Here is a 72089-nt window from a genome sequence, read left to right on the forward strand (position 1 = left end):
AGACTAAAACATGCTATGATACAACTGAACAATATTAAGAGTAGTCCGGTCTCATTTCTCCTATAACTCCAACCGTTTTGCCAGAATCGCCCATTGATATATCGTAATTTTTAAAAATTTCAAAAAATCGTCATTTCATTCCGTATATTTCGAAAATATTGCTTCCTGATCCTAAACACGCTATATTTTGGACATCACCATGTCAGAATCTAGAGCTCTAAATTTTTTGAAAATTTTTAGACAACTTTTTTATAAGAGAAATTTTTCCAATGTTGCTTGCTTATGAAAGACTCTGTAGGAAAAAGTAAAACTTAGCCCCGCCCACCCACCCATTTTCTCATTTTTTTCTTCTGGAATAAAAAATAGATGTTATAGCAAATAGTATAACAAACAAATACGATTATAGCTTTTTTTAACAGCCTACGTTGTATTAGTTCCCATTCGCACTATACCAAAGAAAATATAGTTAATTGACGAATTCTAGGCATAGGAATAAAATTCAAATAATAAATAAAAATTAGAACCATAATAATCCCAATCGAGAAATCGTGTAAAGTGCAAAACTAATTTTCGTGATAACCAGCTTAACAAGCAGTTGTTTACTATTTTCTAAACTTGTGACACTTGCGGCATTTGTGTCTGGAATTTTGGAAGATAAAGAGAAAAACGAAGTTTTTGTGCCCTCAGTAGTCTTGGACGAAGCTTTGGAAGCTATCAATAAAGTGCTGCCAGTAAAATCCAAGCATTTACATGAAAACTAGTATATACAAGAATTTTTGTGAATGGAGGAAGCGAAAGCATGCAAAAGGAGTCGACTTAAGAATAATTTTGGCCTATATTTCGGAACAGTCTCAAAATGCAAAATCCTCCTCACTATGGTCATATTATTCCCAACTGAAGAAAGTGTTATATATGTGAAGGAAAATATTGATGTAAGCAGGTTTGTTTTATGAGGTTTAAACTATTCATTGTTATAGATTGCATCAAGTGTCGGCTTTCCTAAAACAGCAGTCTGTAAGACACAGACCATAGAAATCCAAGATGTTCACTACAAGAACAAACAATGCACGGTACATACAACATGTAGGCGTGAACACTTTTTCAAGAATTCCCAGAAAAATTGCACAATTTCTAGGCCTTCAAAATCCAGAAGAATACACGTGTCATAGCTTTAGGCGTTCGAGTTCAACTCTACTAGCCGACTCTGGAGCAGATTTAACAGTTTTAGCAATTTGAATATTTATAACTTTTACATTTCACATTACAAAGACAAAAACTAATTCAGTGTTAATATTTTTGTACAAGAAAAAAATTTGATTTCAGTACGTCTGCTTGGAATTTGCGCTCCCGCCGCACAGGGGATATTATATTGTCACGTTGATAGGTAATTTAAAATCGGCGTGGGTAAAACTCAAGAATTTATTTCTTAGTAACTCGAATTTAAACGACTAGTTACACAGCGATTATGTCGACAAAATAATTGCGGCTCAACTTGACTCGTTTCTCTCAACATTCACTGAACTCGACTCATTGACTGAATGCATCGTTCCCGAAAGAGGCCTCTATTTAAACCCATACTTCGTTTTTAAATGTTCCGCGATCGAAGTTTTTGTAGAGTACACATCGAGACTTCCGCTTTCAGGCTTTTCTTTAACGAACGCCGGTCGGCCGCCGTCACCGACGATGAGTCACCTATCATCGCGGTGTATGCTAGAAAGCCCTCGAGAAAACCTATAGGCGTCGTACCGAGCCGACGTATGAGGTTATTTCGTAACAATATCATCTAGTGCTTCAAAAAATAACAGCTGGCTCAATCCTAGTCCCCGTCTTTCTCCCCCCACCGTTTTATAAAGAGTATTGATAGTTCGTGTCCTAATTTGATTGGTTGTGTTTTCGTATAGGCTTTTTATAAGTAGTTCTTATTAACTGTAAGTTTACTTACTTTTTTTCGAGGCTTTTCCAGATTACTTCTCATTTAATCGCGTCGAATGCTTTGTTCAATTGCTCATATCCATAAAACTTAAGAATATTTTTTTGTTTTTACATTGTGTTTTTGCATTATTTGATTCATTTTCGTCTTTGAGTTTTTCCGTAAGAATTATCTTTTCTAAGATTCTTTCAGCTGTACATAATAGGAATCTTTTTTAAGTCTTTTTTTATAGCATTTTTCCATTCTTTCGGTATTTTCTTTGCCATCCAGGCCATTTTTTGTTAATATTTTGTCTAGATAATTCCTTATAATGCTGTTTGTCCTGTATTTAATCATTTCCCAGTTTTTGTTTGTTTCCGTCTGACTAGTCTCGTCTTTCTTTAATAATTCTTCCAAGTACGCCTTCTATATTTTTATTATTGCATATTCGTCTGTTAATAATGCTCCATTGTTTATTTGTTAATCTTTTTAGTGTCTTGTCTTGTGTCTTTCATAAGTTCTCTGCTTTTTTGTTTTAAAATCTATCAAAACTTTTCCCAGCTTCTCTTTATTGCCCCCTGGATTTTTCTACTATAAATCTGTGTTTCTTACACTGTATTTCTTTTTCTGCTGTTTTATTACCTAGACATTAGGGCCAATTCTGAATCAAACCTATTAAACTTTAAAGGTTGATAAAAAGTAAACAGCAAATCAGATTTACGAATTGAACTGGTTACTATGGAAATTTTGCAATTTAACAAGGTTGATTCAGAATTGCCCCTGTAGGTAAGCAAAGAAAAATGTTGCTTCTCCGGTGGGAATCGAACCACACGTTTACCGCTTGCCGGGCGAGAGCCCTTACCACTAGACTACGAAGGAGCTTATCTTTCTCCGCTTACCAACGTGTTATTGTGCCCCCACACCTCTATTATTTCCACACCAATTTTCTTTTTCTTAATTTCATTATTTATTTCAATGCTCCACCATGCTGTTTGCTTTTTCTTTCCCGCCTTATTCACCCAACATATTTCTTTTGCAGAGCTGTTGAGGGTCTCTTTAAACAAAAATCTCTTTTGTTTCAAATTTTCTTAATTACCTAATAATCTGCCACCTTTTCTACACATTTTTGCCTTATTTCAGTGCCTTTTCATTTTAAAAATAATTTCTGTATTATTGACAAGTGAAAAAATGTTGTCAGTACTAGAGTTCGTGTGTGTTAAAGAAATTTGAGATAAATGGTATACTAAGAAGTGTTTCCTAACAAAATATTAATTCGTTCATTTATTACAACATATACCTATTTTCTGAAGACATTTTATAACGTCCTGAAAATATGCATTGTTTCAGTTGTAACTTCTCTGTAATGGCGTTCTTGCGCCAGTTCTCGTGTAAATTTTTATTCGAAAAGCTTTGCATCTTCTCGTCGAATATCGACATATAAGACATACTATTCTAGAACCTAGCAATTGTGGTTGAAATTTTCCTTTGAAAAATTCTGAAATTAATGTACAAGGACTTCTTTCATAGAAACGACTCCGCATCTCTCTAGAAGCCTCCTTTCACAATTAGAAAAGATTTTGAGCACTTCACAACCACACACCATCATTTAACTTAACTAAAACTAATGCAGTCTTCTGACAATAAGACTCTGTGAAGCTCTTACACCAACAAATAACCACAGGACTTCTCATTGTACTCATGGTAGATAACGCTGTGAAACTATGTAATGAACCAGAAAGCGTGTTAGTCAGTGCACGTTAACAGCTGACGAGGCATCCACCATATAAAATCCAAGACGAACTAACACACTATTCTGCAATTACCAAGATTTAAGTTTGATTTGAGGATGATTGGTGGAATTTCGGGTTGTCTTACCGAATGTTCACTTAACACGTCTCCCCCTCCTCCTGCCTGTTATATGCATAAAGTACTAATGCGTCTCTGGGCTATCAAATTGTTACAATCCCTATAACTTAAATTCCATTTTCTGTTAAAGTCAAACTGTAAACATTGTTGTACACTCGATTTCATAAAATAAAATCTGTTTTCTTTATTTACAAACTTTACAGCTTCCCTTGTTGTTTGCTTGTTTTGTTCCCGGACCAGTATCCTAACTTCAAATCTGCGCCCACTTATGACGCCCGAATTTACCTAAAAATTAATCCCGAGAGAAACGTCTCCTAAATTCTTAATGTCGTTTCTCCTTTTGTGTTATCCCTGCTAAACCAATCCATTTGAACCATTAATTCAATCATTTCCAATTTGAATTTATCATTCCCACTAACCCAAATTATTAAATAACCTCTCCATTTTCGCCTCACATAATTGTTAACACTTTAATGAAAATTTATGGACGAACTGCTTGTTTGTATGCATTTTGCATACACCACTTAGATAAATCACATCTACAGTGTTTTCAGCAAGATCAAAATTTTGCAGAAAAATTCAGCCCAGTTATGTGTAAAGCGTCAGTCGCACAAAAACAACAATTAAAAACTTTAACTAAAACTTTTCTCATATTTTATTTACATTTATAAATTTTAATTACAATATCGTCTTCATGTTAAGCTAATCTGTTTGGATCATTCTTCCAGACCAATGCTTATAATCGTACAAAACAATTCCCTACTGAAATATAAAACAATGCCTCCAAGCAAACAAAAATGAGTCGGCAGCGCAGAAAATATATGAAACAGACAGTTTTTAAAAGATTATATGTTAAAGGGACTCATATCTTCCACTACATCGTCACGCCGAAAGATATCCAGTTCACAGATTCCGTCCACAAAGGAAAATGTGGTTCATTAATAATATAAATCTTTTAATCCACTTTAATTTTAAACGCATAATAGAATTTGATAACTAGGTCATATTATGAAAAATATTACAGTGATTTCGTGTTATAAAACTGATAATTTAAAAATTTTTACAGAATTTAACGAAAAGGTTCTCCAAAGTCGTGTGTACCCCTAACTATATACCTACTTAGCAATTTAAAATATTATTTATCGATCGGTAACCTACAATGAGGTTCACAGTTTGCGCTTTGATTCCAATTAAGTCAACACGAAATCATTAAATGAACTACCTATTTAAAAATAACAATTCTTGAAAAGTGCAGCACGTAAATTAAGCAGCTATAGGTTACAAGTTACAAGGAATTGTTGAGTAAGGTGTTTTTTCCGAAATCGGCGTAAAATTTGCCCCTTACTTACTCAACTGATAAAATCGACATTAAAGTTGCATGACTAGCAGTTGACATGTGAATATTTGGTGCACAACAGATGTTGGCATTGTGAGTCACTGAAACATGTAAATGTTCTATGCATTTAAATTGCTGCGACGAACGATATCAATATCATATAAGTTATTCTAAAATTATTTGCAGAATAAATTCAAAGATTTTAAGCGAAAATTCTGCCGATTTCATTCTTGTCATTTACACAGTTATTTGTTTATATTTGTATAAATGAATATATACCTATAAAATAAATATGTCAAAAACCCTCAATTTATGGTCCCAAATCAATACCAAATTTCATCAAAATTTCCATCAAATTGAGCAAGCTGCCATGAAGTAAGATTCGCTCCACAACGTGACCAGACTGCCACATTAAAAACTCCAGCGGGTAATTTAGCTTTCAAACAATAGCGAGCTATTTTAGTTAACTCATGGCGGCAATCCATCAATCTTCGGAAGTTGTCACTGAAAACAAAGCCAATATCTCTCCTACTCAAACAGGCGATTGAAAAGCACCTCCAAATTTATTAAAAAAGCACTGAATAACAAACAAACTTTATTTAAAACGTCACACCTTAAAAACACTTATTAATCAATAACACAAACATTTTAAATGAAGACATTAAGTGCACTGCTCAGAGAAATTAACGCAGCTTTTAAATTTTAATCACTTCCGGATGAAATTAAGGGAGGTTTTTATTTAAATTTCATACTTTGATATAATTATTACAGTCTGATGGTAAATGATTATTAAAGGAAAAAAAAAGAAAAACAAACTGAATTGAATCATAAATGTGTATTTGCACAATTACGGATTTTAAATTTTGTTGCTGTGGTGACAGACTTGAAACATACAGTTAAGTAATCGTTGGAAAGTGACTAACACTTTCTGAGTGGCGTTTTTGTTTCTCGTTGTAAATAATTATAAACGTAACAACTTATCACAGAGACAATTTTGAACGATAACTACTCGTATTCGTACTTAGAGACGATCATTAGCTCGATAGATCGCTATCGAGTCAAAATTTTGATGACGTCACCTTAAAAGTGTGTCAAGTTAATTCCGCTTGAAAAGTGTAAAATAAAATATGTGTCTGCACGTATATCCACCTATAATTTTTAGCTTTCATTTATACAAATTTTTCGTTAAAAAAATGTTTATGACTAACAAACAATGACAATATCAATTTAAACAACGCATAACAAAGTTAGATAGACTTTTTGTGTACCTACAAAGTCACGCTTCTGAGAGCCAGAAAAGCATTGTCTAAACGCTTTAGTCCAATTTCTACAAAAAAAGAAACTAACAATAGGTATTTTAGAGGTCGAATCAATTGTGCTGAACAGCGCATCGATGTATTATATAATTACTTCTTTCGTTCTAAAAACCAATAAAAGCTAAAGGTGTAACAAATCCAGCCAAACAGTCCACAAAAAACCTTCAGGTTTTATCAAAACTGAAAAACAGCATATTTTTCTCAACCAAGCGTGATTTCATTAATATTTAATACAAGTAGCTGCTTAGTAGTAAACTCCAAAATTAGTAAGTACTGGGTCACAAACAAACCGTGCTGTAAAAGATGTGCATAACAAAAAACTTTGCATTTTTACTTTCAAGTGTACTAACTAAGTATTGTTGTTATTATTATTATTATTATTATTATTATAATGATGAATATGTCTTTAGAGCGTCATTTGGCCATTAACGAGCGGTATAGCGCGTCGCTCGAACGTCGCTAAATCGTTGTAAGATCGCCCCCTAAAAGAGTCATAGGACGTCGAAAATTTGCTCTCACAACGTCGACGTGCTAAAATCTCGTAACACGTAAGGTTTAAAATTGCAAACCACGCATTTGAGACATGATTTCTCTCTAGATGGCGCCAAGGGATATTGAATTGGAATTACACTTTGACGGTCGAACTATGTTCTCTGGTCGAACATTGTAACTTGCATTTTTACAGCAACAATACGTCGCTTTAACGATCTTAGAATTTGTGAAAAACATTTACCAAAGTGTGATCAATTTTTCTTCTTTTACTTTTTTTATATTTTACTCTTACGTCATTTTTGTTATTATATCAAATAAATTATGGTTATTTTTAACAATACATGAAATTCCTTTCACATATTTCTTTTTAATAAACAGCTGGCATGAGATTTTCTTGGGGCTTTTAGTGAATTCAACTTAACCTGATTAGGCCCAGGCAAATGAATTTTCACGTATCGACAATTGCGTTTACGTGTTTGTCTGAAATCTTCAGACGTCTACGCCTGGTGCGCCGAAACGATGCCGAGATGAGCCCTAGCTAAAACATTTTGCCGACGAATGCACCTTTGCATGTGGTTAATTAATCTATCGTTCTTTTCGACTCTAGAAATTAAGGTCAACAATACATCGCTCAAAGAATATAACTGATTTTGTACGGACACTAGCATGATTGCAGTGATTATACAAAAATTTAACCGAGATTTATCTACTCATTCTCTACAAAAAGCAGGTCATGTCAACTCATCGTTTCCTCATCCATCGTAGAAAGTTTGTAACCGATTTCTTAGATATTTTGTAAGGACACTAGCATGAACGCAGGGATTATAGGAAATTAACCAATATTTATCCACTCATCCCCTCCAAAAAAATAGATCATGTCAAGTCAACGTTTCCTCAATTAAATTTCACTTGAAATGTGCACCACGAAATGCTCCTTTGCATATGGTTTAATAAACTATCCCTCTTTTCCACTATATGCACTGCGGTTGTTCTAGAAAAAATTAAGTTTGGAAAATCAAGGTCAACGATCTGTCACCCAAAGTTTGTAACCCATTTCTCAGATATTTCGTAGGGACACTAACGTGAATGCAAGGATTATACGAAATTAACAAATATTAATCTATTCGTCCTCTCCAAAAAATTGGTCATGTAAACTTAAAGTTTGGCAAATAAATCACACTTGAAATGGGCACCAGGAAATGCTCCTTTGTATGTAGCTTAATAAATCAATCGCTCCTTTAGATTTTACGAATGGCGGTTGTTTTAAAAAAATTAAAGTTAGAAGATTCAAGGTCAACAATTAATCGTGGAAAATTTGTAACCGATTTCTTAGAAATTTTGTAGGGAGTCTAGTTTGAACTCAAGGATTATAAGAATTTAACCAAGATTTATCAACTCATCCCCTCCCAAAAACATCACATTTCAATTCAAAGTTTTCTCAAATAATTCTCACTTGAAATGTGCACCACGAAATCCTCATTTGCGTGTGGTTTAAGAATCCGTCGCTCTTTTCGAGTTTACGCATTGTGGTTGTTTTAAATAAATTAAAGTTGGAAGATTCAAGGTCAACAATTAACCGTGGAAAATTTGTAACCGATTTCTTGGAAAATTTGTAAGGACTAGCATGAATGCAAGGATTATAAGAATTTGACCAACATTTATCAACTCATCCCTTCCCAAAAACTGACCATGTCAATTCAACGTTTTCTCAAATAACTCTCACTTGAAATGTGCCCCACGAAATCCTCATTTGCGTGCAGCTTAAGAATCCGTCGCCCTTTTTGGAGTTTTCGCATTGCGGTTGTTTTAAAAAAATTAAAGTTAGAAGATTCAAGGTCAACAATTAATCGTGGAAAATTTGTAACCGATTTCTTAGAAATTTTGTAGGGAGTCTGGTATGAACTCAAGGATTATAAGAATTTAACCAAGATTTATAAACTCATCCCCTCCCAAAAACATCACATGTCAATTCAAGGTTTTCTCAAATAATTCTCACTTGAAATGTGCACCACGAAACCCTCATTTGCGTGTGGTTTAAGAATCCGTCGCTCTTTTCGAGTTTACGCATTGTGGTTGTTTTATATAAATTAAAGTTAGAAGATTCAAGGTCAACAAATAACCGTGGAAAATTTGTAACCGATTTCTTAGAAAGTTTGTAAAGACTAGCATGAATGCAAGGATTATAAGACTTTGACCAAGATTTATCAACTCATCCCCTCCCAAAAACAGATCATTTCAATTCAACGTTTTCTTAAATAACTCTCTCTTGAAATGTGCCCCACGAAATCCTCATTTGCGTGTAGTTTAAGAATCCGTGGCTCTTTTCGAGATTTCGCATGGCGGTTGTTTTAAAAAAATTAAAGTTAGAAGATTCAAGGTCAACAGTTAATCGTGGATAATTTGTAACCGATTTCTTAGATATTTTGTAAGGACTCTAGCATGAATGCAGGGATTATAAGAATTTAACCAAGATTTATCAACTCATCCCCTCCCTAAAACACATCATATCATTCAACGTTTTCTCAAATAATTTTCACTTGAATAGTGCACCAAGAAATCCTCATTTGCGTGTAGTTTAAGAATCCGTCGCCCTTTTCGAGTTTCAGCATTGCGGTTATTTAAAAAAATTAAAGTTGGAGGATTCAAGGTCAACAATTAATCGTGGAAAATTTGTAAGCGATTTCTTAGAAATTTTGTAAGGATTCTAGCATGAATGCAGGGATTATAAGAATTTAACCAAGATTTATCAACTCATCCCCTCCCAAAAACAAATCATGTCAATTCAACGTTTTCTCAAATAATTCTCCTTTGAAATGTGAGGAGTATAAGAATTTAACCAAGATTTTTTAACTCATCCCATCCCAAAAACAGATCATGTCAATTCAACGTTTTCTCAAATAATTCTCCTTTGAAATGTGAGGAGTATAAGAATTTAACCAAGATTTTTTAACTCATCCCCTCCCAAAAACAGATCATGTCAATTCAACGTTTTCTCAAATAATTGTCACGTGAAATGTGCACCACGAAATCCTCATTTGCCTGTAGTTTATGAATCCGTCGCCTTTTTCGAGTTTACGCATTGCGGTTGTTTTAAAAAAATTAAAGTTAGAAGACTCAAGGTCAACAATTAATCGTGGAAAATTTGTAAGCGATTTCTTAGAAATTTTGTTAGGATTCTAGCATGAATGCAAGGATTATAAAAATTTAACCAAGATTTATGAACTCATCCCCTCCCTAAAACAGATCATGACAATTCAACGTTTTCTCAAATAATTCCCACTTGAATAGTGCACCAAGAAATCCTCATTTGCGTGTAGTTTAAGAATCCGTCGCTCTTTTCGAGTTTACGCATTGCAGTTGTTTAAAAAAATTAAAGTTTGAAGATTCAAGGTCAACAATTAATCGTGGAAAATTTGTATGCGATTTCTTAGAAATATTGTGAGGACTCTAGACACTAGCATGAATGCAAGGAGTATAAGAAATTACCCAAGGTTTCTCAACTTATCGCCTCCCAAAAACAGATCATGTCAATTCAACGTTTTCTCAAATATTTCTCACTTGAAATGTGCACCACGAAACGCTCAAATGCTCCTTTGTGTGTAGTCTAAGAATCCGTCGCTCTTTTCGAGTTGACGCATTGCGGTTGTTTTAAAAAAATTAAAGTTACAAGATTCAAGGTCAAAAATTAATGGTAGAAAATTTGTAAGCCATTTCTTAGAAATATTGTAAGGACTCTAGCATGAATGCAAGGATTATAAGAATTTAACCAAGATTTATAAACTCATCCCCTCTCAAAAACAGATCATGTCAATTCAACGTTTTCTCAAATAATTCTCACTTGAAATGTGCACCACGAAATCCTCCTTTGTGTGTAGTCTAAGAATCCGTCGCTCTTTTCGAGTTGACGCATTGCTGTTGTTTTAAAAAACTTAAAGTTAGAAGATTCAAGGTCAAAAATTAATCGTAGAAAATTTTTAAGCCATTTCTTAGCAATTTAGTAAGGACTCTGGCATGAATGCATGGATTATAAGAATTTAACCAAGATTTATAAACTCATCCCCTCTCAAAAAGAGATCATGTCAATTCAACGTTTTCTTAAATAATTCTCACTTGAAATGTGCACCACGAAATGCTCAAATGCTCCTTTGTGTGTAGTTTAAGAATCCGTCGCTCTTTTCGAGTTGACGCATGGCGGTTGTTTTAAAAAAATTAAAGTTATAAGATTCAAGGTCAACAATTAATTGTGGAAAATTTGTAAGCGATTTCTTAGAAATTTTGTAAGGACTCTAGCATGAATGCAAGGATTATAAGAATTTAACCAAGATTTATAAACTCATCCCCTCCCAAAAACAGATCATATCAATTCAACGTTTTCTCAAATAATTCTCACTTGAATAGTGCACCAGGAAAACCTCATTTGCGTGTGGTTTAAGAATCCGTCGCTCTTGTCGAGTTTAAGGATTGCGGCTGTTTTAAAAAAATTAGAGTTGGAAGATTCAAGGTCAACACTTAATCGTGGAAAATTTGTAAGCGATTTCTTAGAAATTTTGTAAGAACTCTAGCATAAATGCAAGGATCATAAAAATTTAACCAAGATTTATCAACTCATCCCCTCCCAAAAACAGATCATGTCAATTCAACGTTTTCTCAAATAATTCTCACTTGAAATGTGCACCACGAACTCCTCATTTGCGTGTAGTTTAAGAATAAACTCTTTTTGAGTTTACGATTTGGGGTTATTATAAAAAATTATAGTTAGACGAATTCAAGGTCAACAATTAATTGTGGAAAATTTGAAAGCGATTTCTTAGAAATTTTGTTAGGATTCTCGCATGAATGCAAGGATTATAAGAATTTAACCAAGATTTATCAACTCATCCCCTCCCTAAAACAGATCATGTCAATTCAACGTTTTCTCAAATAATTCTCACTTGAATAGTGCACCACGAAATCCTCATTTGCGTGAAATTTAAGTAACCATCGCTCTTTTCGAGTTTACGCACTGCGGTTGTTTTAAAAAAATTAAAGTTAGAAGATTCAAGGTCAACAATTAAACGTGGAAAATTTATAAGCGATTTCTTAGAAATTTTGTAAGGACTCTAGCATGAATGCTAGACGTATAAGAATTTAACCAAGATGTTTCAACTCATCCCCTGCCAAAAACAGATCATGCCAATTCAACGTTTTGTCAAATAGTTCTCACTTGAATAGTGCACCAACAAATCCTCATTTTCGGGCAGTTTATGAATCCGTCGCTCTTTTCGAGTTTACGCATTGCGGTTGTTTTAAAAAAATTAAAGTTAGAAGACTCAAGGTCAACAATTAATCGTGGAAAATTTGTAAGCGATTGCTTAGAAATTTTGTAAGGAATCTAGGATTATAAGAATTTAACCAAGATTTATCAACTCATCCCCTCCCTAAAACAGATCATGTCAATCAACGTTTTCTCAAATAATTCTCACTTGAACACCAAGTAATCCTCAATTGCGTGTAGTTTAAGAGTCTGTCGCTCTTTTCGAGTTTACGCATTGCGGTTGTTTTAAAAAAATTAAAGTTAGAAGATTCAAGGTCAACAATTAATCGTGGAAAATTTGTAGGCGATTTCTTAGAAATTTTGTAAGGATTCTAGCGTGAATGCTAGAAGTATAAGAATTTGGCCAAGATGTTTCAACTCATCCCCTGCCAAAAACAGATCATGCCAATTCAACGTTTTGTCAAATAATTCTCACTTGAATAGTGCACCAACAAATCCTCATTTGCGGGCAGTTTAACAATCCGTCGCTCTTTTCGCGTTTACGCATTGGGGTTATTTTAAAAAAATTAAAGTTAGACGATTCAAGGTCAACAATAAATCGTGGAAAATTTGTAAGCGATTTCTTAGAAATTTTGTTAGGATTCTAGCATGAATGCAAGGATTATAAGAATTTAACCAAGATTTATCAACTCATCCCCTCCCTAAAACAGATCATGCCAATTCAACGTTTTCACAAATAATTCTCACTTGAAATGTGCACCACGAAATCCTCCTTTGTGTGTAGTCTAAGAATCCGTTGCTCTTTTCGAGTTGACGCATTGCTGTTGTTTTAAAAAAATTAAAGTTAGAAGATTCAAGGTCTAAAATTAATCGTAGAAAACTTGTAAGCCATTTCTTAGAAATTTCGAAGGATTCTAGCATGAATGCAAGGAGTATAAGAATTTAACCAAGATTTATCAACTCATCCCCTCCCAAAAACAGATAATGTCAATTCAACGTTTTGTCAAATAATTCTCACTTGAATAGTGCACCAAGAAATCCTCATTTGCGTGTAGTTTAAGAATCCGTCGCGCTTTTCGAGTTTAAGCATTGCGGCTGTTTTAAAAAAATTAAAGTTGGACGATTCAAGGTCAACAATTAATCGTGGAAAATTTGTAAGCGATTTCTTAGAAATTTTGTAAGAACTCTAGCATGAGTGCAAGGATTATAAGAATTTAACCAAGATTTATCAACTCATCCCCTCCCTAAAAGAAATCATGTCAATTCAACGTTTTCTCAATTAATTCTCACTTGAATAGTGCACCAAGAAATCCTCATTTGCGTGTAGTTTATGAATCCGTCGCTCTTTTCGAGTTTACGCATTGCGGTTGTTTTAAAAAAATTAAAGTTAGAAGACTCAAGGTCAACAATTAGTCGTGGAAAATTTGTAAGCGACTGCTTAGAAATTTTGTAAGGAATCTAGGATATAAGAATTTAACCCAGATTTATCAACTCATCCCCTCCCTAAAACAGATCATGTCAATTCAACGTCTTCTCAAATAATTCTCACTTGAATAGTGCACCAAGTAATCCTCATTTGCGTGTAGTTTAAGAATCCGTCGCTCTTTTCGAGTTTACGCATTGGGATTAGTTTAAAAAAGTTAAAGTTAGAAGATTCAAGGTCAACAATTAATCGTGGAAAATTTGTAGGCGATTTCTTAGAAATTTTGTAAGGATTCTAGCGTGAATGCTAGAAGTATAAGAATTTAACCAAGATGTTTCAACTCATCCCCTCCCAAAAACAGATCATGTCAATTCAACGTTTTCTCAAATAATTGTCACGTGAAATGTGCACCACGAAATCCTCATTTGCGTGTAGTTTATGAATCCGTCGCTCTTTTCGAGTTTACGCATTGCAGTTGTTTAAAAAAATTAAAGTTTGAAGATTCAAGGTCAACAATTAATCGTGGAAAATTTGTATGCGATTTCTTAGAAATATTGTGAGGACTCTAGACACTAGCATGAATGCAAGGAGTATAAGAAATTACCCAAAATTTCTCAACTTATCGCCTCCCAAAAACAGATCATGTCAATTCAACGTTTTCTCAAATAATTCTCACTTGAAATGTGCACCACGAAGCGCTCAAATGCTCCTTTGTGTGTATTCTAAGAATCCGTCGCTCTTTTCGAGTTGACGCATTGCGGTTGTTTTAAAAAAATTAAAGTTACAAGATTCAAGGTCAAAAATTAATCGTAGAAAATTTGTAAGCCATTTCTTAGAAATATTGTAAGGACTCTAGCATGAATGCAAGGATTATAAGAATTTAACCAAGATTTATAAACTCATCCCCTCTCAAAAACAGATCATGTCAATTCAACGTTTTCTCAAATAATTCTCACTTGAAATGTGCACCACGAAATCCTCCTTTGTGTGCAGTCTAAGAATCCGTCGCTTTTTTCGAGTTGACGCATTGCTGTTGTTTTAAAAAAATTAAAGTTAGAAGATTCAAGGTCAAAAATTAATCGTAGAAAATTTTTAAGCCATTTCTTAGCAATTTTGTAAGGACTCTGGCATGAATGCAAGGATTATAAGAATTTAACCAAGATTTATAAACTCATCCCCTCTCAAAAACAGATCATGGCAATTCAACGTTTTCTTAAATAATTCTCACTTGAAATGTGCACCACGAAATGCTCAAATGCTCCTTTGTGTGTAGTTTAAGAATCCGTCGCTCTTTTCGAGTTGACGCATGGCGGTTGTTTTAAAAAAATTAAAGTTATAAGATTCAAGGTCAACAATTAATTGTGGAAAATTTGTAAGCGATTTCTTAGAAATTTTGTAAGGACTCTAGCATGAATGCAAGGATTATAAGAATTTAACCAAGATTTATAAACTCATCCCCTCTCTAAAACATATCATATCAATTCAACGTTTTCTCAAATAATTCTCACTTGAATAGTGCACCAGGAAATCCTCATTTGCGTGTGGTTTAAGAATCCGTCGCTCTTTTCGAGTTTAAGGATTGCGGCTGTTTTAAAAAAATTAAAGTTGGAAGATTCAAGGTCAACACTTAATCGTGGAAAATTTGTAAGCGATTTCTTAGAAATTTTGTAAGAACTCTAGCATAAATGCAAGGATCATAAAAATTTAACCAAGATTTATCAACTCATCCCCTCCCAAAAACAGATCATGTCAATTCAACGTTTTCTCAAATAATTCTCACTTGAAATGTGCACCACGAACTCCTCATTTGCTTGTAGTTTAAGAATAAACTCTTTTTGAGTTTACGATTTGCGGTTATTTTAAAAAATTATGGTTAGACGAATTCAAGGTCAACAATTAATCGTGGAAAATTTGTAAGCGATTTCTTAGAAATTTTGTAAGAACTCTAGCATGAATGCAAGGATTATAAGAATTTAACCAAGATTTATCAAGTCATCCCCTCCCTAAAAGAAATCATGTCAATTCAACGTTTTCTCAAACAATTCTCACTTGAATAGTGCACCAAGAAATCCTCATTTGCGTGTAGTTTAAGAAGCCGTCGCTCTTTTCGAGCTTACCCATTGCAGTTGTTTTAAAAAAATTAAAATTAGAAGATTCAAGGTCAACAATTAATTGTGGAAAATTTGTAGCGATTTCCTAGAAATTTTGTAAGGACTCTAGCATGAATGCAAGGATTATAAGAATTTAACCGAGATTTATCAACTCATCCCCTCCCTAAAACAGATCATGTCAATTCAACGTTTTCTCAAATAATTCTCACTTGAATAGTGCACCACGAAATCCTCATTTGCGTGAAATTTAAGTAACCGTCGCTCTTTTCGAGTTTACGCACTGCGGTTGTTTTAAAAAAATTAAAGTTAGAAGATTCAAGGTCAACAATTAAACGTGGAAAATTGATTAGCGATTTCTTAGAAATTTTGTAAGGACTCTAGCATGAATGCTAGACGTATAAGAATTTAACCAAGATGTTTCAACTCATCCCCTCCCAAAAACAGATCATGTCAATTCAACGTTTTCTCAAATAATTGTCACGTGAAATGTGCACCACGAAATCCTCATTTGCGTGTAGTTTATGAATCCGTCGCTCTTTTCGAGTTTACGCATTGCGGTTGTTTTAAAAAAATTAAAGTTAGAAGACTCAAGGTCAACAATTATTCGGGGAAAATTTGTAAGCGATTGCTTAGAAATTTTGTAAGGAATCTAGGATTATAAGAATTTAACCAAGATTTATCAACTCATCCCCTCCCTAAAACAGATCATGTCAATTGAACGTCTTCTCAAATAATTCTCACTTGAATAGTGCACCAAGTAATCCTCATTTGCGTGTAGTTTTAGAATCCGTCGCTCTTTTCGAGTTTACTCATTGCGGTTGTTTTAAAAAAATTAAAGTTAGAAGATTCAAGGTCAATAATTAATCGTGGAAAATTTGCAGGCTATTTCTTAGAAATTTTGTAAGGATTCTAGCGTGAATGTTAGAAGTATAAGAATTTAACCAAGATGTTTCAACTCATCCCCTCCCAAAAACAGATCATGCCAATTCAACGTTTTGTCAAATAATTCTCACTTGAATAGTGCACCAACAAATCCTCATTTGCGTGCAGTTTAACAATCCGTCGCTCTTTTCGAGTTTACGCATTGGGGTTATTTTAAAAAAATTAAAGTTAGAAAATTCAAGGTCAACAATAAATCGTGGAAAATTTGTAAGCGATTTCTTAGAAATTTTGTTAGGATTCTAGCATGAATGCAAGGATTATAAGAATTTAACCAAGATTTCTCAACTTATGGCCTACCAAAAACAGATCATGTCAATTCAACGTTTTCTCAAATATTTCTGACTTGAAATGTGCACCACGAAATGCTCAAATGCTCCTTTGTGTGTAGTCTAAGAATCCGTCGCTCTTTTCGAGTTGACGCATTGCGGTTGTTTTAAAAAAAAATTAAAGTTACAAGAATCAAGGTCAAAAATTAATCGTGGAAAATTTGTAAGCCGTTTCTTAGAAATTTTGTAAGGACTCTAGCATGAATGCAAGGATTATAAGAATTTAACCAAGATTTATAAACTCATCCCCTCTCAAAACAGATCATGTCAATTCAACGTTTTCTCAAATAATTCTCACTTGAAATGTGCACCACGAAATGCTCAAATGCTCCTTTGTGTGTAGTTTAAGAATCCGTCGCTCTATTCGAGTTGACGCATGGCGGTTGTTTTAAAAAAATTAAAATTATAAGATTCAAGGTCAACAATTAATTGTGGAAAATTTGTAAGCGATTTCTTAGAAATTTTGTAAGGACTCTAGCATGAATGCAAGGATTATAAGAATTTAACCAAGATTTATAAACTCATCCCCTCTCAAAACAGATCATGTCAATTCAACGTTTTCTCAAATAATTCTCACTTGAAATGTGCACCACGAAATGCTCAAATGCTCCTTTGTGTGTAGTTTAAGAATCCGTCGCTCTATTCGAGTTGACGCATGGCGGTTGTTTTAAAAAAATTAAAATTATAAGATTGAAGGTCAACAATTAATTGTGGAAAATTTGTAAGCGATTTCTTAGAAATTTTGTAAGGACTGTAGCATGAATGCAAGGATTATAAGAATTTAACCAAGATTTATCAACTCATCCCCTCCTAAAAACAGATCATGTCAATTCAACTTTTTCTCAAATAATTATTACTTGAAATGTGCACCACGAAATGCTCAAATGCTCCTTTGTGTGTAGTCCAAGAATCCGTCGCTCTTTTCGAGTTGACGCATTGCGGTTGTTTTAAAAAAATTAAAATTTGAAAATTCAAGGTCAACAATTAATCGTGGAAAATTTGTAAGCTATTTCTTAGAAATTTTATAAGGACTCTAGCATGAATGCAAGGATTATAAGAATTTAACCAATATTTATCAACTAATCCCCTCCCAAAAACAGATCATGTCAATTCAACGTTTTCTCAAATAATTATCACTTGAAATTGCACCACGAAATGCTCAAATGCTCCTTTGTGTGTAGTCTAAGAATCCGTCGCTCTTTTCGAGTTGACGCATTGCGGTTGTTTTAAAAAATTAAAGTTAGAAGATTCAAGGTCAAAAATTAATCGTAGAAAACCGGAAAAATTTATTTATTCATCCCTTTTCAAAAAAATTGCCGACGGCGTCTGTAAATTTTGTTAAGCAAATCTTATTTAAACAGTACCTCGATTAACAATTATAGTTCAAATTATGTTAGCTCCCTTTCTACACGTAGTGCGTCAATAACAGAACTGAATTTCAGTTTTCAAAAATTATCAAAATAACATGCTCTATACAGAACCGACGAACTGAAAGACGATAAATTGTCTGAAGTAAACATTTCTCCAAGTGTGCTGCAGTAGAAATTTTAATGAAAAAAGAAATAAAAAATTTAAAGTAAAGTAATTGCTAGACATGAAACTTTTGTTCAATTCAAGTCTACTAATTTTTTTTAATTAAACTTTGACTTATCACGTAATTATAAATTTCAGCGTTTTTAAACACTGATACATATGTAACGATGCTACAGTTAATTGGAATATTAACATATCTATTTTAAAAAATATAGTTTTAGGTTTTATAGAAAGATCTTTTGTAGGTTAAGCCTCCATGCCAAAATGGCATAGGCGGACTGAGTTTCGAATAAACCAAAATATCAGATAATGCAACAAGGTATTTCTTGTGTGAAGTAAGCGTCGTACTTTGTAAATCAGCTCTTATGACACACTCCTAGAGGATCCCTAAGCGACGTCTTATGACAAAGTCCGATGAGGTATTGAATTTATTTATAAAAAAATTATTTTTTTGCTACATAAGCGGAGGTACATATAGAAACCTCACAACCATGAGACGTAGTCATCTAAAAATGTTGTTAATTAAATCTCACTTGGAATTTGCAGCATATGTTGCTTTGTTCACTATGCACTATTTTTGTAACTTTGCGCATATGGTTGTTCGTGGAAAAAATACAAAAATTTTTATCATTAAATTTTACAATTTCTCTTAGAAAATAATTAATAGCTGATTTCTTTGAAATTTTGGCAAGACACTAACATTGGCTTGAGAATTACAGGACATTGATTAAAATTTATTTACTCATCCCTTTTAAAAAAATTGATGACAGCATCTGTCAATTTTGTTAAGCAAATCTTATGTAAGCAGAACCTCGATAAACAATTATGGTTCAAATTCTGTTAGCTTTCTTTCTACACGTATTGCGTCACCATCTGAATTTCAATCTGCAAAAATTGTTAAAACAAAATGCATTATATTATACCGGCAAACCAAAAAGGAATAAATTGTCTGAGGTAAACATTTCTCTAAGTGTGCTGCAGTAGAACTATTAAAGAAAGAAGAAATAAAAAATACAAAATAAAGTAATTGCTAGATATGAAACTTTTTTTTCAATTGAAGTCTCCATAGTTAAACTTATATATGGTTAATATGTGCAAAGAAGAATAGTAAAATTTACGCACAAGAGTTCTTTTTGATCCTAGGTAGCTTCTTCGTTTTCATAAAACAAAATTAAATTTCCAAATATTATATTTTTGAATATTTGCTACTAATGTTTTTAAATTTAAGTGTGAATTATCACGTAATTATGAATTTCAGCGTTTTTGAACACTGATACATATATAGCGTTGCTAGAGTTAATTGGAATATTGACATATATATTTTAAGAAATATTGTTTTAAGTTATCTAGAAAGATCTTTTGTAAGTTAAGCCTCCATGCCAAAATGGCATAGGCGGACTGGGTTTGAAATAAACTAAAATATCCGATAACCATGCAACAAGGTGTTCCTTGTGTGAGGTAAGCGTTGTATTTTGTAAATCAGCTCTTAAGACTTACTCCTACAGGATCCCTAAGCGACGTCTTATGACGAAGTGCGATGAGGTATTTGATTTATTTTTAAAAATAGTATATTATTAGCCAAGGTTGCAAAGCCAAGCATTCTAGACCGAGCGCAAATTAGAACCCGAGACGCGCAGCGTCGAGGGCTCTGAAGCGCGAGGTCTAGAAGCGGCTTTGTAACCGTGGGTAATGTACTATTTTTTTCACTAGTAGAAACCATAAGACAATAAATTGAAAAAATAAACGTTCAATTTTTTGACGCAACATGATTTTGTTTGGATTTCTAATCAAACTTAATCTAAATCTTCAACACAGAGTAAACCGTTTACACTTGTCGCTGAATTAATCATTTTATCTTCTACCGTCTACAACTACCATGCGTATACTCAAGTAATGTTAGTAGCATACATTTATTCATTTTTTAAGAAATAATCACATCAAGTATTGCGTACATAACCTCAATCTTCTTTTTTAACCCGTGGTCGCAAAAGTTGAATTTGCTACCTCTAAATGAGTCGACATTTGCATGCTTCATGGCTGCTAGTGAAAAAAATTTATTTTTCTGCTACATAAGCGGAGGTACATACAAAAATTTCACAACCAAGAGACGTGATCTTCTAAAACTTATATTATATATGTTTAATATGTACAAAGAAGAATAGTGTTAGGAAACATAGATGGAGCGCGTGTTCGGCGGTAGTCTGCGCGACTGCGCCAGCGATGACGTAGCCATGATGAAGTCGAACGTCACACTAATGGCTGGTCGGTTGTCCGCGCGCGTGTGTCCAAGTTCACCGTAATCTATATTTACTTGTGTTTGTATAATAAATGTGTTAACTGTTGTTCGTGTTTTCGTTCCACGTGCCTCATATAACTAACAGGTTATGGGCCCAGAGAAACCACGTGAGCGAATTAAAAAACGAAACGGTGAACCGGAAGCTGTGCGCGTCGGCCATTGAGGACTAACACGTGGTGTTAAGTCGAACATTCGAATTTCATGTGCCGTGTTAACGTAGCGCGAGTACTTGCGGGTTCTTTTCTCTATTCTCGAAATTATCTGGGCGGTGAATAAACAAAATGGCATCAGGTGCGGTCAGAATTGAAGCTTTGGGGAAGGACAACTTCGACACGTGGAAGTTGCAGATGGAAGCTGTACTGATTAAAGGAGACGCCTGGAATTACGTCAATGGGCAGACGCCGAAGCCGAAGTTATTGGCGGATAGTTCGAATGTTGCAGCCGTCACAGACTGGGAGAAGAACGATGCTAAGGCAAGGTCAGACATTATTTTATCTATTAGTCCGCCGGAGTTAAAGCAGATAAAAAACTGCGGTACATCTAGGGAGATTTGGTTAAGACTGGAGGACATATATCAATCCAAGGGACCAGCCAGGAAAGCCACCCTCTTGAAAAATTTAATTTTGTGTAAGATGCCTGAAAACGGCGACGTGCGCGAGCATTTGCGCGAATTTTGTGATACAGTGGACAAGCATGGCGATATGGAGATCACAATAAATCCCAATCTTTTAGCAATTCTATTGTTATACAGCTTGCCCGCGAATTTCGAAATGTTCCGATGCGCGATTGAATCGCGGGATGAACTCCCCACCCCCGAGATTCTGCGTATTAAAATTATAGAAGAGAGTGACGCGCGCAAGAACAGCATGCGCGGCACCAATGGTCGACAGAACTCCTCTGACGCAATGATGGCCAAAAACCAGAGACGGCGAAACAAGGACAGGGTAGATGGGGGCAGCACGAATGGCGCAAAACAGAGAGACTAGAAAGAGATTCGCTGCTTTAAGTGTAAGAAGAAGGGTCATAAAGCGGCGGAATGTTGGAGCCACAACAAAAATGACAGGACGAAATTCGCAAATATCTGTCTAAATGCTTCGAAGGACAAGTTAACCTTTCCTCCCGCCGACCCTAGATGGTGCCTGGACAGTGGCGCGACGGCGCACTTGTGTTGTGACGCGCGAAGTTTCGAAAAACTTAACGAACGTAATTGCGGAACTTTAAATCTCGCCAACAACTCTACAACGGACATTTCTGGCGAAGGACTAGTGCGGTTCAAATCAAATGTGCGCGGCAAAGAGACTGTGGTGACACTTGACGAGACATTATTCGTGCCTGATCTACGGACGAATCTTCTTTCGGTGAGCAGAATCGCGGATCGGGGCTTCAGCGTGAATTTTCGGAAAAACGAGGCAACAATTGCGGACTCAAAAGGTAAAATACACCTTGTTGCCAAAAGGGTCGGGGATTTATTCTTTGTAAGCGAGGACGAGCACGATGCTCGCGTAGCATTCTCGAAACCGATCGACAGCGATGACGTCATATCGCTTGAGCTGTTGCATAAGCGATCGGGACACGCGAACGCGAAGGATTTGTTGAGTGCCGTTTCGCAAAATGTCGTACGCGGAGTTCGCTTAAAACCTAACAGTGGCAACTTCGAATGCGTGACATTTCTTCAGGGGAAGATGATAAGGACCCCGTTTCCCAAAAAATCGAATCGGAACACAGAGGTGTTGGATATGGTACACACTGATATTTGCGGGCCCATGCGAACCGAATCTCTAGGCAAGGCCAGATACTTTATCGAGTTCATCAATGAAAAGTCGAGATGGACAGAAGTTCGCTTCCTAAGATACAAAAGCGACGCACTTCAAGCGACTAAGGATTTCATCACGCTGATGGAAAATCAAAAGGGCAGGACAGTTAAGTGCCTTCAGTCCGATAACGGAGGCGAATATACGGGAGGCGAATTCGATGCTTACCTGAAGTCCAAAGGCATCACCAGAAGGTTGACCGTTCCTTACAACACGGAACAGAATGGAGTCGCGGAGAGGAAGAACCGGACACTGTTGGAAACGGCAAGATGTCTTCTCTTGGATGCCAGGTTGCCTGACTCATTCTGGGCAGAGGCGGTTAACACCGCGAACTATGTTAGAAACAGGCTGCCGACGAAAAATCTAGATGACAAAACCCCATTCGAAGTGTGGACCGGTAAGGTGCCGAACATCTCGAACTTTAGGGTATTTGGGTCAAAAGTCTATTACCTGAATCGCGAACCGGATAACAGAAAATTTTCTCCCCGAGGAGAAGAGGGGATTTTTCTCGGATAGGACGACTCTCACAAGGGGTATCGCATTTGGTCTCTTAAGAAACACAAAGTCATCATCAGCAGAGACTTGAAGTTTTTAGAAGATTCTTCGAACGAACCCCGCGAAACTGAAGTCGATAGATGTTGCGAGGAAGTGAACTACACGAAGAAATTTGTCGACATCAGATTTCCTGCTCGCGAGGAGCGAGAGATTCCTGAAGAAGTCGACGAGAATTTAGGCGCAGATCCCACACTAGAAAGCCCACCTCCATTAATGCGGAAATCGAGGAAGTGACGCGAGATGGACCGATCCCGATCGACGACGACGGCGACGAACCACCTCAGGTGCAGCCCCAGACACAACGAGGACCTGGTCGCCCTAAGATCGTCAGAACTAGAGAGAGGGGACGACCCAGGAGGGAATTCAATCAAGTGCCGAGGCCCGAATCGAATGTCATCGAATTGAACGAAGTCGGGTTACTTTCTGAAATTTCGATGAAGGAAGTTTTGAACGGTGCAGACGCGGATGAATGGCGCGACGCCATCGTGTCTGAAATGGCATCCGTTCTGATAAATGATACCTGGGTGGTCGTCGTCGTCCCCGAGGACAGGAAACCATCGGCAGTCGACTCGTCCTACGAAATAAGTTGAAATCAGATGGGACACTCGAGAGAAGAAAAGCTCGCCTGGTAGCACAGGGCTTTAGCCAACGCCCTGGTGTCCACTTTACCCAAACATTTGCCCCGGTTGCCCGTTTCTCATCAATCAGGGTCATGGCCTCCTTAGCGGCTCGTTACGGAATGCGTATCAGGCAATTCGACGTTGCTACTGCGTACCTAAATGGTGAACTTGAGGAGGCGGTGTACATGGAGGTGCCCAAGAATTTCGAAGGCATATTAGCTGACATCCTGGAGTCCGATTGCGATAGTGCGATTAAACAAAAGGCCGACAAGATGCTAAAGACATACCGTAAGGGGAACAAGGTCTGTCTCCTGAAGAAGGCCTTATACGGATTACGTCAAGCAGGAAGAAGTTGGAACCGCAGATTGGACGAGGTGTTGCGAAATTTGGGCGCACGACCGACAGTTTCAGATCCCTGTTGTATCATATCGGTAAAGAGGAAGATTTAGTCGTGATTGGGGTGTACGTGGACGACATCTTAATCGCATCAAAACACCAACGCACGATTGGCGACATAAATAGAGCTCTCACAAAAGAGTTCGACATCGTGGACTTAGGCGACGCCAAATATTGCCTGGGAGTCGAATTCGAGCAGAGAGGAAGTTGGGTGGTAATAACTTAGAAATGCCACCTTGAGAACATCCTGAACAGGTTTGGCATGTCCGAATGTACGCCTGTTGCCACACCCGTCGACATAGGCTCAAAGCTTTTTAAGAAAGACAATCAAAGCGAAGAAGATCTCAAGCTTCCATACCGAGAATTGGTGGGTGCACTGACCTATTTATCAACAACAACCAGACCGGACATTGCTTTTGCGGTAAGCAGATTGGGTCAGTTCAATAACTGTTTTCGGGAGGAACACTGGAAAGCTGCGAAAAGAGTTCTCCGCTACCTGAAGGGGACCTCCAAATTGGGACTGACTTTCGGATCGAAACTGAGTCCGTTAACAGGATTGGTGGATGCAGATTGGTGTAACTGTCCCGACGATAGAAGATCTTTCACTGGATATGTGTTTCTTCTGAATAGTAGCCCGGTCTCGTGGGATGCCAAGAAACAGAGGACTGTGGCTCTCTCTTCGATGGAGGCCGAGTACATGCCTCTATCCGAGTGCGTGAAAGAAGCAATGCACCTAAAGCGACTTTTGCAAGAGCTAGCGTTCGGGACTCTTTCTGACGTTACTGTTCGTTGCGACAATAAAAGTGCGCTGAAACTAGCGGAAAACACGGTTTTCCACGCGCGTAGTAAACATATTGACATCCGTCATCACTTTCTGCGCGAGACCCTAAGTTGAAGTTGGACTACGTGTGTACTGAAGAACAAGTGGCGGATTTCCTGACCAAAGGACTGCCGAGAGCGAAACATGTCGAGTGCGTGCGGGCTAGCGGTTTGAGTGTTCTAGGCTAGAGGACTAAAGTGCGGTTACTCGCGACCCTTGAACACGAGGGGAAGAGTTAGGAAACATAGATGGAGCGCGTGTTCGGCGGTAGTCTGCGCGACTGCGCCAGCGATGACCTAGCCATGACGAAGACGAACGTCACACTAATGGCTGGTCGGTTATCCGCGCGCGTGTGTCCAAGTTCACCGTAATGTATATTTACTTGTGTTTGTATAATAAATGTGTTAACTCTTGTTCGTGTTTTTGTTCCACGCGCCTCATATAACTAACAAATAGTAAAATTTACGCATGGGAGTTCCTTTAATCCTAGGAAACAAAATTAAATTTCAAAACTTTATATTTTTGAAAACTTGTTACTAATTTTTTTAAATTTAACTTTAAATTATCAATATCATGTAATTATAAATTTCCGCGTTTTTAAACACTGATACATATGTAACGATGCTACCGTCAATTGGATATATTAACCTATATATTTAAGAAATATTGTTTTATGTTATCTAGAAAGATCTTTTGTCAGTTAAGCCTCAATGCCAAAATGGCATAGGCGGACTGGGTTTCAAATAAACTAAAATATTAGATAACAATGCAACAAGGTGTTGCTCGTGTGAGGTAGGCATCGTGGTTTGTAAATCAGCTCTTAAGACATACTCCTACAGGATCTCTAAGCGACGTCTTATGACGAAGTGCGATGAGGTGTTTGATTTATTTATAAAAAATATATTTTTCTGTTACATAAGCTGAGGTGCATACAGTATTCTCACAACCATGAGCCGTAGTCATCTTAAAATGTTGTTAAGTAAATCCCACTTGTAATTTGCAGCATGATATGCTGCCTTGCCTATGGTTTTATAATGCACTAGTTTTGTAACTTTACGCATATGGGTTTTCCTTGAAAAAAAAAAAAAATCTATCATTAAGTTTTACAATTTATCTAAGAAAATAATTATTAATAACGGATTTCTTTGAAATTTTTGGAAGACACTAACATTGGCTTGGGGATTGCAGGACATTAATGGACCTATCTACTGAATAGTCGTAAACACGAACAGACCGAGGATTACTGCATGTTAGTAAGAGACAGAGGTTTGCGTATAACATCTTTACCGCAATTTTTAAAACAGCGAATCAACATCGTGCAATTTAAAACGCTTGGTGGCGATCGGCATCCTCGAGAGGCAACTGAGTCATATCGGTTTGTCTTGCATTTCTTTGACATAATGAACGTAAACAAACAACTACAGCACACCTACATGATCTGCCACGTTATATCCGAGAACGCTGCCTGTCTCGTTCATTGTCAGACTTTTGAATTACGCGGTAACTTTACACATGGTGACTGCGCATGCTATATTAGGGTGTATCTTTTACGACTATTCAGTAGATAGATCTAGTGTCTCTAGATTTCTAAAATAATTCTAAAATCTAGGGACACTAGATAGATCCATTGAAACGACGGCATCTGTAGATTTTGTTCAGTAAATCTTACGTTAGCAAGACCTCGATAAGCAATGAAGGTTCAAATTGTGTTAGCTCTCTTTCAACACGTTTTACATAGGCGTACTGGCTTTGAAATAAACGAAAGTATGGGGCAACAATGTAAAAAAGTATTGCTTGTGGAAGTAAGCCTCGTACTTTGTAAATCAGTTCTTAAGACATACTCCTACAGGATCGCTTAGCGATGTCTTATGACGAAGTGGGATGAGGTGTTTGACTTATATAAACATTTTTTTTTCTTCGACATTAGCGAAAATACATAAGAACATAAGGTAATCTCACAACCATGAGAGTTTTTTTTTTCTAAAATCGACGTGGTAAGATGATTTCCTTTGAATCGTATAAAAATTAATTTAATGCGCCATCTGAAAGTTATTGGACAAACTACACCACGTTGTTTTTAATAAGATTTTATTTAGTACAGATTCAAACCAAGAAAATTCGAGCTCTTGGCTAAAATTATCGACTTTTTACTAATTTCAAACATGACCCATAAGTACAAAATCCCGCGTAATAATATCGACGTTGTATGCCACGATTTCTTATGAAATCGCGACGTGCTATGGCTGTTTTCATCATTATTATTATTATGAGTAATCCCTCAACAGGCTGAGAGCCCAATTATTGAGGAATAAAAACTAGAAAATAAAGGCAAAAACAACTAAGTAAACATATAGACACTGAAAAACTGCTTAATTTTTGCTGGCGAAGTATTAAATATATCAATTTCAGATTCCACCTCTCTATAGTTTTGAAGCATTTGATAAACCGGAGACAATTTTTCAATATGTTTGTTTTTGGGACAGGCATATGCAACAAAGAATATGATCTTAAACCAGGCTTTAACACACGCAGCTTTAGGATCTTAAGAAGATCTTCACATTTGATATGATAATTTAAAATATTATGTAACATTAAGATAGAAGCTGCTTTTCGCCTACAGACCAAACTCTGATATTCCTCTTGTAGGGTCAGCACCATCACAGATGTAAGATAAGAATTTTAGGAATCGACGCTGCGTTTTTTCTAACAGAGAAATAGGTTTGATAAAAAGGGCTCCATACCACCGACGCATACTCCAAGACGGATCTGACGTATGATACAAAGAGAAGCCTTAGAACATCAAGGTCATTAAATTCCGCCGCGTTGCGAACAACAAACCCTAATGATTTATGCGCCGAGGTGGAGATAACCTCATAGTGTTAATGGAAACTTAATTTAGCATCATATGTGACACCCAAGTCACATACTTACATAATCAGGACGGTTCCGGACTCTTTGATCCAAGACGTAGTTGTGTACAACATTTGACAGTTTAATCGAATATGACTTGACGAGGCATTTATCAGCGTTTAATAGCAAATTTTTTTTTTCGACCATAGCAACACACGATTCAAGTTGTCTTGAAGACGAATAAAATCTAAAGATGACTGTACGCGAAAAAAGATTTTCAAATCTTCTGCATAAAGCAAGGAAGGAACATACATACGTTATAAACAACAATAGTCCTAAGACCGAGCTCTGCGGTACACCAGATGTCTGTGGAAACTGACGTGAGGAGCAAGTGTTACAAAATACATACTGATATCTGTTGCTTAGATAAGATTTAAAGACACTTAGCAAACCGTCGAAAATACGATCAAAAGCAATCCACTTGTTGAAGATGTTTGTCAAACATTCCAGAGATATATTGCGTCTTGATCATCAAATTCGTGACAGTCGACCTTCCTTTAATGAAACCATGCTGCATCGGTTACAAAACCTGCGAAACATGGGAAAAGATGCTAGCATGCATTACAAATTCAAATACTTTAGCAAAGTTGTTGATCAAAGCAATTGGCCTATATTCACTGATTTCCGCAGTGCTTCCTTTTTTATGAATAGGCAAAATCCTAGATAACTTCCATTTGTCAGGAAATTTTGAATTACCCAAAATCAAGTTGAATATAACTGTTAGTGGAGGAGCAAAAATTATGCCACAATTTTTCACAAAGAATGACGGAACCTCATCGGGCCCAGCGGTTAACGTCGGCTTTAATTTCTTGATGGCTGTAAGCACTTCAGACTCGTTAGTTTTTCTAACATCTAATATATTTTGATTTAACGCACTCACAAGATCACTATCAACGGACGTATTTGATGAGGTGCTACTAACAGAATGAAAAGACCTGGCAAAAAAATGCGCAAACGCGTCAGCAATGTCTTGAGAGTTGGAAAGTTCGTTATCATTGTAAAATATATTAGCTGGAATACATGCATGATTCGATTTAGTTTTAATAAACGTCCAAAACTTTTTTGGATCTCTCTTAATATCAGAAGTGATATTTTGTAAATATTCTTTGTAAGAAGTCCGAATCAAGAGTTTTACAGTAGCGCGTATGCTTTTTTAGGTATTATAGGATTCCATTGTTTTATTTCGTTTGTATTTTTGCCACGCTTTCTCCTTCATTTTTAAGTTAGAAATAATTTGTCCATTATACCAAGGATGATAAGCTCTTGAAGGTTTTCTTTTAATAGGTACAAATAAAGAAAACAAGGGTTCTAATTTTTAATATAAGTTATCCACAACCTTGTTTACATCATCACACGCGTCAAGAAAAGAGAAGTCAGTATTCAACATAGACTCATACAATGATGAAAGATCAGTCTTCCTGAAATTACGGGTCCACCACAAATGCCAGAAGGGTTGTCAACGTTTCTAGTTTTTAAGGAGGAAAAATCGACACACAACGCTGGATGATATGAATCCTCAGTGCTTAAAAGTGCAACAATTGTTATCTTCGGCGAATGGACCATTTTTTGTCGATGTTTCATAACTCCTAGAGTACAAACAATAGGCCCCCGTTTCCGACTGTCTCTTGTCTGTCATCTATCATCTCTTTGTCGATCTATCTGTCTGTCTGTGTTCATTTTTATTTATTTATTTATATATTTATTTGTTTATTTATTATTTAATCTTATAGGTATACAATAATAATAATAGCGTCAGATGTCGGACATCTATATTTATGTATTTTGTAGTTTATCTTGTTCTTGCTATCTATTTGTGTCTGGGTGCAGTTCATGCGATCTGACTTCTTTGTTGTTTTTCTTTAGCACCTTTGTCCATACAATCCTGTCTTCTGCTGTTCTTCGGACTTCTATCCATCTTATTTGCTGTTTTTTTGCTGCGTTGGGGACTAGTTCTACCCAGTTTTTCCTTGGGAGACGTCTTTTATTTTTTCCCCCAAACATTTTTTGTCGTTTTCTCGTCTCCCATTCTATGTGGCCTAACCAAATCAGTTGCCTTTCTTCAATAATTATATCTATTGACTTGACGTTTTGTTGACCTGAGATTGTCATATCACTTATTCTGTCTCTACTTGTTTTGTTGTCGATTCCTCTCAGAAATCTAATTTCCATGGCTTCAATTTTGTTTTTATGCTTGTATGTTATTATCCACGACTGGCTACCGTAGGTCAATAATGGCCTGACAACTTATATCCTTTGCTACTTCCTTTTTCAAAAGAATGTGGATCTTGGTATGTTATATTAGCTTTCTCTACCCTCTTCGTTTATAAAGCCTTTCTCATCTTCCCACGTAATTGAAACGTTTCACTTGTTTCAGTGTTTTCCCTGTGTTTTTTTCTTCGTCTGTTACTACCACTGGATATATCTTCTCCAAATTTATTTCCGTATTTATTTTCTTCAGTTCTTCCTGCTATATTGTTACATTTTTTTGTTGTGTTTCTTCTGTGTCGACACATATCACTTCCTGGAGTTTCATTATCTAAATTCCTATCTCCATAATTCTACATTTTCAGTTGCATTTCTTAATAACGATGACGTCGTCTACGACTACAGAAAACCGCAATGGACTTAGAACACATTCTCATTACAGACCAATCTTTGTCGTGAATTCTGTGTGCGTTCTTACCTTGTTTTTGTTATTTCTGTCGAAGGTTTCAATCATGTCTTTCTCTATTCCTCTTCACTTTTTCTCTCATACTGGTTAGGGTTATGCCTCCATAATTTGGACAGTGCTTGGAATCTTCTGTTTGATATAATGGTAATATAATTCCTACGTTCCTTTTCTATTGTCCCAATGAACCCTAGCATTTCTGAACTGATTTCATCCTGTCTTTGCGCTCTGCCAAAAAGCTTCAGTTTGTTGACAGCTCTGTTTATTTCTTCATCTGTTATTGGTGGTATCTTTGTTTTTTCGGTTATTGTTTTATCTTATTCTACTTCTTCTTGTGTGGGTTGTCCTAGTTCCTCAAGGTATTGTTTTATCTCTTCATTATATCGTTCACATTCGTAAGTTTTTTTTTACTATGATATCGTTGGTAATTTGAGAAATAGCCACGGTTATGCTTTTCAGATTTTTATTAGATCCTTACCGTTTGAGGGCTCGAGGTAGAAGAAAGAAAGATGTTTGAATTTGTCGATAGGTAAGCTCGGTTTTGGAGAGGTGGAAGCAGGTAAACAAAAAGAGTTTAGCAATTCTAGAAATTGGGAGAGAAACGAGACGAAAGATAGGACGTATTTACATTTCTACAGAAATTTACATAAATTTTAAAGTGTTTTGGGGGGAACGGTTGTTCCTACAGTACCCCTTGTTAGTGTTTTGCACGAAAAACCGCTTTACAGGCGCTCAGTGAAGCGTAGCTGTCTTCCTGACCTAGTGGTCCTCGCTGTTGTGGAAGCTTGGGCACCTCGTCGTCGGCGCGCGGTTGATCTGCAAAGGGCGCTGGTTCGTCTGTTGTGGGAGTCGTCCTCGTAGTGTTGTGGCCATACCGTGACGTGAGCGTGTCGCCATTGAGTACATACGCGGATTTGAACCGGTCTATGGAAACGGTGACATCTCGACCTTTTATGTTGACGACGAACGTTTTTGCCGATCGCCTTACGGCTCTGTACAGACAGTCGTATGGCTGCTGAAGCGGCTGCTTGGGACCGTCGTGGCGTATAAAAACTTCCTCGGAGGTGGCGAAATCTTTGAAAACGAAGGTCCTCTTTGTTCCATGTCGCGTTCCATCACAGGGTTTCAAGTTACGCAAGTGTTGACGTAACCCTTTGACGAAGCTTGCGGTACTGTTGTCTGCCCTGCTTTCGTTGCGTGGGATACCCAGGAATTCAAAGGGCAGGCGGAGAGATTTGCCATATACGGTGGATAGGGGTTCCGTCTAGCGATTATTCTGGTGGCTGATGCTTTTAGCTGTCGGTGTAGGCGTTCAATCATTCTGTTGGCTGAGTGATGGTAGGCTGTCGTTCTCAAATGAGTGGTTCCCAATAAACAATTTAATTGTTTAAATAGATACGACTCGAATTGTCTACCTTGATCGGTGGTTACTCGTAGCGGGGTGCCGAATCGTGCGATCCATGTACCGTAGAAAGCTTGTGCCACGGCTGCTGCTTCTTGATCGCTAATTGGTACGGCTTCTGGACAGCGGGTGTGCCGATCTACCGTGGTAAGGCAGTAACGACAACCCTCTGAGAGCGGCATAATTACTATATCCAAAGTGTACGTGCTCAGACCGGGCTGATGGTGGCGAGAACGTACCAACAGGCTAAGAGACGTGGTGTGAAATCTTCGGACGCTTGCACTCTACGCAGTTGCGGGCCCACTCTCGATAATCTGCTTTGACTGATGACCAGACGTAACGTTGCGACACCAGTTTTATGGTGGCTTTAATGCCTGGATAGGATAGACGGTGCAAAGTACCAATACATTGCAGCCTAGGATTCGTACCAGTTGGAGCTGAAGGCCTGTACTCCCTGTCCGAAATCTTTCTAGTTCCTCAGCCTGCTGTTGTGCTGCTACCAGAGCCTGTACATCAATCGAGGTCTCCAGGGCCTCGATGAGGGAAAGAGGGTCTGTGAAAACATTTTCAGTCCCTGCAATGTCAAGTGAATTGACTGATGAAGCCCAGGTGTCGTATTTTGCGGGTCGAGGACTCGGTGTTCTTCTTCTGAAAGGCATACATGATCGGCTTGTGGTCTATATAGATGGTGAAAGATTGCGCCTCTACCATATGCCTAAAACGTTTGACCGCGAGATAAACGGCTAGTAATTTTCGGTCATAAGCCCCGTAGTTTGACTCGGTGGGACTCAGTTTCTTGGAGAAGAAGTCCAACGGTTTCCAGTGGCCATTGGTCCTCTGTTGGAGGAGTGCTTCGGCGAGGCTCTCCTTGCACGCCTCGAATGTCGCCACCGTTGCTGGTGTCCAGTTGCCCTGGAGGAGGTTGTTCAAAGGTGCTTGAGTCTCTGCCGCCCTAGATAGGAATCTTCTAAAAAAATTCAACATACCCTAGAACTGACGTAACGTTTGTACCGTGTTTGGCTGCGGGAAGCGGGCGTGTACCTGCGCTGGAAATTAGATCTCGGCCCGACCGAAGACGCATTTCATGAGATTGATAACGACGCCGGACTCTTTCAAACGCTGAAACACAGTTGCCAAGTACTGGAGGTGTTCTTCAGGTGATGCGGATGCGACAAGGATGTCGTCGATGTGTGAATAGCAGAAATCGAGACCCTGCAGCACCTCGTCCATGAATCGCTGGAAAGTCTGCGCTGCGTTCCGTAGGCCGAACGTCATGAATTGGAATCCATGCAAGCCGACTAGGGTGGTAATGGCAGTATTCGGAACGTCTTCCTCCGCGAGCGGGATCTGGTTGAATGCGCGAACCATATCGATTGTTGAAAATATGATTTTGTTGAAAATATGATTTTGCCGTGTAGGGATTGCGCAAAATCTTGGATGTGCCTCACCAGGTACATGTCGGGGCAGGTTCTTGCGTTGAGAGCACGGTAATCCCCGCATCGCCTCCATTCGTCGTCCTTCTTGGGCACCATATGAAGCGGTGAAGACCATGAACTTTGAGAAGGACGGGCGATTCCTAGCTGAACCATGACGTCGAATCCTTTTCTTCATGCCTGGAGTCCGTCGGGCGCAAATCTTGGGAAACGTTGCGCAATGGGAGGTCCCGGCGTGGTTACGATGTGGTGGCGGGCGGAGTATTTCACCGCCTTAGGTGTGTCGTTTGCCCTCGGTGTTTCCCGCCGGTATGGAACTGTACCTACACGGCTTGTCGCATCTTCTTGACTTGTCGCCGAAACGCCAGTGATACCATATACCGCTGTTGCCCTTCACTCGTTGATGGGGTTGCGATCGCGAACGCGACGATGTCCCTGTCCGCGAGTCTGATCAGAACAATCCGATTGAAGTATTTGATCATTTAAGGTTATTGAAGGATGGTTTTCCAAAATTCCATTGACTATTTGAGAAGAGCACATATTTAAGAACCAACTTATGTAAATATTTTGTCTGGTCCTGGGGATTTCCAGTTTTGTGCTCTATTGATGGCATTCATCAGTTCCTCAAGTGTTATTTGATTATTGTCATCTTATCGAAATTTGTTTTTTTTATTGAAAAAATAGGTTTACTTGAAACGTACGAATGCTTGTTTGCGTTTAAGTTTACTTGACTATACACATATCTTTATTTTAAACTAAAAGGGTTATCATAAAAAATTGCAAAATTAAATTTGTGGTGGCTCAGTGGTTTATTAATAATAAGAATAATACAAGTCAAATGTAAATGTATGGGTTCTCGAAGGGGTGGAAATCTGGGCGGGGATGGTGGCGGCTCTTGGGGCTCGGGGCGTCGTAGGGGATGACGTCGGCGGCGTATATGACAGAGGGGACAGTGCAACCCTGATGACAGGGGACCTGATGAAGACGTCGGCGATGCGACACAGGGGACCTAGACAGTACGACCCTGATGAAGACGTCGGCGATGCGGCACAGGGGACCTAGACAGTGCAGCCCTGTTGATAACAAGGAGTCGACGTGGTGCAGGGGACCGAAAATTGTGCAGCCCTGTGATGCAGATCTCGAAGCGGTGCAGGGGACCGAAAACGGTGCAGCCCTGGTGATACCCAGAAGTCAACGTAGTGCAGGCGACCGAAAACGGTGCAGCCCTGGTGATAACCAGGAGGGAACTTAGACAGTGCAGCCCTTAAGATGGCGATGGTAGACAGTGAAGTGCGCTTCCATCTGCCTGAAAATTGGCCGCGGTGGCCCTTATATAGGCAGGTTTGAGATGCGTGGGGGTGCCTGCGTGTTGACGCACCGATAGGGCGAGGGTGGCGAAGGTGGGGTGCATGTTCCAGTGGGGGTGAGCGTGATGGGGTTGGTACTGGCGCTGCCGAGGACAGCGCCCTCGAGAGGGTACTAGCAGAGCGCTTTGGAATCTCCGCTACAAATTTTATAACTATAATTTTTCTAAAAAGCTGAATATGTTATACTGTACTTCAGGGGTGAGGAAAGTTCCGTCTAAATAGCTTTAGACCATTTTTTTTATTTTTATCATTGTTAAATGCACTTAACCCTTATAATTTTAAATATGTGTACACGAGTTGTCTTCAGTCAGCAAAAAAGTTTGGATTTTAAATTTTACAAAAAACTTTTTTTTTCAAAATTGTGAAATAACGATAATTTTGACAAAATATGTGTCCATGTCCTCCACAAATTTAATGACGTAATTCTAAAAATCTTACTAAATCTTTTAGAGTTACATATTAAAAAAATAATATATGTGAAGATGTATGGAACGATGTAAGTGTTCCTTTAGTAAAATTGTTATGTTTACATTTAGAAGCGAAATTCAGAAGCTAGTGAAAACGAAGCAAGAAAGTTTTCATGAAACAATAAAGGAGATGGCACATAAATCTAACGGTGTTGTGATGCGTCATATAAATACGTATAACGCTACTGTTCAACGGAAAAGTAGCGTAAATAAAATAAGAATCATTAGAATACCTAGTAACCCCCATCTACAAAAAAATAATAAAGTTTTGTTTTTTTTTTTTACTCAACTACATACAATAAAGGGATATGGAATTTGTAAAGAAACAGAAACCTGTCATTACCATAATAGTTGAAACGTTTCGACTATTTCGTATATAATTTCATGTTGCGTTCACATTCATATCCCTAAAATTGATCCAAGGGGTTGAAGACCGCTACTGATATTAGACAAAATATTCCATATCGAACTTTTGTTTTATGCATAAAGTTGGGGAAAGCAACTGTAAATATTGAATCATGTCTTTTGTAACGGGTGTTCAAAAAGCTTGACGCTTAAGGTTAATTGTACAAAATTTAATGTGTAGGTACTTTTAAAATCTTAATGCAAACAAACACGAACCTGTCATAACTCAGAATTAGTTTTAAAAGCTTGAACTGCTGAATTCAATATTACTTTATGAATTCTTATGACATATTTTAATATAATCGATGTAGGGGATTCATCTGTTTCCACAAGCGAATCTTTAAAGAAAATTGCTACTTTTCTCCCGTCTCGTCTACAGAATTATGGCCACAAACTTTACGAAATATCTCTGTGTTTCTGGAGGCTATGTAGATATTTGTGTTTGATCAAAAGCTTGTGCCTAGTGAGGTTGTACTTGACCTGTCCTTCTATCTTTATCGAACGAACAGCACGTGAGAAAGCAACTAATCAAATATAAAGTTTCTGCACACATCATGAAACTCTGACAACGCACTTTATATGAATGGCCTTTAGTTTTTCCTATAATACCTAGAACCTATTAAACTCTCTTCAAACATCGGCGCCAACGAATTTAATTTTACTGAAACTGCTATAATAACCTGAAATTAAGCTATCGCGTGGTGAACAGTCCTTATCGTGCCGACACAGAGCCTCAACTGGGCTAAAATGAAGAAGGTTAATTTACCTACTTATGCAATCGGAATTGTGTAAACGAGACCTTACAGTCATTGTACGCCTACGTCTAGTCGGTGACTATAGATTAGTTGCATAAACAAGATTTGATTGTTGAGTCACGATAAAGAGTAACGCCGATCAAACTTCAGAGGGTTTGTGTTCATTGTTATATTGTTTGTTCCACGTTGAGTTGACAGCGTAGAAAACCCATAAGGAATGCATTTGATATGGCAGAATTCGCGGCGATGTTGTCACGTAGTTATCACAAACCTAGTTGTAGCTTACGATCTACAACAATTTTTGTAATGAAGAAATATTATTATCACACGAGTTCAAGATTGTAAAACATGTATTTATTTAAAAAATCATCAAAACACAAACCGACAACACCGACGCAAATTCTGTCATATAAAATGCATTGCTTGTGCGTTTTCTACGCTGTCAACTTAAAGTGGAACGACGGATAGAACGACGTCAATGTGAGCAATATGTTAGTCACGAGGCAACGGAACGTGTTCCACCGCGAGTTGGGTTTATGATAGACATGAAGAAGTAATAATATACTAACAAGCGGAGATATAAAGAACTTTGAAACAAAATGGAGGGTGGGAAATTGCTACATTACCCTGGCGCACATTCCACCTGTTACGGGTAGGTAACCGCTTACCGATCGATAACCGTACGCTCGACCAAACATTCATTACGCCACCCCATTTAAACTTCTTTAGAGCTGGATAATATATTCCGAATATATCTGCATAGTAAGTACTTTTACTCAGATCTAGAAGGGCAGAGAGCGATCATCGAAACATGAGCATCACTAACATGTTTAGGGGTGTTTATCTCATGGTAGATGTAAAAAGTATTACATTCAGTTTATTCTAGTAAGTATTGTGCCTTTTGTAACATAGTTTGCTGCAAATTCAACGGTAACTTTGTTATTTGTGAACTGATTGTCCTGGAAATGCAGATCGTTTACGGTCGAAACTAAATCCTAAAAGACCTAATCGCCTACAAATCCATGTTAATTAGTTCTTGTATAACAGCTGGGATTGGTCTGGATTAACCCATAGATAAAAGATCACGTTATGCTACACATTTGAAGTAAAATAAATTCGCTTAACGAAATTCTAAATAACATCGTCAGTTTTTGCAAAGTAGACAATTTTAGCATTTAACCATCTACAGATTTTACTACAAAAAGGAGAGTTTGTGTTTTCGTCTTCTACAGCTTCGAAAACATCAACAAATTCGAAACTGACATCTTCCAAAGCTGTTTCTCGTATGTAGATTCTAAAATATGAATGAGTAATATTTTTGTTGTATCATAGCTGTGATTTTCATAACGCTTTTACTTCCCGAGCGTAAGCAAAGGAAGAATTGTAATCGAGTCCGTCGGCCGACTCTCTACTTTTACATTTTCTCGATCTTTCATGACCGCTAGAAGACGAAGAAATTGGTATCCCGTTTCCGTCTCTCTGTCCGTCTGTCCGTCTGTCCGTCTGTCCGTCTGTCTACCGTCCCGGATTTTTATTAGACAGATAATCTCCGAAAATACTGGGCCGACTGTTGTCAAATTTTGGATTTATATTAGGTATATCATGTAGATGGTAAAACGCTAACCAAAATTTGTGTAATCATCCCCACCACAAATGTGATGACATCACTTCAAAATTGTACGTAATAATTGGGTTTTAAATTGTATCAAATAGCATAGTATTACACATGAAGTTTATGACTCCGAATTGAGATTTTGCCCGAAACGTCCAGATTTTCGAAAAAAAATCAAAATTAGGGAACAATATTTTAACATTTAATTTAGAATCTACAAAACCGAATGCTTTGAAATTTTGCAGATGGTTTACAGTTATGATAAGCATGATATAATTTTAACCACAATATATTTAGTTATCCCCTCCAAAAAATTGATGACGTCACCCCAAAATTTTGCTGAATAAATCCTATCTAAAATGTACAAAATCTGATGAGTATCTTCTTGTGATTTATCATTCCATTTATATTTTTTGGATATGCATATACAGGGTGACCCAAAAAATTAATGAATGCGTGAATTTATTTTATTGATTTAATCAGGAACTACAAAACCGAATGCTTTGAAATCTTGGAAATGTTTTAAATTTATGATAAGCATAGCAAATTTTTGATCAAAATATATTTTTGCTCATCCCCCCCAAAAAATGGATGACGCAACCCAAACTTTTGCTGAATAAATCCTATCTAAAGTGTACAAAATACGATGAGTCTCTTCTTGTAATTTATCATTACGTTCATATTTTTTGGATCTGCATATACAGGGTAACCCAAAAAAAATTAATGAATGCGTGAATTTATTATACTGATTTAATCAAGAACTTCAAAACGGAATGCTTTGAAATCTTGGAAATGTTTTAAATTTATGATAAGCATAGCAAATTTTTGATCAAAATGTATTTGCTTATCTCCCCAAAAAATGGATGACACCACCCCAAAATTTTGCTGAATAAATCCTATCTAAAATGTACCAAATATGATGAGTCTCTTCTTGTGATTTACCATTCCATTCATATTTTTTGGATTTGCATATACAGGGTTACTCAAAAATTTAATGAATGGGTAAATTTATTTTATTGATTTAATCAGGAATTACAGAACCGAATGCTTTGAAATCTTGCAAATGTTTTAAGGTTATAAAGAACATAATAAATTTTTACTAAAAATATATTTGGTTATCCCCTCCAAAAAATTGATGACGTCAGCTCAAAATGTTGCCGAATAATCCTATCTAAAATGTACAAAATATGATGCGTCTCTTGTTGTAATTTATCATTCCATTCATATTTTTTGGATTTGGATATACAGGATGACTCAAAAAATTTAATGAATGCGCAAATTTATTTTTTATATAATCAAGAACTACAAAACCGAATGCTTTGAAATCTAATGCGAAAAGAAAACATAACAGGCATGCAGTCGTCACGTTCCCGACAGCGAGGGAAGTACTGTCTAAACTCTTTAGACCAATTTTTTATACTGATGCAATTCTCTTTTTGTCTAACAGATTAAATTGGTAAATGATCAAGTTCAGCATTTTCACAAGTTAAGTTACTGTAGATAACTCAGAACAGAATGAAATAGGACAAAATAAATTAATCGTGTTTACACAAGTAAATTATTCAATTTTATGCACAAAGAACTTTAATAAAAGATACTCAAATGAACAAGAAAAAGAACTATTTATTTGCGTTAACATTAACATTTATATTATATAATAAAACGATCAAACGATTTTATGACGTGCGAACTTGATTGTGTCGGTCTTCTCGTCCAAACACTCTTTCTTCTTATAACTAGGTGGTTACGTATTCGTTTCCACGCGCAGTTTTTAAAGTGATCAGATCCTCTGAACAAAGATTTCATCTCTTATTTGTTACCAGAGATCTCCCCAACCTGTCAATTGTCATTAAGTTTAAAGTAAAACTGCAACAATATTCGAAGGGCTTATCATCCGTGTTGAGTGAGTTGGAAACCGAGTGTTTGGACTAGAAGACTAACACAATCAAGTTCGAACTTCATAAACGTTTGACCTGTTTAATTGTGCTAGTGTTAAAATAAAATATAGATCTATAATCTTGATCTAATTACTAAGGCAAACGACTTTCTGTAACAAGAAGCGGCATATCTGTCGCAATGCACAACAGAATCTGAAAATTCAATTTGGATGCGAAACGCCGATGCTACAATTTTGCAAGGTCTGAGAAAGGATGTATATCTACGAAAAACTCTGAATGAAATTTACAAGAAAAAAGAGAAACTAATTATTTCTTACACTTTTCTGTGGTCCCAAGGTAGAATCCACATGTTTTAATAGCCTTGGAATCTATAAAACACGGTATGTGAGCCTGATTTGTAAATAAGTATTAGGTAGGAGTCTTCACAATAAGGGGTCACCGCTAACCTTGGCGCTTGCGAATGCTGATACTGAGCCGTCGAGGTTCCTTTTGCGTCGGTAGCAACCACAGTGCATAAATGTACCCACTTACTTGGAGTTTTAGTTAGGTTATAAGGTGACGTTAACATATGTGCAGTTTCGAGACACTTTTTGGTGCAATTTTGCTGGAATGCAATAGACAATGTCGGTAAAACTCCCTTAGAGGGGTATTTTGTTTTCACCTGAAATTGTGACACTGTGTTTGACGGCAAATGAGCGATCTCTGGTTCAAAGACAATGCCATTACATTGGCGGTGTGGGGGCTAGCGGATCCCTGGACCTGTCTACGTCTGACGGGATCGCGATTAATGACAGTAATCAGTTGTTTCAACTTTTAATAGGTTTGCGATCTTTTATTTTATACATTTGCTAAAGCTATGTGAATAACACTTAAAAACGGAATTAGTATATCTATCACAAATTCTACGATGTGCGCTTGAAAACATTTAAGACAAGTGAAAGGTTGGAACAACCTCTGGTGACAAATAGGATATGGGGTCGTTGTTCAGAGAATGTGATCACTTTAAAAATTCTGAGTGGAAACGAGTAAGCAGAATTACTACCTAGTTAAATAAAGAAAGAGTGTTTGGACGAGAAGACGTAACACAATGCTTATTCGAATCATTAGTTTAAGAAAATATGTATTTTTGTCGGAATTGGAACTTAAAGGTTGTAGCAATCTTGACAAAATCCAGATACTTGTGAACGTCATTTGCTGGCCCCAAAAAATTATGTTTAATTACGTTACTGTTATTATTAAATTTAGTTTAATCTCTGAACAGACATTACTAACAGAGTTCGGATAATTTTCTAGGTGTTCGTGAACGAAGTTACAAAATTGCAACCGGTGTGATAGGGGTGGAATGTCTCGGCGTTTTTAAAACTTGAAAAAGGGTCAAAAAGTAGGCGGTAAATTAAATGTATGTTGAGTTGCTTGTTAGAAAGAGGAAAGTAGGTCACTTAAGCTGAATCAGCCTGTATACTTGAAACAATAATAATATATGTTCTCTTAATAACAATTCTTCAATAATGAAGAGATTACCCTTCAATCTGATTCACTGATATTTGTCCAAACTCTGTAGGCTCTGCAACATGTTAGAGGTAAATATATTTATTCAAAGGACAAAATACGCAGCAACCCCTTCAAAGTACTATTTGTCAGTTTAACTTCAAGTTATCATACTTTTTGGAAGACTTCTAATTCTCTAGGGATCCGTGGGCTTTTAAAGAACGTTCTAACTTATATCGGGCACGTAACGTAATTTGTAACGGAACCATCCTTGGAAATTATTTAACATGTCGATGATTAAACTACACTGATAAATGCCAAAATATGACAAATGTAGTAGCAAAAATGGGGGACACTTTTTAATAAGATTTTTAATCAAATAAGTGTAAAGACACAAAGAAAATTCCTACGAATTTAATTAATTTTATAAATTTAATAACACAAATTACAATGGACGCTGAAAATCGCTCATTTTGTTGTAATCGTAAATGAGCGCTTCGTTTAACTCAATCGATCACATGTCTCGAAATCTCCGCATTATTGTTTATGTATTTGATAAATCGTATTACGTTGATCGGTGAATTAAAATCGGCGTGGGTAACACTCAACAATTTATTTCTTATTCTCGAATTTACACAATTATGTACAGAATAACTCCGACTCGACTGGAATAGATTTGACTAGACTTCTCTCATTGTCTGGACTACACTACCTGTTTCCGAGGGTGTTTCCCCATTTAAACACCCGCGGGATCCTTCTCGAAGGTCTGTCTCACCGCTTCTAGGCTTGTTCTGGAACACCCATCGCGACATCCGCTTCCAGGCTTTTCTCCGGTCGGCGTCACCGGCAATGAGTCATCATCGCCGTACATACTAGAATCCATAGGCGTCGTCTTGCCGAAATTCAACCCAAGCGGCTTGAATCAACTCATTTGTTTCTCCAATAAAAATGCCAATTTTTCGTGAATACGGAAATATGCAAATAAAGTTCTGAAAACGACAATTTTTTTAATGAAAAAATTATTTGTGCACGAAGCAAGCAAACAAAAAAAATTAAAGTTGGAAGGGACGTTTTATATGGCATTGGTTAAAGTCACACCGAGACTGATTAATAAATGGACGTAAAATTTAAATCCAAATTAAAAATCAATTTTTGTCTTTATGGGTGTCTATTTCAAGCGTTATTTTTGCAAAATTAACAGCAATTAAAATTAATTTTCTGAAAAACTTTTTAGACAGCAGTAAACTTAGCACTGCATCATTGTATAGAAGACATACAAGAATGACTCGATTAAAAATTATACTGCTCGCCCGATAAAAGTTTGACCAAAAATGCGTTACTATAGTTAAAAAGAATGTAACAATTTTTGAATAGGTAACCAGTTCTGAACTGAATTCCTGAAAAAGTGAACCATTATCCCTTCTGTAAACTACATAATAAACCACTATAGAAAATCGTGCCAAAACTTTAAGCAAAAATCGAATAGATTCTATACGACATCGCTAAATCAACTTGAAATTGACCCCTTTAAGTATTTTTCTTTAATCCAGCACTTGAGTCTCCCAATAGTGTCACGAACTCTAACCAAATGCGTCCATATTCGTATTAGATTATTTTGAATTATTGAAAGTGGCTTTATTGTGAAATCTTGTCCAAACCAGTCAAATTTTTCTAAAAATTAATTATAATTTAATGATTTGTAAAAATGATTCTCATTATTTGATAGTATTAATGTTAAGATATTCTGAAAGAGAAGAAAGTGTCTTTTTAAAAAATTTCGTCATTCAACAGCACCTTCAGTAAGTATAGTTTGCGACTACAAATTTATACACCGGTCACTGTTTTGCAAACAGCGAATGCTAGCGCGAATATTACCAATATCAAGCGCCACGGACGCAACTCAATTACTACAATTTTGAAGTAACTTCTAATAAGTCATAAAGAATATGTTTCACTGAGTAATATTCCTCTAACTGGTTTCAATAATTGTGAAAATGTATCGTTTACTGTCAGTGGTAACTATTAATCGACGAATGTGGAATTTCTAATTTTAATGTAAAAAACAACACATAATAAAAATTCCTTGAGAAATTCTTTGAATATTGTAGAAAACAGGTTTTACCCGGTCAGAGAAAAACAATATTTTGACTGTTCAGTAATGTGTAAAAATATCCATTTCCAAAGTCGCAAGAAGGTAGCAATAAACTTTACAATCGTGTTTTTTTTGCACAGCAGGGAAGAAACTTCTATAATGTAAGAATTTAAGGAATCAGTGGGAATAGAATTAAATGGGAACATTACCGGATTGTAACCAAAAGCGAGAACGAGTGTAGATTTTCCTCACGTACTTACACCTAACATGCGCAAGGATTTAAGTGGAGAAGGAAGTAGCAAAAGCCATCAATCGAAAGTCTTAGTAGGACGATTCGAAATGAGAGAGTCATCGATTCTCACGAAAAAGGGAGAACTAATCATACCTGACCGGAAAGGGGTGTTATTACAGTGTTCAAGAGAAGAAGTCGAAGGTATTTTAACAGTTGCAACTGAAATTAATCGACATTATGTGTCCAATAGCCAAATATCAGACTTATTAACAAGAGAGAAGTTGATTTATGTCTCATTTATTCCGTAATTATTACGTTACTAAAAATTTACCGATGATCTCGAAAATATACCTACAATAAAGCTCTTAAAACCTGTTAAACGGAGAAATGAAAACAAAATGCACCGCTCGAAGTTTCGCAAAATAAGAAAAACCAACCCTCTTTTTAAATTCAAGATTCACGTAATTACGTATCTAAGCTTCAGTAATTTATGATGCCGGAGGCAAAACGCCAATGTGGCGCCTCAGACCCATTGAGTTCCTCGAAAAATAAAGCAAATAAGTTTCTGACACGCTAAAGTAATAATATAGCTTTTTGCGCTTTATTTTACAGAAATAAATTTTGCAACCAACAAGTTTCGACTGCGCCCTGTATGGGTCATAAATTTACCCCTATATTTTTTGATACCGACTGTACTCACTAAAGATTAAAGTTTCACAAGTATTGACTTTAGGTGGCGAATTTAGGAAACTAACTTAGTAGACCCACTTAAAACACGCAAGCCAAATTTACGTGTCCCTGTTTCTCCAACTCTGTAATTGGATTAAGTTTCTTTTAATTTGGTGACGAAGTAAGAAACTTAGTAATAACGTCAGAATGTTGAATCAAAGCGAAACCGAAGAGAACTATTATTAAAGGCTTTATTCCTATAAGCAGTAAATTCAACGTTTTTACCTGCATTAGTCTACAGAGTGCTTCGTCTTGGACAAACAACTTATCTTAAGCTACTAATTATGAAAAAAAATATCTGCATTATTTTTTTAAGAAATATGTTTATACAACGATAATCACTCAATAAATAAATTTAATAACTGATACAAACTCAACTCAGAACTAAATAAAGTGGTTAAAAGAAAGGGTAAAAATCTTATTCTTCTTATTATAAATATGAAGCTCTGGAGACTGGGGTAATGTAAAAAAAACGTAGTTGTAGCCAAATAGCATAAAATAAGTTCACTGATCCGAGATGCGCTACTTATGAAACGAGAATGTATGAATCTCCACTGCAACGAAACTTTTTCTTTCTACTGTCGAATTAATGTTGGAGATAATGCAGTAAACACATTAGACCATTAAAAAGCTAAAAAATTTCTAAGTAGCTGTCTAGTTTTTTCATTATATGTACATTTCTTTCAAAAAAATGTAGACGAATAATGTACACTATTTTTCAAATACAAAAATTATTACGACGAATTTTGGTACCTTACTAGTTCATTTATTATAGCACAGATGCGTCTGACAAGCATTTCATTAAACCAAAGTAAAATCAATATTCCTGATACATTGTTTTAATTTTAGTTTTAACGCATATCTCGTACATTTGTAATGTAGAAAACCAAGTTGATTATTTCAACGCGACGTCGAAGTAAACATCTCTCATAATATAATTTTTTACGTAAACGTAAACGATATTTTTTGTATCTTTTGCTAGTGAGCTTTCACGTTGATCAATCTGTAACATCAAACGGTCTGAAACTCACCCTATATAAATAAGCGTTCGACTCGGCTTTCGACCTACTTTTTCCAGGAGTTCAAGGTTACTAATGTTTACATTTTTAACTACACATGCGGTATTGACGTGTCGTATAAAAATATGTTCGATAAAAGCTCGCTTCCTCGAGCCCGTCAAGGCTTCAGAAATTTAATAACTATTAAGTACATACCTAGAAAGCTCTTCCGTATCGATTTTGTTATTAAAAACATAGGCAACGTATTTAACGTAGCACTGGTTGTGCGCAACGATTAAATCGCTGTAAGAGTGAGTACTTCTTGCATAACGTTAAAATTATAGATTTCATGGCACAAAATTCTCATTGTGTGTATATCAGAAAATGGGAGCTGTGTCTACACTGTGAATTAAAACGTCTGTTATTTGCAAACAGACTAATTTTTTTGGCCAGGAGCAGCTCGGATAATACAGAGTTGCTACTGGTCAAATAAGAATTAAACACAATTTTAAAACTTCATTCTTTACATTTCATTATTAACTCTGTAAAATACGAGGAGAGGTAAAATTAAAAATCCATTCAGATTTAAACGTGAACACACATCCTTGATGTAGAGTTTGGAATATACCTCCAGTAAAATGGATTCCCTCAGGAACAGAAATTTTAATGCATAAATAAATAATAATAAATTTATTTGTGCTAATATCACACTGGTGCTCACACGTGGAAATCTCACCACCCTTACAGAACAATCTAAAAACTAGTAAACGAAGGTGGTCTGTAAATACACCCAAAAATAAAAGTAATGACACTATTTGACATTTTCAAAAACAAAGCATCAATACCACCAGCATCCGCAAAAAGGGGTATCATAAGAAAATTTGTCAGAGTAGAATCAATCAATAGAATCAATAGAAGGTAACATTTTGTATAGATTTTAATTGGATATGAGTAGCATTTAAGTTGTGTGTACTGCAGGTTTATTGTGTAATGCACTAAGGTCAATTTCATAATTGCCATCAGTCTTATTACCATAAATTTTTGCTTGACATCCTTTATTTTTCTCTACACTTTACGACATCTATTTATTATACTTTTATGTTCCACATGAGCCAGTACCACTTCAATATCTACGTTTTAAACCTACCATATCTTTCTCGCCAGAGGGTTTATCCATAGAATCAATGATTTCATCCAATATTATTTAATATATTGTTGACCTGAAGAATCGGATTTACTGTACAAGTTAAACTTTTTTCTGCTTGCTATTGTTGCCGTTATGACTACTCATTAAGTGTCAAGGGGCACAGAAGAAAAGTCACCGTACGTAACGCGCACGCTACCTTAGAGAGGTTCAGATCCCAACTACATTGATTAAGTATTTATCGGAAACATACATGGACAACATCTAGATTATACTACGATTGACACGTTCCGTGGGGTTTGCTTGAGGGTGGTAGTGAGCGTTAAACCGAATGTCGAATAGATACGTATTTGAAAAATTCTGACATTCCCGACTTTTGAACTGCGTCCCATTGTCAGCAATAAGCACTTTTGGGACGCCAAATATAAGGAAAACTTGTTCTTCTAGTTTCTTAATAATCTCTTCAGCGGTAGCTTTTCTAAGGGCAAAAACAAGAGAGAACTTTGAGAAACAATCTGTCACCACTAATATGTACCCAAACCTTGCGCTGGACCTAGAAAGTGGGCCGATAATGTCTGTGGCCAAGAGTTCCCGGGGAGTTTGTACCTTGGGTTGTTCTACCACAAGACCCGTTGGACGTCGCACCACATTTTTGGCCAGTAATAGTGGTCCGGGACACGGTGGTACGTCTTGTAAATGCCAAGGTGACTCGACAAAGGTGGATCACGAAGTGACGTCTAGGTTTGGGCACGACTTTCCTCCACAAATCATTTGAAGTCGAAAAAGGGGTAAACATTAACAGTTTGTCATCCCTACCTTGTCAGTCTGGATAGTTGAGAGGATTAGACTGAGCTTTGTCCATCATACTCGTGTACCAATTATCAGTATCTGCTAGATCCGTAATAACGCGACAGGACATCAAGAACCAAATGTTCCCTACCCTTCCTACTCGTAGGCTTTCTCAAATTCTGTAGCCACACCAATGAATAGTGGTCCATCACGACTGTAAACGATACCCCTTCGATATAAGGCTTCAGTTTTTTCAACCGCCCAGAGCACGGCTAAATATTCACTTTCTATAGTAGAAAAATTTCTTTCCTGACGATTAAGCGATCGACTTGAGTAACAAATTACCCTATCTCCTTTCTGATGTCCTAACCATGATGCGACAGTATGTATCTCAAACGGCAATGAATAATCTGGGCAACTAAGTACGGGCGCTTTAACTAGCTTCGCCTTAATTCTGATGAATGCTGTATCGCAATCTGTCCTCCATTTGAACCTGCAATTTTTTTTTATCAAATCGACAACTGGAGCGACCATGGTTGCGAAGTTTGGCAGGAGCCTGCGATACCACGAAAACATCCCCAGAAGTCGCCTAACTCCCGCAATATTCGACGGTTGAGGTATCTCCAACATAGGGCGCACCTTATCGATATCTACGTGAAGACCGTCCCTGTCAATCACGTGACCGAGCTATTTTAATTCCGAGCGACAAAATGTACATTTCTCCCAGTTAATGATTAAGTTAACCGAGGACAGTCGGTGGAAGACTTCTTCCAATACGCGCAGATGTTTCTCGAAAGAGGTTGTGACAATTACAATATCATCCAGGTAGATGAAAACATGCGGTTCTAGCTCCGGACCAAAAATAGTATCCATTAAGCGTTGCCATGTGGAGGAAGCATTGCCTAAACCGAACGGCATTCGGCGGAATTGGAAAAACCCCTGATTAGGAACTGCGAAAGCCGCGTATTGTCACAATTTGATTGGTTGAAAACCCAACGTCAACGGCAACGTAACGGCGAAAGTTAAATTTGGTCACAATTTGGTCATCTCAAATGTCACTGCAACGACGTGCCAACTTTCAACGGCAACGTCAACGGATGATATAAACGACGCATACTTTGGCTGCGTATTTATCAGCGAGAATGAAGCCACCGGTATCTGCCAATAAGCAAACTTCAAGTCGATCGTAGAGATAAAATGTGCCGACTTGCTCATAAGTGTATCTAGGATGTCTTGCATCATAGGAAGTGGATAACTGTCTCGCTTGGTTACTGCATTTAGCTTACGGTAATCCACGCAAAATCTATAGCTACCAGGTTCTTTTTTTATCAACAATATCGGCGAGGACCACGAACTATTCGACTTTTCCGCTATGCCTTTCCGTAGCATATCATCTAATTCCTGATCGATAAGTTGCTGCATCACCGGCGACACGCGATAGTACCCTTGTTTTACAGGAGGGTCGGTAACATCGATTACGTGTTCACATTTTGCGGTACTACCTAACAATTCTCCCATGGCCTTCTTATGTACCTTTATCAATGTAACCAGCCGTCCCACTTGCTCAGGTGATAACGTTCCCGCATCACATACAAACTTCAACACTCTCGATGTCCCCTGCGTTTGTAGAAAAATGCCACGAACCAGAACTTATCGGGACGATAACCATGTCTTTCCAAACGTCCAACCGAGTATTATTGCCAATGTAACGACAACCTTTATAAGTTTTATTTTTTTCTTAGTAACACAGTTCCGAGGCTCTCAATGATCTGGTCGTTTGCCATCGAACATTGCACCCAATCATTATGATCAACGCTTAAGTTCAACTGCTTAATTACCTCGTACCCTTCACGTCCCATGACCGACCGCGTTGAACCCGACTTCAGTAAATCCATCACTTCACGGCCGAGTATTTGTACCTTAAGGTAGGGACGCTCATTCCCCTTAACTTTCGCGAGGACGTAGTCTAGATGTGGTTGAGGTTTTTTAACGCAGGCCACTGTACGACCATCTACTGGCCCGCCGACTCGTTTTCCTAAGGCGGTTGATTGCAATTGGTATAATTACGCGAGGAAACGTTTGGCTTTTGACACTTATAATAGACTAGTCCAGCTTTGTTTTGGCAGTTCTTGGCTCGATGGCCGACTAAAAAACATTTCCAGCAGCATAAAGAGGCGTCTGGACCATTACGATTATGACTCAATGCTGCCAGTGACGCCCTCGCGGTGCTTTTGTTACCCGCGTGTGCCATCTCCGGTTTTAGTGACTGTTTTGAGGGGGAGGACAATACGAAACCGCCCCTAAATGTACTTCCTCTACAGATCTCCCAAGCTCTAACAACCTTCCAACCTTCAGCATTTCCGACAACGCTAACGCCGTTTGCAGATATGGTTGCAGATTCCGACGAATCAGGCTGACTCGGACGGGTTCAGTTGGGACCTCGCTAAACAATGCAATAAATTTTAAATCGCGGCTATGTACACCACGACTTTTTCCCCGGCGCTTTGCAACCTATGGCGTATTTCCTCCCACAGACTATTTTCGTAATCATATGCAAAAAGTTCCTACGCAACTCGAAGCCACGTCATCCCAATTGTCAAATTGCGTTCTGACTGACCGAAACCACACTAATGCTTCTCCAGAGAACAATTCAACGGCGCGAACGAAACATTAGTTCTTTTGAGACGTCCCATGAAACACGTAATTCCTTTACTCTCTCCAAGAAACTCAAATCACCTGTCGATTGACCGTCAAAACTGACACCCCACTTATACAAGGGGACACAATGTTCCACGCAAGAGTTTCAAGGTGGGTTCGTGCTTGCTTCCACCGCGTACGAAGTAGGTAACCTTGGGGAAACACCACAGGAAAACCCACACCGCGAAGGCAATTCTGCCAGGCGTTCCGCAATACCCTATCGCCAATCAGAGTCCACCTCCTCCACAGTGCGACGAAATTCCGGTCGGACGGGCGGTGACGGTCCAGAATCTCGCCGATAACGTGTGGTCGCGGCGTACTTGGATATCAAGCTTTGAGTCCCGCGAAAACACGAGAATAGATAAAATAAAACGGCAAGGATATTTTACAATAAATAGGGTTTATTTCCTGCCATCAGCTACACGGTCTAAAATAATAAATTATACGGCTAATGTCAAACTAAACAATTACAAAACGGTTTAAAAAAAAATAATAATTAAACGTCCGGCACGGTCGTTCCTCTTATGCGGGGATTTCCTTCCTGGACATGGGGGCGAAGGGGGTGAAAATCGCGCGAAGACGGTACGGCGACCCGGAAGGGGAGAGCGGTGACGGTAACGACGCGTGTACGACGGTTTCGACTTCTGACGGTGACAAAAACCCGGTGCCGGTAACAAGGTTTCTCGCTCGGGGACGGCGATTCGAAAACCGGTACTAAAACAGGCAGGCGACCCAAAAAGGTACTTACGGTGGTCGGAGGGTCACACTGAACACTTCTCAAAAACTCTTAATCACCAAAACAGCCACAGCACTTCCTGACACCCTGAAGCTTCAGGCAAGAATCCTTTTTCCGCCGCTGCGGTGTGGCGATCGCGGTTTTACCCCCGGCTCTCGCGGTACGCGTCATGGTTTCCGGCCCGCAAAAATTCGCTTCGTTACAACAGGAGATGAACTTCGGTGGTCCTGACCCTGGGGTAATTCCAACGGATCCAGAGAATCAAGGTCGAGCAAGGAACCCTGTGGAGGTATCACTTTGTACAGGTCTTGCAGAATACCATTCGCGTTACCTAAGAGACGCAACAGCCGATCTTTTTCGTTCACTGCTATTCCTGGTTTATAGGTTGAAACCGGAGTAAGCGCCAGCCGAGGTGTGTTAATTTCGTCGACAACCTCCGAAAAAGATTCTCCCAATTTGCCGAATCAAAAGTCTCCAGATCTCCGGAGATTACCTCCAATTTCGAGGCGCAGATTATCTACCAACTCGGTCGCGGGATCAAAGGCTTGCGTGAGTTCGGGGACGACCACACCCTGCCGCTCCTACCGCAAGAGCTCTCTCAACGCAATTCGTTTCGCTTCCACAGTCGTACACAAGGTTCATAGGTCAATTCGTCAGCAGATAATCTATTGACTTCCATCTTCGAATAAAAAAAAATGTTTCCTAGTTTTTTTTATTATTGATGTAATTTTTTTTCCTTTTTAAATGACAACGAAATTATGGGCCCCACGTTGAGCGCCAAAAACTGTTGCGACCCTGTTTGTTGATGTTAATAACAGTCACTTTATGCCGACTCACCCGGAGATCCCTCCTCTCCGGGTGAGTCGGCATAAAGTGACTGTTATTCTGCTCTTCGTTGACATTGATAAGGGCGCCACCAGTGTTATTTAATTATATTCAGGGTAAGGACTAACAACTACTGGAAATTCAAACTTTAATCAGAAACAAATTAACAACAATATTACGAGGAACAAATTAACTAACAATATTTAAGAAAAAAAACAAATTGAAAGGAACCTAGGACGTTAAATCTTTTTTTCACTAGCAGCTATTAAGCATCCAAATGTCGACTCATTTAGAGGTAGCAAATTCAACTTTTGCGACCACGGGTTCAAAAAGAAGATTGAGGTTATGTACGCAATATTTGATGTGATTATTTCTTAAAAAATCAATAAATGTGGGCTACTAATATTACTTGAGTATACGCATGGTAGTTGGTAGACGGTAGAATATAAAATGATTAATTCAGCGACAAGTATAAACGGTTTTCTTTGTGTTGAAGATTTACATTAAGTTTGATTAGAAATCAAAATAAAATCATGTTGCGTCAAAAAATTGAACGTTTATTTTTTCAATTTCTTGTCTTATGGTTTCTACTAGTGAAAAAAATAGTATATTAACCACGGTTGCAAAGCCACTTCTAGACCTCGCGCTTAAGAGCCCTCGACGCTGCGCGTCTCGGGTTCTAATTTGCGCTCGGTCTAGAATGCTTGGCTTTGCAACCTTGGCTAATAATATACTATAACCTTTACAACTAAATCTGGGCGACTTACGAATTACTACTATAATTACTATCTAAACTCGAACATCCGAAAAGAAGAAACTAATAACACTAGAGGGAAAGAGAAGAGGGAGAGTTTCAAGCTATCTAGCGTAGGCGAAGGCAAGTAGGTCAAAGTCGACAGTAGGTTTTCCCCCAAATCCAGCAAGCCACAAGATCGGTGTCGGCGGTCTAACACACCCCAGAGACGGAATCTTGGCTCGGCAAAAATAGGGGTGTCTAATGCATCCCGGGGGCGGAAACTTGGCTCGGCAATGATAGGACGACAGGTACCAAAAAAAAAAATTGGTCTAAAGAGTTTAGACAGTACTTCCCTCGCTGTCGGAAACTTGACGACTGCATGCCTATTGTGTTTTTTTTCTCATTACATTTTTGTAGTGGGAATTTAAAAAAAAATGCGATGACGTCATCAACATTTTTGCAAGAATACGTATATCAGTTGGGATAGATGTAGTGTAATACTAAGAATAAAATTATTATATTCTCAAATTTTCGGGAAAATGAATTGGGTCGTTTTGAATATTGATTTGTAATAATCAATAAAATAACGAAACAATTTACTCACGTATACGTATCAGAGGCAACTGAAAATCGTGTATGTATAAACATTCTTAATTTAAGATGACAGGCGTAGCAGCATACGTGAGAGTCAAACAGAGAAACTGTAAACAAAACGACCATCGGTTTTATTGCTTCGACTTCCGCTTATTATATAAAACATTGGGTTTTATTTTAATTCTTGACGGTGAAATTCACAATTGGTTGATTATAAACATGTCTATTTCACATTCGCGGAACCAAGTGAACGCATAAAACAAATGCAGGTCTGTAATGTTAAAGTCGATGTGAATAAGCGTGCTGCCCTTATGTTTTAACCGAGTTTTTCCTTCAACAAATTTTGTGTCTACCAAATTGGGTTGGTTGGGGTGTAATACTAATAATAAGTGTTGCCTTTAATTTAATCAATAAAATAAATTGACTTCATTAATTTTTTTGAACCACCTCTTAAGAAAATCTAAAAAATATGAATGGAATGATAAATCACAAGTACAAACTCATCATATTTTTTGCATTTTAGATAGGTTTTATTCAGCAAAATTTAAGGGTGACGTCATCAATTTTTTTAGGAGGGATGAACAAATACATTTTGAACAAAAGTTTACCATGCTTATAATAACTTTAAAATATTCCCAAGATTTCAAAGCATTCGGTTTTGTAATTCCTGATTAAATCGATAAAATAAATTCACGCCTTCATTAATTTTTTTGAGTCACCCTGCATATGCAAATCCAAAAATATGAATGGAATGATAAATCACAAGTACAGACTCATCATATTTTGTACATTTTAGATACGATTTATTCGGCAAACTTTTGAGCTGACGTCATCAGTTTTTTGTAGAAGATAACCAAATATATTTTGACTAAAAATTTATTATGCTCTTTATAACCTTAAAACATCTGCAAGATTGCAAAGCATTCGGTTTTGTAGTTCCTGATTAAATCAATAAAATAAATTTACGCATTCATTAATTTTTTTGAGTCACCCTGTATATGCAAATCGAAAAAATTTGAATGGAATGATAAATCACAAGAAGAGACTCACCATATTTTGTACATTTTAGAGAGGATTTATTCAGCAAAATTTTGTGGTGACGTCATAAATTTTTTAGGGGGGACGACCAGATACGTTTTGATCAAAAATTTACCATGCTTATGATAATTTTAAAATATCTTCAAGATTTCGAAGCATTCGGTTTTGTAGTTCCTGAGTAAATCAGTAAAATAAATTTACGCTTTCATTTATTTTCTTGAATCACCCTGTATATGCAAATCCAAAAAATATGAATGGAGTGATAGATCACAAGTACAGACTGATCATATTTTGTACATTTTAGATACAATTTATTCGGCAAATTTTCGAGCTGACGTCATCAAGTTTTTGGAGGGGATAAGCAAATATATTTTGACTAAACATTTATTATGCTCTTTATAACCTTAAAACATGTGCAAGATGTCAGAGCATTCCGTTTTGTAGTTCCTGATTAAATCAATAAAATATATTTACGCATTCATTAATTTTTTTGAGTCACTCTGTATATGCAAATCCAAAAAATATGAATGGAGTGATAAATGACAAGTACAGGCTCATCATATTTTGTACATTTTAGATATGATTTATTCGGCAAACTTTTGAGCTGACGTCATCAAGTTTTTGGAGGGGATAAGCAAATATATTTTGACTAAACATTTATTATGCTCTTTATGACCTTAAAACATCTGCAAGATTTCAGAGCATTCGGTTTTGTAGTTCCTGATTAAATCAATAAAATATATTTACGCATTCATTAATTTTTTTGAGTCACCCTGTATATGCAAATCCAAAAAATATGAATGGAGTGATAGATCACAAGTACAGACTCATCATATTTTGTACATTTTAGATATGATTTATTCCACAAACTTTTGAGCTGACGTCATCAAGTTTTTGGAGGGGATAAGCAAATATTTTTTGACTAAAGATTTATGATGCTCTTTATAGCCTTAAAACATCTGCAACATTTCAAAGCATTCTGGTTAGCAGATTAAAAATTAAATTTCAAAATGTTGTTTTATAATTTTGATTTTTTTTTCCAAAAATCTGGACGTTTCGGGTGAAAAGTCGATTCAAAGTTGTAAACTACATGTGTAGGACTATGTTATTTTATACAATTGAAAACCCATTTACTATGTACAATTTTGAAGTGACGTCATCGCATTAGTGGTGGGGATGATTAGACAAATTTTGGTTAGCGTTTTACCAGCTACATGATATTCTTAATATAAGTACAAAATTTCACAACAATTGGTCAAGTACTTTCGGAGATTATCTGTCTAATAAAAATCCGGGACAACAAACGGACAGACGGACGGACAGACGGACGGACAGACGGACAGACGGACAGACAGACGGAAATGGGAGACCTATTTCTTCGTCTTCTAGGGGTCATGAAAGATCGAGAAAACGTAAAAGTAGAGAGTCGGCCGACGGACTCGATTACAATACTTCCTTTGCTTACGCTCGGGAAGTAAAAACTACGTGACGAAAATGGTCAACACCTCAGAAGAAGATATTGATGTTCATACCTGTTTCCGAGGATTTCCGTGTACCAAAGGACTAAATTAAGCTGTAAACTGACTTATCTGTTTTTTTTTTATTTGAAAAGTCCCATTTGATTTCCCAGGAAACGGCCCTTACCTGAAATCCCCGGCACTGCGATATGCCGACTAAGGGCCGAATTCTGTAAAGTATAAAGGCACTTTGGTAAAAGGATTGTCCTTTACATAAAGACATTCCTATTCTCTAAAACGTAAAGGACCCTTATAGATCCGTTGCATAAAGGTGAAGTCCTTTATAGTTTCCCTTGTGCAACGTATGGCCATATGTGTCACTTTATGCAAATTATCTGTCAGTTTCATTAGTTTTAATAGTGACCGTTTCTAAATAAAAGGGAAGAAATGGAGAATCTGTGATTACTTATCCTAGAGGAATTACAATAAAGATATATATGAGTCAGAACAATGATGTCTTTGTCCAGTTTTATAATTTCATGATTTAAATTTGTTAATATTAGCAAAAAGCACTGAAAATCGTCATATTAAAGTTAATTAAGCCCAATTTGGTGGAAATACAAATACTTTTACGATGCTCCAAATAGACTGGTAACTAATAAACAACTTTGCAAAAACAACTCCTGTGGAGGAGCCTTTACTTATAAATGACCAAAAAATCCATTAAAGGCCAGACTCCCCTGACCAGTTGCCACTCCAGTGTGTTGGTACATAAGGGGCCAGTGCTGATATCTCCAAAAATGTACATGATTTCATAAAATGTTTATTTTTTTTAAGTTTTTTAAATGTGTTACCATCATCACAAACCAACCTACGAGCATATAAATAATACTTTTACTGTATGTCAGGCACAAATACCACGACAAGAATTTCATATCTCATAAATTAACAAAAGTTAAGTTTAAAAATCTCCCCAGCCCGTCACACCAACCATACCGATATTGTGAAAATTTGAGGTTATGTACAATAGATTCCGTCTCTCTTGACACAATGATAAACGCAAGCGTTCCTTTTCTAGAAGCGTATACTATCGTAATAAAAACATCCGTTCGTTCCTTTACATAAAGTCGAACTGACGCACAAGTTTCTCCCCAACGGATGCAATAGAGGATAAGATTTTAAAGGATACACTTTCACATTTTCTTTACGCTAATGCCTTTAACAAACGGATCCCTTATTAAAAGGTTAAGTTATAGAATTCGGGCCTAATGTAACAAATTTTATCTGTTGGATGCTTACGTTCGGGATATCTCTGAACGTACAAATCTGCCGCCACTTGAGAATTTTTTGACATTCTCCATTAATTATGATCATGTCCGTTTTCTCGATATTGGTAAGTAAACGAATATCTTGGCACTTTTTCAAATAATGTTCAACTTCTCAAAATTGACAGTAACTTAAAACTGGAAACTTGGATTCATGATATTTTTTAAATCCTACTATGAATCAAGGAGTAGCCGAACAGTATTCTGAGGTGCCTATCGGGTTGAGTCAAATTCGCCATTTGCGCTAAATCAGCTTGTATATAGTAACTAAACAGATTTTTGTGGTACCAACAAGAGTTTAAAAAATCTCTACTTTTGTTTTGTAGTATCAAAACTGAAATACTGTACTCTGATCTGGTACCAACTTTGCACTTTATTATTATCAAAATGATTGAAAGAGTCCAACTGCGGTTTCTCAAATTATTACTTTTATGCCACCGTCAGCATCATCGTCATGACCATCGTCATTCTATAGACTCTTCTGTACTATCAGAATGTTTTAATAATTTTGTACCATGAGATTGTACTACTAGAAAACCATGTAACCTTTTGCTGTTCGTTTTACAGATTTATCGTTTCTATGCATTTCCCCATAGCAGCTGAGTGCTATAACATTAATTTCATAGCGAAGGAATGTGATCTCCATACAGACTTTTTCTACCGCCCACGTTTTTTGGTTTTCTAATAGAGCTGTTAACGCACGCAAATGACGTCACAGCAGTTCGTTAATAGCGGAAAGGCGTTCTTTAATAGATCTGGTGTAATTTTGATCGGTAAGATTGGTAGCCATGACGAGAAATGTCAGATGAATGTCAGTGGCAAATGTAAACTTAAAATTTCCCATGTTTCCGGACGCGTAACTTCTTCGCAAGACATTTTAACCAATTTTAAATTACAAAAACTCGAATTGGTTCGAATTACAGTTGTTGTGAAAATTCGAACCTCAAATATTTCGGGGTTAGTGCCAGACCAACCCATCACCAACCACGACAAAAGTCCCCAGATTAAAAAAAATGCAAATTTCAATTAAATTTTGGGAAAAAACGTGTGCGGTAGAAAAAATAGTATAAATAACTCGTTCATAAGGCCATTGAGGCACTCATCCTTTATATAACTCGCGGCTTCGCCGCTCGTTCTATAAATTTGGATTCGTGCCTCAATATTTGCCTTATGAAACTCGTTCTTTAATATACTATTAATTTACTCTATTTTCCTCATAGTCACCATGTTCCCAAATAACTGTAAACTGTAAACAAAAATAACACAACTGTAATAAATTCTTGTGTTTATTTAAAGAAAACTCAGAACATATTGAATGAATTACAGTCAGTTAAAATTGATCATTAGTCTCTTCAGGAACCCCAACCATCAGGTCGTCGAAATTGTTGAAAATTATGTAGGTAACAAAGCTCATTTCTTCAATTTATTTCAAATAAACAAACTTTCTCTTAAAACAAAGAAAATTTTGGTCAAACTGAACAGCCTACCTTTGACTCCGATTTTGTATGTTTTGAACTATATTGAAATAACTTCATAGATTACAAGTAGATACCTAGTTGAAAAACAAATTTCAACATACAGAAAAATTTTTGCAGTGAGATAAGTGTTTTTTAAGCGATGGACGGCGCATTAAAATTTTAAAATTACTGGCTGTTAGTAACTGTCATTTGTGGTCTATTAAACAATTACTACAGTTTTTAATTCTACAGGGTAATAAAATTGTAGTCGATAAAAACAATCTTCTACGAATAGCATGTTGTTCACAACACAACCTTAGATAATTGCATAACAATTATTCACGTGATGAAAAATTCATTAATGTAATTTAATAATGGAATTTCACACACGTGAAATGTCATTTCACACGGCCTATATTTAACGAACATATTTAGGGTGTCAAAACTATAAAATGATTAACATTTGTTATTGTCTTTTGAAAAAACGATAAAAAAAATATTTAACTTTTAAACAAATATCAAATAACAACAAAAAATAATTAGGTGATAGCTGTTGCAAAGTCAAGGAATACAAGTTATTTTCGCATATTTCTTTACAAAAACAAAATTTAAATTCACTTAGCACGCATGCGGAAATATTATAATTTAAAGAATTTGCAGCACCTATTATTATAGCTAACGGTAAAAATAAGAAAAAACATATAATTTTATTTTACATTTACATTTACCGTTTTACACATAAAAATCCAATTTCTGGTTCGGTCGTAAACATTATTTGGCCACTTTTTTAATATAACATGTTAAGTACAACACAATCAAATTTTATTATAGTAAAAAGTCAACATTTTTACTATTAACTTAGACCGGTTTTCTGTAAAAGAATCTGCCTAATGCGATGCGGAAACAATCCATTAGAATTAAATATGTTTTTTTTTTTTCAATACAAATTTTTAATAATATTGTGTTGGTGACATGCGATAAATTAAGTTTCGCTGTAATCGATCATTAAATATATCGCATGACCGGTTTTTAAAAGAATGCATATGATTTCAGATAACAAATAGCGAGAAATTTTATGTGGAAAAAAAAACGGTTGTATCTAAAAAATAAAAACTCCACTAATTAGTGAAATGTGACGTAGAAAGGTGGACACTTCTTATAAAAAAACGGCTACGCTAGTAAATTAATTCTTTAATCCATCAAACTGTGGGAATAAAACTAAGAAAACTTGATTGAAAAGATTGAAAATATAAGGCTGACGGAACATCAAACTGACAATACCTAAAACGATATACTATCTATATTTAGAAAGTATTAAAATGAACAATTCAATAATCAATAAAAATAAAGAGCCCCTAGCGCAAAATTAAATTCTGCCTAAATAAAAAAAAACTTTTGTCTTCAGTTCGATTCCCAGTACAGGACATATTTTTTTTCTTTCTACATAAATGACCGATAGAAGAGATGCAATAATTGACACTATACATATCAAAAAATTGTGAAATAATAAAAAACAGGATTTGTTTAAACCAGTTTAAAAATCGTACTGCAGAGACTCAAAATTGGTAAGCTCGAAAATATTACAGATTTTGCACGACTTAATTCAAAAAATTTTACAATTAAAGAAAACTATTTACGTTAAATTGGACAATTAGAAATAATACTCCAGTTAAACTTAAAAACAACATTCGGCTTTTATTTCCTCTCTCTTACTCTATAATTCTAAATAAAAAAATATCGCATTAAAAAAACTCTTTAGGAAACTGGAAACCCGGACAAAATCGTTCTATGTTCTCCCTGGCGGCGACTGCTCACTGGACAGAGCTGTTTTGGATCCTGGGGAGGCGGCTCTTTTCGGGGTACGCCTCATAGCGCACTTGGTGGTTATGATGGTACGTGTGATAGGGGGCGGCGACCGGGAACGTAGCCCATCGTGGTACGATGTCGGTGATGATTACATTTAGGAAACAAGATACCATGCTTTCCTCTTCTTTTTCTCTACCACCTAAGAAGATTTCACTCCTCTTCTCCCACGGTCAAATATAACCCCGTTCTCGAGGCGTCGTCGCGGCATGGTTGTCACGAAATATAATCCCTGCCCCGGTGCCTTTATCGCGCCTCCTGGTCCGCCAAGTATTTGATTTGTTACAATACTTACGTAAAAACTACACTGTAGTAAAAATGTTAGAACGATTTACGTACTTCTCACTCTTTCAAATCGCCATATGAAGTTGATTTTTAAAGCAGTAATAATTTTCAACTCAAGCATAAATCTTGTTTGATTAATTGCAAATATAGTCAATTAGAGCTACTTTACTTATTATAAAATCAACAAAGCTTCATAAGCCGAAGGCGAATTTATTAATTATAGACCCAGAAATCTTTTTGTGTCGAACGGATTTTGTATTTATTCAATTTGCCTGTTTTCTTTCTGAAAAATGAGATTCATTTAATTGTGGCTAATTTTATTAATCACAAAATCAGCGAAGCTTTGAGCTTTATGTTATTTTATTTATTTATTTTAGATCAAAAAATAATTTCATTATTATAACGCGTCTTAATCATTATAAAAACAAGAAGGCTTCATGAGCCGAAGGCGAATTTATTATTTTAGACGCAAAGATTAAATTGTGTTGAACAGGTACATGTAGAACAAACTTAAAAAAAAGGTCGACGACCTGAAAAATTCAATGTTTACTTCCTGAGCGTAAGCAAAGGAAGTAGCAGTAAAAATCGAATCCGTCGATCGACTCTCTACTTTTACGTTTTCTCGACCTTTCATGACCCCTACAGTACAAAGAAATAGGTCTCTCGTTTCCGTCTGTCTGTCTGTCCGTTCTGTCTGCCGTCCCGGATTTTTATTAGACAGATAATCTCCGAAAGTATTGGGCCGATTGTTGTCAAATTTTGTATTTATATTATAAATATCCTGAAGATGGTAAAACGCTAACCAAAATTTTTTTAATCATCCCTACCAATAATGTAATGACGTCAAAATTACACATAGTAAATGGGTTTTAAATTGTATAAAATAACATAGTCCTACCCATGAAGTTTATGACGCCGTGTTGAATTTTTACCGGAAAGATCTAAATTCTTGGAAAAAGAAATCAAAATCATAAAACACCGTTTTTCAATTTATCTGCAAAACCGAATGCTTTGAAACATTGCAGATATTTTTTGGTTATGTTAAGCATGATAAATGTTTAATCAAAATATATTTGCTTATCCCCTCCAAAAAATTGATGACGTCACCTCAAAACTTTGCTGAATATCTAAAATGTCCAAAATATGATGAATCTATGCTAGTAATTTATCATTCCATTCACATTTCTTGGAATTGCTTTCACCGGGTAATTAAAAAAAATAACCAACGCGTGAATTTATTTTGTTTATTTAATTAAGAACTGCCAAATCGAATGCTTTGAAATATTGGAGATACTTTAGAGTTATCATAAGAATGGTAAATTTTTGACGAAACTGTATGTACTCATCCCCCTAAAAAAAAAATGATATAATAATGATAAAATAAGAATTATATATAACATTCAGAACATTTTGTTCGATTGTGGTTTAATTACTAATTTTAGTCTTGTGTTTTGAGAAGGTAAGCTCATTCAAATCAATCTAATTTCTACGTGACATTCTTTCGATGTATAAACATAAACAAAGACTTGAGCGTCAGATTACTATTACCTAGACTTGAAGGTCAAGGGTTCTTAGAAATGGATTTTTTTAAGTTCAACATGTAAGTCATCAGAATCTGACAACGAACCGTCAGTCAGTAGCGTAACATGTACACTTCAGAAGGGGGTGGTTTTTAAATTTATTTTTTTAAATCGCAAACAATAACTCGCGGAAACTTAAGTGAACTGGTCAGCACGCTAGCACGAATCCGAATGAATCTGTTAGGCACTAATCTAAACAGGTACAGGTACAGGTACCCATCGCTGATAGAAAAGTTCACTGTGACAGACAAACCATGACGGACGCCTCTGAGGGTGCGCCCTTTAGAAAATGCTGGACATGTTTTATTGTACTTCAGAACCGAGGGAAGTTCTGTCGAAACAATTTTCGACCAATTTGTTTTAATACATTAAAAAACAGCAAAATCCTTAAAATTTTGTCTTAAAAAAATACCTAAAAAAACAGGACAAAATTCTTGAAATTTCAATAGCTGGAACTGGTATTTACAAAAAGCTAAAACAGCTTAAAATTTGTTGATATTTAATTTTATAATTTTGGACATAAAAATCAAAATTTTAATCATTTTGATCCGTTTTTTAAAATAATTTTACAATTATTTTAAGTGAATCATTGGTTATAAACCTAAAAAAGCAAATTTTCCTGAGTGTATACGTGTATGCATTGTAATCACAAGATTTATTATAGTTTTTTTCAACATTTTTATTCTAGCATTTTTTTTTATTTACTACTTAGTTTTTATATTTAGATAATATGATCAAAATATTGCTAATAGAATAATTTTTATAATGTAGGTGATAGGTAGGTACTTCTTTTTTCTGAAGTGTCTGACGATCAGTTTTATTTTGAATTATCAGCTATAATATACAAGTTGCTAAATACTCAATATTAAAAAATAAAGCATTCAGAGGAGTAAAACTGAAACATTTATATATTCCAGAGTTTGCAAGTAACGTAATAATAAGGGCATCGCTACTGTTTGACTTGATAACAGTTTGTAGAGCTTTCGGTTTGATATCAAATTCAACATGGCATTAAATTTTAGCGCTCCAAAATATTATAGAAAACAATTGACAAAACGCTGGATTTGGAATCTCAGTGTTATCATTATACAATATTTTGCCAAAAGGACGTGTCATTAGCGTATCCACTAGATGTGTCTGCATGAAAAATATTTCATCTTTCAACACATACCAGTGACCAACATCACAGATTTGTATGCGGAGTTATCTATCATAATTCTCAGTAGTTTAAAATTGAAACTATCGAATTTTACGAGCATTCCAGACCACATACGATTTCATTTTATTTTTCTTCGATTTAGAAAATTCTTAGGGCTTGTCAACAAAAATTTGTAACTTTCATGTTTTTAAAATTAAATTAGCAAAATCCGTTTGATTTATTTACTATTAACAAAAATGAGAAAAAATATATAAGAAATATAGGTATCTAATAATAATAACCATAATAAAATAACCCGTCTGCGAATCATATTTGCAAACACTAATATGCAAATTAAGTATTTTTTTTTGTTCTTTGTTTTCGTCGAAAAAAGTTGTAAATGCAAGATTTCAAGCATTCGGTTTTAGATTTTGTCAGTTGTGATGCAAAATTTGAAGATGACGTCATCATATTCCTGGTGGGGATAACTAGGAAATTTTGGTTAGCGTTTTATCATCTACACGATATTCCCAAAATACATTTGCAATTTGACAATAACCGGTTCAGATTATCTCTCTAATCAAAATCGACCCAAACGATAGAAAGATATAAACGGAAGACCTACTTTTTCATACTCAAGGGTCATTCGCTAGATGGACCATATTCCATGCACAAAGTCATTTTTTAAGGTACCAACATACTTTTTTGAAAACACAACCAACTGCGATCATTAATTATTTTAGTCACCTGTTACCTACGTATGTTGTGTATATATTTTTTTATTTTTTTAGACAAAATTAGTTCTGGTTCAAGTGCCGAAATTCTTCAACATTTAATACAGAAAATGATACAATGAGCAGTTGTGGTTTATTGACAGAAACATTTGTCGAATTGTTTGCATTAATGTATTAATTCGTAAAATAATTAATCAAATTTTAAAAACGTTCAAAGCAGAAATGCCTTCTAAATTTATTTATTAGTGCAGCTTGAACTCTGAGTGAATTCCACTGCCTCTCGTGAAAAACACATACATGATTTAGATGCCACAAGATTTATTAATGTATTGTGAATGTGATATTGTCATATGGCTAAACAAAGTGCTTTTTTGGCGTCAAGTCAGCAAACTAATTCCAGTTTACTACGGATGATGCAAAATCAAACTCTTTGTGTGTAAATGATATGAATGAATTATTATAATTACAGAAAATCTTTCACTATTTCAACAGATCAGTCGAACATAACTGCTAATTTAGAAACCAACAAAAAATTCATAAGACAAAAATAAAAAGAATTTTCTATTAATATCCGCAACAACTTTTTTTACAAATTTTAGATAAAATAATCTAAATTTATACAGCAGAAAATATGCAAAACAAAATCTCTAGAATTTCAGAAAACCGGTTTTTGTTTATATAGAACATTTTCTTGACATTTTCGGAGAATTATACTTTCCTTAACATAATTATTATTATAATCTACTTAGTGGTAAATTTATAATTGAAAACACTTTAATGGAACCATGGCTATTAATTGTCGACAAAAAATCAAAACCTGTTTCCTCCAAAATCAAATACCAGTTTCGTCTAGAACTTTTTTGTACCTCTTCAGTTGTCTGAAATCTTGCTATTTTTTTTCATTCAGTTGTCCCCTAATTCACGTTAAATCTACAGTCATCAGTACCTTAAAACGATTCTACTACGAGATATACTCCCACACTCTTACTTTTTAAAGAATTGTTACGTGGCTGCGTAGGAAATCATGACGTGCTCAAAATTCTACTATTATGTAAATGAAGCCATCATCAAAGCCTAAAACGTTTAATCACATAGCTTTAACACCCACTTCGTTACAGAATCATTTCTAAACTTAATTAGCCTGGAATGTCCTAATAGATCATTGACTTCAAATTTTCTAAACATTCTACAATTAATTTAAGCAACAAATAAACAGAAACTTAAATTGCAGCAACTACACTACTTATAAAATTTATTTTGTGTTTTTGAACAACACCAAAACAAAACAGGATAATATGTTTTCAAAGACAGTCAGACTTCCAGGAATAAAACTCTTTAGTTTGCAGTCTCCGCGATATTGTGGCAGTTATTATTAAATGGAATATACTTTCATCATCAATCTAAACGTAGGTTTATTACTTGTAATTTTCGTAAATAATAACCATTTATGAAACAATTTATGTCACTCAGTTGAAAGTCGAAAGATAATCAGCCAGATCGTTACTCTTAATAACGTCTTTTTCTTCTCAACTCTTATCTATCATACTCAGGTTAATCATAGAAATTAGTGCAGTTTTTCATTTCAGTTTAGACGGCAGCTTCCACAATCTGTTATCTCATACCAAACCCTTTTTAGCTTTACTTGTGCCGTATCGAGAACAAAATAAAAATAATCGTTGCATTGCATAAAGATTACTTTGTTAACTAACTGGGAACAAACAAACAATAGCCAAGACGTAAGACCTAAAAAAAGTTGCACACTGGTTGCATGTCACGAGCAGTTAGATTATCTAATTCCCTTGACTTTTAAATTAAATGTTTGCACATACAATATCTCGCGCATAAAGAGTTACGTAGACAGTCATCACGTATAGGACTGAGAAAAAAATAATTAATTTTTCCTGTTTATTTAGTAAATGGGGGCACCACTTGATAATATATGAACTCTAAAATAATTTTTTTCGGAGTAAAATTCAAACAGTTATGATGTTGAAAAATTATGAAGTAACTACAAAGTCTTGATCAAAAAAAAAGATTGATCAGTCATGTTACTACATATTATAACTGTAATCCCAGAGCTGCAGTCAACTTATTTTATACACGTATCAGTGACAGATACATGAGAAGAGTCCGTTTTATTGTTTATTTATAAACCTTTGCATTATAATAATTGTTAATGTCAAATGGTTATTAATTATAATTCACCTTTTAAAGGTTAAATTCTTGCTTCATCTATCTTGGATGTAATGTATTCACTTCGATGAAATCAATAGACAAAAAGTATTGTAATTTTTGAAATACACCAAAAGCAGACTAAAGAAATATAATTCGAATAAATCATGTCATATAACAATAATGAAATCTAAAATAAAGTAAAAAATTTTAGAAGTTCTGTCTACTGTTATTTCAAGTCTATTGCGTACCGTTTTCTCTCTGGTTCGTCTGAAAGGTTTAGCCACAGGTTTAACCACAAGTAATATCAACTTTGGCCTTTAAGAATTATTGGAATATACTTTCAACCGTAAAACAAAACAGCAATACTAAGCTAAACAAATTAATAATATTTTTATAAAAACGGTTTTAAAATCGTGCTTTATTGCACGAGTCGTCCCTGATTTTTTTCTATGTAACCTATACAAAGTAATTATCAAATTTACAAATTAGTGAGCACCTCAGGCTTAAAAAATGAGTAGTTGTTTTTGCTAATAAAAGCTGTCATTAACAAAGTTGGGTACATGCTTTCGTGATACACATGTCATTAAAATTTGGGTTATTAGCTAGCCATTTGTCCCAAAATGATCTGCTAAATATAATAATCATAATTACACTATTTGCACTTGTCATTTGAGCATTTTTTGTGGTGCAACAACTAAATGTTTCATTCTGAGTATCTTACTTGTTGAATTCACATTTTTTTATCATTAACATCTATACATATAAAATTGTTTGTCCTGACTGACTGATTCATCAACGCAGAGCCTAAACTACTGAAGCTAGAAACATGAAATTTGGACAGTAGTTTCCTTTTGTGATGTAAGCATCCACTAAGAAAGGAACTTAGGAAATTCCACCCCTAAAAGGGTGGAAAGGGGTGGTAAAGTTTGTACAGGAAGACTATTTTCTAACCACTTCTGTTGTTAATATTTAGTGAAATTTGGTATTAGTGCTTTTCAACACAAATAACGAAACACGTATTTCACCATTTTCCGAAATTCAACCCCTAAGGGGGTAAAAAGTGGTGGCTAAGTTTGCAGGGGAAAACTAATTCTGTTGTACATTTTCACGTGGAACTTGGTCTTAATGCTCTTCAACACATATAATGAAACACGTATTTCAGCATTTTCCAAGATTCAACCCCTAAGGGGGTGAAAAGTGGTAACTAACTGTGTATGGGAAAAATATTTCTATTGTAAATTTTTGTGTGGAACTTGATATTAATGCTCTTCAACACAAATAATGTAACGCGTATTTCAGCTGTTTTTGAGATTCTACCCCTAAGAAAATCAAATGATGTGGCAAAGTTTATATGAGAAAAAATATTTGTATGGCGATGTTTACTTGAAATGTTATATTAATACCCTCCAACACATTTGTTACTTGAAATTTGGTAATCATGTGAAATTGTTTGTCTTGACTGACTGATTAAAATTTTTGTTTTGATATTCATCCCCAACGGAATATAATTTGGGTGGAAATGTGCGAAACAGGAGAAGTTAAGTATTAATCCAAAAGTGGTTAAAAATCAAAGTTTAAAATAGTTAAATATGTTTTTCGCATACTAGAGGTAGTAGGATTATTGGAAAAATCAGTCCTAAGCGTTTGAAATTTAAGAAGTTGTATGGAAATGGGGAGGGCGCGACGTCACCGAGTGAGCGGCTGCGACGCGAACGCGGTCTGCGGTCGGACGCGTGAGGCCAAACAGCGTTGACGGTTGTGTTTTATGTCACGAATTGTCAGAGTATTTCTCTCTTAAGTATTCTAATTTTGTGTTTCCGTGTATAAAATGAGGTAGCTGTACCAAAAAATATCCTTGAATTCTCCTGAAAGAAAAAATCTATTAAATATACTTATATGCAAATGTGTTAATAAAGGATCCAACCAGGATTATTTGGTCTTGAAAATCACAATGATGAGGTCCAATTATATGAAAGTGGTCGATATATTAGCAGCTGGAGAATCTTGGCCTTTCCTATACATGAACAATTTCCCGCGGTTTTTCATCTCCCAGTGCACTTGGAAAATGGCCTGCTGTCTATTTTAGTCCTAACGACTTTAATAATGTTACTGAAAAGGTAAATAATTCACAGAAAACTACTCCTCTATCATTTTTTGAGCTTTGCAAAGCGGATACTTTTGCAAAAATCTTTCTTTATGTTGAAGTACCTTAATACTATGTGTGGAAAAGTACCAAATTTGAAAGATGAAAAAGTGGAAACAATGTTGATGGTTCGCCGGGAGTCAAAAGAGATCAAGCTTTGAGCAGAGTGTACACCGTTCACCCTAATAACGCGGAATGTTTCTACCTTGATCCTCTTCTTCATGCAATGAGAGAGCCAACATAATTCTCGGATTTAAAAACTGTTGATAGTGTCGTTTATTTCACATACCAGTCATTATGCAAAGCTTTGGGTTTGTCAAGTTCAGTCAGAGTGTCAAGAGAGTGTTCAGATTATAAATGAAGTGTACAACAAGTGTCTGATTTCCATTAAAGACACGGTGCTGTCTTTAGGAAGACAATGTTGAGAGTACTATGGTTTGCCTGTAAGACGTGAAGAAGTCATACAAAACAGAGACTATTTCAGAGAGATTAGCTATGACATACTTTTATAGGTACAACGAAAGTTTATTAAATACAGAATAATATCAAATTGACAACCAAGTTAAATAGGTCAGGTAAATGTTTGTTTTTCCATAGCTGCCTACAGCTATTAGCGACAAAAATATCTAAATATTTTAAATCTTTACTCAAACATGTTAACATGGGGTATAAAATTTAAGATGGGAATCCTTATGGCCACTTATATCACCCCCCCCCCCCTCTCCGTCGTATTTAAAAATTCACGGGACTCTAACTCTAAACCTAAACTTTCAGTCCTTATTTCATACACCTAGGGGTAATGGATGCTTACATTACGAAAGGAACCTTCTGTCCAAATTTTGTGTTTCTACTCGTAGCTCCAGTAGTTATGTTGATTTGTCAGGCGGAGAACAAACACTTTTATATATTGTTATTAATGAAGACTGCACAAACTTAAAAAGTAATAAAATTGAAATCAAAAAATAAATCAGGGGATGAAAAATAATGTGTCCTAATTGCGAAATCCACGCAAGCGGAGCTGCGGGTAACAGCTAGTCTCTCTATAAAGGTTGTAAACTGGAAGCAAATAATGAAGCAGACATTTCCCTATTTCATTATCATTAGCACAAATTTCATAATAAATGAACACTTAGAGTTAGCAAGTAATCATCATTATCTAATTCACTTATTTATCACGTTAAGTAAATTTTCTTCTTTTTGTAACCTGTTGCAACTTCGACGCCACAGCCACTGCAATATTAATTGCTGTTTACAACGCATCTTATCAAATATTATGTTCTAAGTGAAAGTATTTAATAAAGTTTAAATGATTCTAAGATCATAGTTATACCACAACTTAGCATATCCAGCGTTTCTCAAGCGTCAACAGGCGAAGAATTTATAAATCCAATATTGCAATAAAGTTTCTTCATTTAAAAACCAGTAGCTGCTGCTGTGATTTATGATTACGTTAAAATCCTCACTCCGAAAACGTAAGTAGGCAATTAATTAAAATTTTAGGTAATGAAAACATCAAATTTCCTCAATTGAAGAAGTAGGACAAAAATCATTATTTAAATACCGAGGTGGGAGATCGTTAAATACAATTGCAAATGTTATGAGTGACACTTTCAGTTGAAAATTAAGAAAATTTTATTTTAGTATTTACTTCAACGCAAGCGAAAGTTTCATTCGAGATGGAATACTGAAAAATAAATAATTTATCTGGCTTCAAATTGTACTTTTCTCTAATACGTGTTTCCTTTCGAGAAGACGTGTCTGGATTCTTGATGAAAAGGGTTTGTTGAACTTTGTATGCAACGTATGCAATACTAAAGACATAAACTACCTCGAACATGTATAAAGTGAGTTGAAATGTCTGTATTGCGGCCGCAGAGGGTTAATAGAATGTTTTCCAAGACTAAAAACCAGAAGAGTGTTTGAATACAGATTTAAAGCTACAGAAAAATAACACAGACGTGTTTGAAATGTGTGCAGAAACTTATTTGTGCTATCATCATAAAGTAACATAAAAAATAAAATATTTAGAAAACAAAGAACATCATTTGGCCCCGTTAGTTGCCAGTTATTTTACCATTCCCGAGACGTTCCTATGAAATTGGTGATGAGAATGTCTGGGTTCCAATTTACCCACGAAATCACCACCTCTGCTTTATGCAATAAAGAATTCAGTTTGTGACATAAGTCATTCACGTTCTTTGTATTTTTTTAACTGTGATGGGACTCAATTAAATAAGGTAAAGTCGCAGACAAAACTTCTGACAAATGGATTCTCAACAATAGGCTACAGTCAGTTTGATGAAATATTGAAGCTTTAGCCACTACGCTGTCAACATATACTTAATACACAAGCAAAAAAGCGAAAAGTGACGAACCTTCAACTAAGGAAGACAAGTTTTTATTGTTGAACTGTTTGCAGTCGTCATTAAGGTGCAAAATCTCAAAGTGAAAATAATGTTATTGTAATTTATGTACATATTCCTTATACGATACTAACTTTAGTGGTAACAACAGACTGTAGTACACATTCTATGTCGTTTAATAGTCGACATTATTAGTATTTCGACCACAGATGACAAATACGGATGGAAAGTTCCAGTCACATTTCTCCACTAACTCGTAAACCTTTCTTTTGAAGCCTATACAGGACGACACTAAAGATCCTCCGTAACCACCACAACATGCATGTGGAAGCGAGAACCTCAGTGGAAATCATGCTTTCATCCATTTTTACCACTCGGCTAAATAAACCTACATATTTCTCCCCATTTCCAATGGCTCTGAATCGCCACAACACTCCCCTTCCAACGACGAAATATTATGGCCTATTATTACTATATTCGTTGTTCGAACCCTGTATAACGTGGAACAATTGAAATTAAACAATTACACTTTCTACCGAGACTGACACTTTAACAGTTATCGATTTTTCTAGACACGATTTATTTAAAACAATCCACATACGTATTTCAATTATGTCTTAACCTATCACGCTGCCAAGAATATTTGATACGTTTCACAGAATTTGAACAACGACTTGCCAGAAAAACGATAATGTTGCCACACCGAATGTGGCTAAACCCACCTCCTGAGTGTATAGAATAATATAATGTACAAATCTCTTGAAAGTCCTATTCTTTACTATTTTTCTCAAAGACTATTATCGAGAAAAAATTCAACGGTGATGTTTACATTTTTGAAGTGCAGAAGTGTTTATTCAATGATTAATCAATGACGGAATAAACGTAATTAGAAGCAGACCGTTGCATTATATATACCAAGCAAAAAAATCCAAATTGATTTATGTAAATTATAAACTGATTTTCGTCACAACGATAACAAAGATTGTAAATAGCACATTTCGTGCCGAACCATTTGACATTAATGATGAAAAATTGTAAACGACATGTCCAGTCGGGTCCAAATACTGTACTAAACATTATTTAGCTTTGACAATATTACAGTTATTTAGATGGAAATTTGTGTTTTTTAACTTAGAGGATTTTAATATTTTGTAGTAAAATTAGGCGTAAAATTATTTTTGAATTTGTTAAATTATAGAATTATTTGAATATTATGTTAGGAAAACTTAGCTATTTATCTACAAATTACAAAAGTAAGTTTTCTCAATGTTTCATGATCCCTAGAATACAAAAAAATAGGTCTCTCGTTTCTGCCTGTCTACCATATGTCTGTGTCTATTGTTATTAGACAATCTCTGAAACTAACCGACAGATTGTTGTCAAATTTTATATATTCGGAATATCATGTAGGTTTTAAAACGCTAACCGAAATTTGTCTGATCATTCCTACCAACAATATGACGACGTCACCTGAAAATTTTCCATGGTATATGTGTTATTTCAGTTGTATAAAATATCATACTCCTACATGTGTAATTTATGAATCCG

General features: G+C 36.1%; 3 protein-coding genes across 3 annotated transcripts; 1 reads left to right on the plus strand and 2 right to left on the minus strand.

Annotated features, from left to right (window-relative positions):
• The first annotated feature begins 24448 nt into the window (after nt 1–24448).
• LOC135129918 (uncharacterized) lies at nt 24449–25194 on the plus strand. Its single transcript, XM_064057185.1, has 2 exons — nt 24449–25028; nt 25070–25194. Exons 1-2 carry the CDS (start codon nt 24449–24451, stop codon nt 25192–25194), a joined length of 705 nt encoding a protein of 234 aa, XP_063913255.1.
• A 3128-nt stretch (nt 25195–28322) lies between these two features.
• On the minus strand, nt 28323–29831 carry LOC135129919 (uncharacterized). Its single transcript, XM_064057186.1, has 3 exons — nt 29759–29831; nt 28494–29020; nt 28323–28427 (listed from the first exon to the last, which is right to left on the minus strand). Exons 1-3 carry the CDS (start codon nt 29829–29831, stop codon nt 28323–28325), a joined length of 705 nt encoding a protein of 234 aa, XP_063913256.1.
• An 812-nt stretch (nt 29832–30643) lies between these two features.
• On the minus strand, nt 30644–32970 carry LOC135129920 (uncharacterized). The gene is made up of 5 exons (XM_064057188.1): nt 32583–32970; nt 32388–32539; nt 31719–32270; nt 31303–31677; nt 30644–30874 (listed from the first exon to the last, which is right to left on the minus strand). The coding sequence occupies exons 1-5, from the start codon at nt 32968–32970 to the stop codon at nt 30644–30646; spliced, it is 1698 nt and encodes a 565-aa protein (XP_063913258.1).
• Between the last annotated feature and the right edge of the window lie 39119 nt (nt 32971–72089).

This window comes from Zophobas morio, unplaced genomic scaffold (assembly GCF_036711695.1).
Source record: "Zophobas morio isolate AGI-343-1 ecotype UQ-CSIRO unplaced genomic scaffold, CSIRO_AGI_Zmor_V1 ptg000017l, whole genome shotgun sequence".
In the NCBI taxonomy this organism is placed as follows: Eukaryota; Metazoa; Arthropoda; class Insecta; order Coleoptera; family Tenebrionidae; genus Zophobas; species Zophobas morio.

What these genes read in the sequence shown, in the direction of transcription:
- LOC135129919 (XM_064057186.1), bottom strand. Translation starts at nt 29,831, where the DNA reads ATGGATAGAAGTCCGAAGAACAGCAGAAGACAGGATTGTATGGACAAA. An exon ending in TAAAGAAAAACAACAAAGAA is followed by an intron (nt 29,021 to 29,758) that starts GTCAGATCGCAT and finishes CTTCTTACAAAG; the next exon opens with AATATTTACAAAATATCACT. An exon ending in TGATCAACAACTTTGCTAAA is followed by an intron (nt 28,428 to 28,493) that starts GTATTTGAATTT and finishes TAACCGATGCAG; the next exon opens with CATGGTTTCATTAAAGGAAG.
- LOC135129920 (XM_064057188.1), bottom strand. Translation starts at nt 32,970, where the DNA reads ATGTTGAATTTTTTTAGAAGATTCCTATCTAGGGCGGCAGAGACTCAA. An exon ending in ACGACACCTGGGCTTCATCA is followed by an intron (nt 32,540 to 32,582) that starts GTCAATTCACTT and finishes ATGTTTTCACAG; the next exon opens with ACCCTCTTTCCCTCATCGAG. An exon ending in TCCTAGGCTGCAATGTATTG is followed by an intron (nt 32,271 to 32,387) that starts GTACTTTGCACC and finishes GCAACTGCGTAG; the next exon opens with AGTGCAAGCGTCCGAAGATT.
- LOC135129918 (XM_064057185.1), top strand. Translation starts at nt 24,449, where the DNA reads ATGTCCGAATGTACGCCTGTTGCCACACCCGTCGACATAGGCTCAAAG. An exon ending in AAACACGGTTTTCCACGCGC is followed by an intron (nt 25,029 to 25,069) that starts GTAGTAAACATA and finishes TTTCTGCGCGAG; the next exon opens with ACCCTAAGTTGAAGTTGGAC.